This window comes from Oryctolagus cuniculus, chromosome 3 (genome assembly GCF_051225735.1).
Source record: "Oryctolagus cuniculus isolate XC-2025 breed Fujian yellow rabbit chromosome 3, ASM5122573v1, whole genome shotgun sequence".
NCBI lineage: Eukaryota > Metazoa > Chordata > Mammalia > Lagomorpha > Leporidae > Oryctolagus > Oryctolagus cuniculus.
This window is the reverse complement of record NC_142869.1, coordinates 73,537,764-73,598,884: the sequence shown is the minus strand read 5'-3', so window position 1 is coordinate 73,598,884 and position 61,121 is coordinate 73,537,764. Positions and strand designations below refer to the sequence as shown.

Genomic DNA, 61,121 nt, shown 5'->3' with positions numbered 1-61,121 from the left:
GCAATCAGGAATCTATCTCTATTAATCTGGCACAGAATGTGTGCCCATTCAGGAACCACCAGTTTACTTCCAGATCGGTAGAGCTCTAAGGTGAGAGGTATATGATCTTCATGTTTGATGGAAAAATAAGTAGTGGAACCTGAAGTTGAGTGTACAGGAGAGGACACAGCAGACTGTGAGTAAGTCAGACATCCAAGGGAGGAGGGCTTGTGCTGGAGGGACTGGAGGAGGAGGCATGATGGATGTGACAGTGAGAAGAGTTGATCTGAAGCAACTTCTTCTGGGTCTCCTAAGCAGGTGCAGGGGCCCAAGGACTGAGACCATCTTCTACTGCCTTCCCAGGTCATAGCAGAGAGCTAGATCGGAAGAGGAGCAGCTGGGACTTGAACTGGTGGCCGTAGAGGATGCTAGCACTACAGGCTGGGGCTTTAACCCACTGCACTACAGCACCAGCCCTGATAATTGGGTCTTAAAACTGATTGTAGGGGCTGGACATGGAATCAACCTAAATAAACACGGAAGTGCAGATGACGCTTTCATTTGCTGGTTTCATTTCCCTTGGGTAAATTCCCAGGAGTGGGATGGCTGGGTCATACGGTAGGTCTATACTCAGACTTCTGAGGTATCTCCAAACGGATATCCATAGTAGTTTTACCAGTTTACATTTCTACCAACAGTGGGTTAGGGTAGCTTTTCCCCCACATCTTCGCCAACATTTTTTGTTTGTTGTTTTCTGTATAAAAGCCATTCTAACTGGGGTGAGGTGAAATCTCATTGTGGGTTTGATTTGCATTTCCCTGATTGCTAGTGATCCTGAGCATTTTTTCATGTGTTTGTTGGCCATTTGGATTTCCTCTTTTGAAAAATGTCTATTTAAGTCCTTGGCACATTTCTTACCTGGGTTGCTTATTTAGTTGTTGTGGAATTTCTTGTTCTCTTTGTAGATTCTGGTTATTAGTCCTTTATTGGTTGTGTAATTTGCAAATAATTTCTCCCATCGTGTCAGTTGTCTCTTCACTTTCCTGAGTATCTCTTTCGTAGTTCAGAAGCTTCTCAATTTGATGTAATCCCAACTGTTGATTTTGGCTTTGACTGCCTTTTCCTCTTGGGTCTTTTCCAAGAACTTTGTGCCAATGTCTTGCAAGGTTTCCCCAATGTTCTTTAGTACTTTGATAGTATTGGGTCATAGATTTAGTTCTTTAATCCATTTGGAATGGATTTTTGTGTGAGGTATAAGGTAGGGGTCCTGCCATACTCTTGCATGTGGAAATCCAGTTTTCCCAGCACATTTGTTGAAGAGACTGTCCTTGCTCCAGGGATTGTTTTAGCTCCTTGGTCAAACATAAGTTGGCTGTAGATGTTTGGATTAATTTCTGGCATTTCTATTCTGTTCCATTGGTCTATCCATCTGTTTTTGTACCAATACCAGGCTTTTTTGATTATAACTATCTTGTAGCATGTCTTGAAATCTGGTATTGTGGTACCTCCAGCTCTGTTTTTGTTGTATAAGATTGATTTAGCTATTCAAGGTCTCCTGTATTTCCATATGAATTTCTCCTTCCTTCCTTCCTTCCTTCCTTCCTTCCTTCCTTCCTTCCTTTTTTTTTTTTTTTTTTTTTTGACAGGCAGAGTTAGACAGTGAGAGAGAGAGACAGAGACAGAGACAAAGGTCTTCCTTTTCCATTGGTTCACCCCCCCAAATGGCCACTACAGCCAGCACGCTGCGCCAATCCAAAGCCAGGAGCCAGGTGCTTCCTTCTGGTCTCCCATGCGGCTGCAGGGCCCAAGGACTTGGGCCATCCTCCACTGCCTTCCCGGGCCATAGCAGAGAGCTGGATTGGAAGAGGAGCAACTGGGACAGAACCCAATGCCCCAACTGGGACTAGAACCCCAGGTGCTGGCGCCGTAGGCGGAGGATTAGCCAGGGAGCCACAGCCCCGGCCATCCATATGAATTTCAGCATCATTTTTTCTAGATCTGAGAAGAATGTCTTTGGTCTTTTGATTGTATTGCATTGAATCTGTAGATCGCTTTTGGAAGAATGGACATTTTGTTGATACTGATTCTTCCAATCCACGAACAGAAGATTTTTCCATTTTTTTGTATCTTCTTCTGTTTCTTTCTTTAATGTTTTATAATTCTCATCATAGAGATCTTTGACATCCTTGGTTAACATTATTACAAGATATTTGAATTTTTTGTAGCTATTGTGAATGGGATTGATCTTAGAAGCTCAAAAAATAAATCTTTTAAAAAATTGATTGTAAAGTTCTCTGAGGGTGGGCTACTGGACAAAAATAAATCATTTTGGCGACTTTTCTAGATCACCCATTCATATCATATATTGTCTCATTAATATGTTTTGCTATCATTCTCAGAATGGGACACAATTAGAGCAAAAATAATCATAAGTAACAAAAGCACTCAATTCTTCCAAAAATTGTATTATGCCTTCATGTGTGTATATGTATATATATACAGGGAGAATTAATTATATAATATTCAACTCATTATTATGTTAATATTTTAAAAATAAACTTGATAACCATCGCTTCCCAAACTCAAAATTCCATAGAAATCCCTAGTATTGGCCATTGTCTTTCATTTATGACTTAATCATGGGGACAAGAAAGAGATGAATATGTTCTCTTTAGAAATAGAATTTTCCACAGTAATTCCACAAAAATGTGACTAACATACAATCTATTACTTGTGTGAATTAAATTGTAAGCTTGTGTACCTAGGTAGCACAAAATTTTATGTTGTTTCTCCATTTAAATATCAAATACTCATGCAGGAGAGATTAGAGGGCTGTTTTGTCTTTGTCTCTGTATGTGCAGTTTAAAGCTATTGACTTTATTCCAGAGGACTGAGACTTCCATTCTTTTGACTTTATTTTTACCTTCTAGGGCCGGCGCCGCAGCTCACTAGGCTAATCCTCCGCCTTGCGGCACCAGCACACCGAGTTCTAGTCCCATTTGGGGCACCGGATTCTGTCCCGGTTGCCCCTCTTCCAGGCCAGCTCTCTGCTGTGGCCTGGGAGTGCAGTGGAGGATGGCCCAAGTGCTTGGGCCCTGCACCCCATGGGAGACCAGGATAAGTACCTGGCTCCTGCCATTAGATCAGCGCAGTGCGCCGGCTGCAGCGCTCTGGCCGCGGCAGCCATTGGAGGGTGAACCAACAGCAAAGGAAGACCTTTCTGTCTGTCTCTCTCACTGCCTGTCCAAAAAAAAAAAAAAAAAAAGTCTATTTTTACCTTCTAATTATGCAGTTTTGTGTGAGATGGGAAAAACTCCTTGAAGCCTTCCTAGAAAAGATCATTGTGCAAGACTCCCTTGTCTTCTTGAGGTAGTAATGGTTAATTAATTTGTGCACTTACAGTTTGGTCTCCTGAGAAAAGAAATTAGGTTTCTTCCCTGTGGCCTAGAAGAGCGTATATATTTTTTAATGTTTTTGTCACATTTAGACTTCAGGGCTGTACTCTGAGCATCAGTTGAGGGGAATGGCATGAAGACAACCTAAGCTCAGAGAATGATAGATCATTTTTTGAGCACACGGGTTATAACAGAAATTACCAAGAGGGCTAGATGCCTTATTTATTTATGCATGCTGAGTTTAGCACTGAACCCTAAACAGAACTGTGTGGGTTGTTTTTGCACCAAAATATGCTTTTATTATTTTCCCACAAGTTTTTTTTAACTTTTATTTAATGAATATAAATTTCCAAAGTACAGCTTATGGATTACAATGGTTCCCCCCACCCCCATAACTTCCCTCCCACCCACAACCCTCCCCTTTCTTGTTCCTTCTCCCCTTCCATTCACATCAAGATTCATTTTCGATTCTCTTTATATACAGAAGATCAGTTTAGCATATATTAAGTAAAGATTTCAACAGTTTGCACCCACATAGAAACACAAAGTAAAAAATCCTGTTTGAGTACTAGTTATAGCATTAAATCACAATGTACAGCACATTAAGGACAGAGATCCTACATGAGGAGTAAGTGCACAGTGACTCCTGTTGTTGACTTAACAAATTGACACTCTTGTTTATGGCATCAGTAATCTCCCTATGCTCCAGTCATGAGTTTCCAAGGCTATGGAAACTTGTTGAATTCACCGACTCTTATCATGTTTAGACAAGGTCATAGTCAAAGTGGAAGTTCTCTCCTCCCTTCAGAGAAAGGCACCTCCTTCTTTGATGGCCCGCAGAACTGCGTTTTTACATGCTTGTTCATTGGATCAAAAAAGAGAGGCAGTGTGCTGCAGCTGAGGGAACACCAATTTCGAAGTCCTATCTGAGTTACAAGCATGTTTCTACAACTTACTAGTTGCTCTGCCTGTGAAGATATACTTAGATTCCAAGCCTCATTGTTCTTATCTGCAAAATATGATACTAACACACTTGAAAAAGGGTTGAATTAGAGGTAATATGTATGTAGGACTTAATATAGTATGTGCCAAATAGTAAGTTTTCACTTAATCATAGCATTTCGATTTTTATTATAATTGAGAGCTACATAATTTCTATGCCCTTTAGTTTTTTCCACTTATTACATAAAAATAAACAGAGGAGTGGGCATTTGCTGGTGAAGGTACTGCATCCTGTATATGACTACCTGAATGACAGATCTGAGTCTGCTCCTGACTCCCACTTCCAGCTAATGCACAGTGTGGGAGGCAGCGGATGATGGCTTTAGTAACCAGGTTCCTGCGGCTCACGTGAGAGACCTAGGCTGAGTTTCCAGCTCCAGGCTTCAGTCTCCAGCTCAGAGCCATTGGCCACTGGGGACAGTTGGGGAATGAACCAGTGGATGGGATCTTTCTCTCTCTGTCTTTCCCTCACTTCCACCTTCCCATAAATACATGTTATAAATGTTTCTCTCATTCAAATTAATGAATTTTTTTAATTTAAGAAATAAACAGAGACTATTGTGAGAAACCCTAAACATTTAACAGAATAAGGGTTAAGATGACCACGTTAGTGCTCACAGCCATTGAATGATTTAAAAGAACCTTAGATAGCATAGGATTTTCATGGGGGAAGTCTCAATGCAATTATGTGTAAAATAAGAGTGGTATAAATAATAGATTTGTGTGAATTAAGTGGCATGAGTAGGGTTATTTTCCAAGCTATGGAAGATTATGCATATGTCAGATTAGTCCAGGAAAGCAATTTAGAGTGCCTCCAAGTCCCTTATATTTAGGATGAAAAGTGAAAATTAGGGATCTTGTGACTTATCCAAGGGTACTCACTCAGTGAATGACAGAGCAAAACCCTGGGCTTAGTGGCTGCTGTTCCTGGCATCATCCTCTGTGGTTGCTTGTGTGTGTCCACTGCTGTGTTTGAATGAGCCATTCCATATTCTTTAGTTCTCTTAACACTGCATTGTCACAGCCTTCATTCAGCGACAGAATTTGAAAAGTCAGTATAACATAGTGCTGCCCACTGACGTTCGAGAAGTTCTGTGTTAGAGCAGTGCGGAAGCTGTGGGATTTCCGTATCTTGCTGCAGTACTTGCCTTCCCTGAACTGACTCCATGCAAATCTGCAAAGCCATTACCACAGATTGCCTGGCACCAACCTTGGAATGAAGTGTTACTGAAGGGAAAGCTCTAGGTTCTATTGTGCCTTCCAGGAGAAATCTGTGATGAAACCCAGGGAGTCATTATGTAGATAAAGCTTGTGGTCACTCTTGGTGCTTATGTGGGGAAAGAACGTGAAAAAATGAAATTCTGATGCTATCTGTGAATGTAAGTGTAAGCATTGCCTCCCCCAAAACAGTGAGCGTGTCCAAGCCATTTTCAGAAACTTAAATATCTCTGGATTTTCTGATATTTACATAAAGAAGTAAGTAGTGCTGAGAGGTGGGGTATAACATCAAAAATAGGCCTATTTGCTTAGAGCTCTAAAAAATCTAATGAAAAAGGGGCCAGCGTTGTGGCACAGCAGGTTAAAGCCTTGGCCTGAAGCACCAGCATCCCATATGGGCGCGGGTTCCAGTCTTGGCTGCTCCACTTCCAATCCAGCTCTCTGCTATGGCCTGGGAAGGAGTAGAAGATGGCCAAAGTGCTTGGGGCCCTGCAGCCACGTGGGAGACCCAGAAAGAAGCTCCTGGCTCCTGGCTTTGGATCGGCACAGCTCCAGTTGTTGCAGCCATCTGGGGAATGAACCATCAGATGGAAGACCTCTCTCTCTTGTCCCTACCTCTCTCTGTAACTCTGTATTTCAAAGAAAGTAAACCTTTAAAAAAATCTAATAAAAAGGAGTTACTTAACTAGATACTCTCCAATCCAAGGACAGCCTTGGAATTCAGTTCATACTTTATTTTTCTGGAACCTAGTAAAGAGCTCACACTTATTGGTTGAATTAAATAAATCTTTTTTATTATTATTGTTATTATTATGATTAAAACATGGTTTTCTTTTATTAAAAATTTAAGTAAAACATACACATGTAAAACCAAATTTTTTTAAGAAAAGTAAAAATACTTTCCCATGCTTTAATCTTACCTTCTCTTCTCTGTATGTTTTCACTGTTATAACTTCCTTTCATATTAATTCAGGAAAATCAAGCATGTCCATCACAATCTTGTTTGCATATAATCTTTATAAATCGTAAATACTGATGATACTAAGGATGCTCTCTTAGTTCTTCTTTAATTAAAATTATTTCCCAGAGATCTTGTCACAACACTGCATTTAGCTCTACCTCTCTTCATATATTTATTTAGTATTATTTTTATTTTCTAATATATAGAGAACAGATTTCATGAATTTCATAGAATGAATCCAAGAATACTAAGATATTCTAAAGTATTATTTTGATGAAAACTGACAGATGGAACTACATTTATGCTATTATTGGAACAAAACAAAGTAGTAGGTCAATTGTTAATATATGCTATATTTATATTTAAACCTGCAAAGATCATTTCTTATGTGTGCAATTACATAGATGATAGATGACGTACATATGTATGTACTATATATTCATTTACACACTACTTATTATAGAATATATCTATTTTAATATTTTAAGGTCATCCCTATAAATTATTTTTTCCTCAAAGTTAAGGAGACACAACCAGTGTGAATGACAGATTCAATGTGAATTATCTCAGATATCAGGTTTTATGCAGAATTTAGGTTTGGCTATTGTTGAAGAGTATTTATAAAATAGAAAGACAAAATCCTGTCCTCTTTTCCCCCCAAAATCATCCTGCAAAACTAATCTTGGAATTATTTGTATCATAGATTCAAATATAGACTCAAGTATAATTAGTCTGCCCTATAGAATTAGAGTAAACTGGTTTGCTCTGCCTTCCCAGATGGTGAGCCCAATTCTAATATCTTGTGGAATAGAGGTTCTATTATTAGATCTAGACATTTATTACATATACAGTAGACTTCTTTTTAACAATACTTGAAATACTTTCAGTTATCCAATTTTCGTTGACTTAAAATCATACTTGCCTTATATTCCTAGCAGATAGACTAATCATAAAGGTGGCTTAATGAAAGTGTGATAGGGTAGGCATGTAATGCCGTGGATCAAGCCCCTGTTTTACCATCCATAGCCCATATTATTGAGCCTGGTCCAAGTCTTGCTGCTAACAGGCACCCTGGGAGGTAGCAGTTCATCAAGTCCTTGGGTCCCTACAACTTGTGGAAGAGTCCAGGATGCAGTTTCTGGCTTCTGGCTTCAGCTGGCCCATCCCTGACTGTTGCAGTTATTTGGGAGTTAACCAGTGGATGGAAGATCTCCATCTCTCTGTCTCTTTCTGTCCCTCTGCCTTTCAAAAATAAATAAAAAAATAAATTGGTGTTTTTAGATGTAGCAGAAAAGAATGCATTCTATTCTCTTTATTAAACTTTTAGACTATCCAGCACTGTCTCACAGCATTATAGATTGCCACAGCTTTTTAAAAATATTGTATATGTAGAGATCTCAGGTCCAACGACATTTCTCTATAGATGAAAAGAATGAGACATTGAGGGGATGTGCTCAGGGTGAGCCAACAGTAAGTAGAACTAGGGTTTCTCAGTTCAGTGTTTCTCACTACAGTGTTATACACCAGGCAGCCTTTATCTGCATTTGATTGTGGTACTGGCTATCAGCTGCAAAATATGCAGTTCTCTCTGATTCAGAAATTACTATAAGTAATAAAATTTATGCTGAACAGGATTTCATTCTTTTTCATTATGTTTTGTGTGACTTTTAGAGTATGAAATATAACTCATCCAAATGGAAGATAAAATAATCAAAGAACTGAAAAATAATGAGATTCTACTTTCTAAAGATAACAAATCCAAAAACATCACATTTCTGGTTTTAGTTTCCAATAATATTATCAGAATCTTCATCTGCAATATCACATTTAGGAGCCCATTACAAGCTTTGTTATAGATCAGACTTCACATTGCATAGGTGGCAAAGGAAAAGCAATTTTTCATGATGCATGTGTAGGAAAAAGCTATGAGTTTTCTGGGTGATTTTCCCCACATGTCATGAGAATATCCCTAAGTTAAACATTTTTGTTGTGTATCAAAACTACATGTCAGTTTGTGGTATAACATTTCACATCTTATCTTATAAATTACTAACTTTAGATAAACATAAACTAAAATCAGATTCTCCATCACAATGTATACAATTTATGCCAAAATTCTTATTGCAGAATTGAACAATCTTCATGCACTACCAAGTGGATGTGTTTTCTTTAGCATCTGACAGGGTATTCCTGTGGGAAACTTAGCGGTAGTAAGGGTATTAAAAAGACAATAATAAGCAAGAATGAGATGTTTATCTCACTTTTTAGCTGTGGAGTAGTAGAAATGTGATTCCCATGTACTACATTCCTTTGTAAACTTTTCATGTTATGCATGACCAATCTACTTTTTTTATTACTTGTGATACCTGATATATCACATTTCCAAACACTACTGTTGCCCCAATCAGTATGAGTTACTGAATCTATGAGATGCAATAAGGACCAGGGAAGTGGTGCAAGATCATCGAAAGATAAGCATAGTGGAGAATAAAACCCAGGTTTCTTGATTCTTAGGTCAGCTATGACTTCAAAAAATAAGATTTATTTATTTACTTGAAAGAATTACACAGAAAGAGAAGAAAAAGGTAGAGAGGGAGAGAGAGGTCTTCCATCTGCTGGTTCACTCCCTAACTGGCCACAGTGGCTAGAGTGGGCTTATCTGAAGCCAGGAGCCAGGAGCTTCTTCCAGGTCTCCCATGCGGGTGCAGGGGCCCAAGGACTTGGACCATCTTCTACTGCCTTCCCAGGCCATAGCAGAGAGCTGGATTAGAAGTGAAGCAGCTGGGACTCAAACCAGTGTCCATATGGGATGCTGGCACTGCAGGCGGCAGCTTTACCTGCTATGCCATAGCACTGGCCCTAGTTATGACTTTCATTAGATCACACTTTTCCTTAGTGAAGACAATTTTATTATTTTAAATTTTATTTAAGGAATATAAATTTCATGTACTTCCTATATACAGATAGAGGAACAAAGTGATGCTTCCCACCTTACCCTCCCTCGCGCCCTCACTCCCACACTTCTTCCTCCTCCCTCTCCTATTCCCATTCTTAATTTTTACAAAAAAGTTAACTGTTTTCAGTTAACTTTATACACATCACTTTAACCCTATACTAAATAAAGAGTTCAACAAATAGTATAAAAAAAAATACTGTTCCTCAATATTTAAGACAAGGGTTATAAACAGTCATTGAGTATCAGAGGCAATTTCACTTAGATATTACATTTTAGGTTCTCTATTAGTTACCACAGGTCAGGGAAAATATATGGTATTTATCTTTCAGGGACTGGCTTACTTCATTAATTATTAATCAAATAGTATGGCTGTCATTCCTTTATTTGAGAGTGTGTGTGACAGAAAGGGAGAAAGTGAAAGTGACAGAGAGATATGTCCCCTCTTTTGGTTTATTCCCCAAATGCATGCAACGGCCAGGGCTTAGCCAGGGCCAGAAGTAAGAACCAGGGTCTCAATCCAGGCCTCCCATGTGGATGACAGAACTCAATTACTTGAGGCATGACTCTTCCCTTTATAGGTCTACATTAGCAGAAAGCTGGAATCAGGTGCTAGAGCTGGGAATGAAACCAAGTACTGTAAAATGGGACTCAGACATCTTAACCAGCTTTTTAACTACTAGCCCCATTTACTCCCAGGTCTACTTTCATAGATATATTATTTACTTCTGTTGTGAATAAAGAGATCCAATTCAAAATAATAAAAAAAATCTAAAAGAAGGAAAAGTTCACAAGTATGATCAAGAGTAAAATGATCTTTAAACCCAAAGTAGGAAAAAAATCACCAAAAACCCAAGAAATGGCCACAATGACAACATTCCAGAATCAGTCATCACCCCTATTTTGTAATTCCAAGGCTACTATGTTTTTGACAGTTGCCAATAGTCTATAAAAATATTAAGACTTAATAGTTTTTACCCTTTTCTAATGTTGTACACAATTTTTATAAAACTTTATTAAGATGCAATTCATATATCAAAGAATTTGCCAGTTTAACAGGTAATGTTCAATTATTTATAATCAATTCACATGCAAGTTCCACTACAATCAATTCTAGACAATTTTCATCACCTCAAAAATAAAACTGTACACCTTGGCCATAACTCACCCATTCTCATTTCTTGCCCAGGTCCCCAGAATTAAGTAAGAACTCATCTAGTTTCCATTTATAGATTTGCCTCTGCTGGATGTTTCATATCTTCAAATCATATGATATGTGGTCTTTTGGAATTGGCATCATTCACTTACCGTAATGTGTTCAGGGTTCATCCATATTGTAGCATGTCAGGACTTCATTCATTTTTTTGTGGTTGAATAATATCCAACATGGATATATTTTATGTGTTTATTAGTTGAAAAATGTTTGGACTCTCTCTACCTTTCTGTTATGAGTAATGCTGTTGAGGACATTTTTAAATACATTTTTGAATATATATTTTTGTTCTTCTTGAGCATATATATACTTAGGGACAGAATTGATGGCTTATTTAGACAGTTTTTAAATCTAAAATACAATCTATTTTTATGTATAACTAGATTCTGTTACTGCCATATCTGATGTTTTGACCTCTGCAGTACAGCTAGAATCTTCTAGTACTTACAGATGATTCGCAAGTCATAGAGTTAACATTATGTCTGGCCTCAATTCTAGATTAATGAACTTAAATTCTCTTAATATTTCATATTTTCTAAATATATTTCTCTAGTTACATTCACTTGTCTGGAAACTGGCCTAATATATCCATTAATTGTTTTTATACTTCTGATCAAACAGCCTTCCACTGTTAGAATTACAGTGTCCATTTACTGACCACTTTCTGTGTACTGGTATTATGCCAAGTACTCGACATACATTTCCCTGATCCACCAAGCAACCATATGAGATCAGTATTATTATCTCGATGTCCCAGGTGAGGAACCTAAGGCTCAAAAATACTCGATGACTTACCCAAGAGAATCAGATTCAAAGTCAGAGGTCATCTGGTTTAGAAACTGGATCTCTTCTCATACACCAGGCTGTTCTATATTGAGAAGTACTTCACCCGTGACACCAAGTACAACAATTTTCTTCAAGAGTCTTTGTAATTGCTTCAACTCTTCACTTTACACAAACTACCCAAGAGTGAGCATGGAAAGCTTAGGAGTAGTATCTCAAATATTAGCAGATAGGTGAATACTGAATATCATATGTCTGCTTTAAATAACAAAAAGGAGTAAATTTTGTCCCCAAAATTGTTTTATCACAATACAAAATTTTGAAATTTTGAAATATTTATGTCTAATCTCACAGCACCACTTGTAAACCAATGTTTCAATCATGGATGCATATCCCATGCTGTTTTCAGGGTCCTTCGGTCTCGAAGCACCATTTTGGAAACATTGGTAGAGTGTATCTGCAGTTGGGGAAGACTTTTTTTTTCTTTTAATCCCAGACTGATCTGAAAGTTGCTCCTTATGAAAACCGCCACAAACCATGAAAATCCTTGCCACAGTCATTAGAGCATGAAGCAGCTAAGTACAAGATAACAGACAAGTTGGAGAAACAGCAATGTATAGACAACTGTAGCTGACATTTCTCAGAGCTAAATGAGCTCACAGCAAAGATAGCATATAGGAACAGGGAGCGGCTATGCCACACAAATGGAGAGTTCCAGAGAGCCCAATAACTGATGGCGACTGGTTTGTAAAACAGTTTGAAGAGAATTAAGCCCACTTTAGAAATACAGCTAAAACTCCATTTTCTAACAACTTTGGACTTAAGACAAAGAACTGCAGGATTGTCTCCAAAATTTATGTTAAAGACCTTGATGTAAGGAAATGGCCTTCTAATACATCAGTGTAGAACCACAACAAGCAGAAGGCAGATCAATGATCAAGAATCAATGCATGCTATTAATACTAGTCTTGATGAGAAATATTCCTATTAGCCATGTTGTTAAAGAGGGAATTTTTAGGGGGAATGGAGTCATTAACCCTAACTATTATTGTGGTTTCTTATAGACTCAAAAAATATCTAATTCTTTACTAGGATTCTTAACTCATAATAATCATATGTTCATCCTGTTCATCCCAGTGTTTCTATTGCCTTTTTTAAAGAAATTTTATTATTTATTTGAAAGTCGGAGTTACACTTGGAGAGAAGGAGAGGCAGAGAGAGAGAGAGGTCTTCCACCCACTGGTTCACTCTCAAATTGACTGCAACAGCCAGAGCTGAGCTGATCTGAAGCCAGGAGCCAGGAGCTTCTTCTGGATCGCTCATGCGGGTGAAGGGCCATCTTCTACTGCTTGCCCAAGCCATAGCAGAGAGCTGGATCAGGAGTGGAACAGCCAGGATTCAAACCGGTGCAGATATGGGATGCCAGCACTGCAGGTGGCAGCTTTAACCACTATGCCACAGCACCGGCCCCTTCTGTTGCTTTTACAAAATCCTGAATTTTTTAATCCATTAATTTTTTAAAATAGCTACTTGGGTAATGGAGGAGGGAGATTCCCAAGTGACTCTTCCAACAAAGTAGGGAAGAAGAGGTAAATAGCACTCCTTAAATATTTCTGTCCCAAGCTGTATACTCCTCTGTTCATTGAGTGAGGCTGCCACTGACATACTCAGCAACTGTCACACTCAGATAAGATGACACTATTACTACATTTCCTGTTTTGAGGGCTTCCTTAGGTTTCCTCCGGACAGGAAACAGAGATTGCACACACATATAATTTTTGGTGAGCATGTCCCCAAGATTTTAATGAAGAAGTGTTTACAAGACATACCTACTAAGATAACCCATTCCAGATCTTTGTTAGTATTTGGCAGATTAGATCTTTCTGTGACTTCTAAACTTTTTGCACCTCCACTCACGGATGTATCTATCTCAAAGGTAGAGCTGCAGAATGATACCATGAAAGACTCGAGTCCGGAGAGTCAGAAGACTCCGACAAACGCTAGCTCTGTCTTATTAGCTATGTCTCATATTGTATCCTAATAAAAGTATTATTATTAGGAAAGTCAGCCTTCTTTTTTGGAGATTCGTTTTCTTCATATGTAATAAAGAGAAGATATTACTCTCCCTGCAACAATCATGGTGGTGTTGTGAGAACTGAATGAAAGAAAGGATATGGAAATTCTTTGTCTGTTGAACATTACTACACACATTTAAGATTAAAGGAATGGCATTAAACAGGCTCCTCTTTTGCACCTGGGATCCTTACAAGCTGGGCATCTAAATATTTCTACTCAGCATAACAAGTTGTTAGAACTGCATTTTTTCAATCCCTGTTCAGGTCCATTTTTGATAAATACCTCTAAATGTGAATTTTGCATCTTTGGCTCTCATGGATCAGTGACTGGATTTGTAAAATGGAAAGGGCAGATGTTTTACTTGGCTGCTTTGGTGGCCCACATCCAGTATTGAGTGCCTGGGTTTAAGTTTCATTTCTGGTCCTAAATCCAGCTTCTTGAGATTGTGTGCCTTGATAGCCATTGGTGATGGCTCAAGTACTTGGGTCTCTGCCACTCATTTGGGAAACCTAGAGGAAGTTCCTTGCTTTGGGCTTTGGCAACTGATTTGGGTTTTTGTGAAGTGAACCAGCAAATAGGAGATCCCTGTATGGCCATATGTCTGTATCTCTGCCTCTCGAAACAAATTTTTAAAAGGAGCATTGTCATCCAACATGCAACTGAAAGCCATAAACCTCTTAAGGTCAGCCTTGGAAGTTACACCGTGACATTTCTGCTATATTTTTGTCAAGGCAAGTCTCAAGAGAGGCCTAGATAGAAGGTGGGTAGAAATAGATTCCATTGCAGAATGGAGTACATGGCCAAAAGTTTGTAGCCATCTTTATTTCACTTCAAATACTTGTCATGCTCTAGGCAGTCTGCTATGTACTTTATTCAGTGTACTTTATATAAACCTCAGAACTACAGAATAAAATATCATATATTTTATCATATATGATAAATACATCTATGTTAAATATATCATTATATATCATAAATATCATAAACATCAAATCCTGTTTCGTCAATTCGAAACTCAATGCTCAGAGATAACGAATTATGGAGTTTATAGATGAATTAATTGAGATTTGTCTCTGACTCTATATCCATAGCCCCAGTAAGCTAAAGAGAAGGGGTAAGGTGATGACAAAAGCATACACATTTATTAAATAAGTTATATGGCTCTCTTCAGGGCTATATTGTTGGTGGGGTTCCCTTTACCATTCCTATCATCTTAATGATATTAAGAGATATTTTATTTTTCTTTAAAGATTAGTTTACTTATTTACTCAAAAGTCAGAATGACAGAGAGGGAAATACAGAGAGACTGATCTTCCACCCACGGTTTCACTCCCCAAATGTCTGCAACAGTCAGGACGGGGAGCAGATTGAAGCCAGGAGCCAGAAACTCCATCTGGAACTCCCATGTGGGTGGTAGAGACCTAAGTTTTTGGGCCATCATCCACTGCCTTCCTAGGCCCAAAGCAGGGAGATGAATCAGAAGCAGAGCAGCCAGGAATCAAACCAGCTCTCTGGTGTGCAGTGCTGGCTTCTCAAGCAATGACTTGACCCACTTCACCACAATACCAACCTCTAAGATACTTTTTCAAAGCCCATAAGGTTAAATTGATTAAATTGTCTAAAAATATCAATGGTGCAATTCTGTGTACTAGCTTGCTTTGTGCCTTCTAGTTCTTCCAAATTAATGGGTTGGTTAAGTTCTTACCACTCATGGAATGAAAAAGAGATGTCAGGGTAACTTGTGTGCCTCTAAGTTTTTCAATCATGTCCAGTTCTGGCCTGATCAGTTACACTTAATGAAAGAAACTTATGGGAAATGTCCCTAGCTGATTTCAAAGTAACTATTATTACAGCTAAATGAAAACCAAACTAATTATACCGCAAAATATGCAAACATTGAACACTAAGCCCATGAAAAAATTATTTCATTAAACTACTTCATTACAACTGTTCCAGATTCTATTCTGTAAGGCTATAAAAACTGTGAAAAAGGAGCATTCAATCAAAAGTAGTTTTGTCTATAAGAACAGCTGGTTGGATGGATTTCTTTACTGCTTCAGTTTACTTTTCTACCAAATAGATCAATTATGTGACTTGTGAAAGACAGATATAGAAGAGTTGGAACTGTTTGAAGCTTTGAAACTCATTTGTAAGAAAAGATTAAACAGTGGGTGTTATTTAGTTTAGCCTAGGGAAGAAAGGATTGGGGGAAACAAAGTATTCTTACTGATAGGAAGAACTTCTCTGTAAACACCTTTAAAAACAGTGAAGGTTCTGGTATCGTTTATAGCTTTTCAGTGGGCAGACTTTACTTGAAGGGATGGAGATGAGTTGACAAATGGTCCTGTAGGCTATGATATTTATGAAATCTGTGGTTTCGTTCCTTGGATTAATGATTGGGAATATGAAAACCAACTGTGTTATCAGCTCACTCAAGGTCATTATTGAATTAAAAATTACAAAAAATACTAGAAGATGACTTTTTTCCTTCTTTTAAAAATATTTATTTACTTATTTATTAGAAAGGCAGGGCAGCAGAGAGAAAGGGAGATAGAAGAAAAAGTCTTCCATTCACTGGTTCTATCCCCAAATGGCCACGATAGCCAGGTCTGGGCCAGGATGAAAGCAGGAACCAAGAACTCCATCCAGGTCTCCCACATGAGTGTCAGTGACCCAAATATATAGACCATCATCTGCTGCCTTCCCACATTTTAGCAGGAGCTGAACTGGAAACACAGAGTAGCTGAGACTCAAACTGGTACTGTGAAATGGGGGGCCAGTATCAAAAGTGGCAGTTTAACCTGCTATATCACAATGCTGGCCCCTTCTTTTCCCTACCCCTTTGAGTAAATAGATCCTACTCAAGAAGATAGAAGAAATGGGGAAAGAAGAAACAAAAAAAGTTAAGATGATCTAACCACACTGCAAGTATACCTCCATTTTCTGAAATTTAATACTGTAGTTTTCCTATACTGCTCAGTGGTAGTTCAGCATATATGTTTAGTACACATCATGTTTTGGGTTATCACCTTGGTCTGTCCTGCTAAGAGAATAAAAGAGAACACAAAGAAATATGGAGCAGATTTTTCTGGACAAAGACTTTTGCTCACTTTCCAATAGTCAGAACTGTTCCACAGCCTACGTGACTCACCACCTTCCTTACTACTAGACCAACAACATAACATAGCTAGGAGTGCTGTGTGTGTTTATGTGTTTGTGCTTGCATGTGGGCACACAGGCAGTAGAAAAAGCAACACAAATATGAACAGTGCTGAATACACTTTCTTTCAAATTACTTATTAAGCATGAGCTGTGCCACTACCACCATAATTCTTGAATGCGTTAGTGCGTCAAGCACAAGATCATTTTTAATCCTTTAAAAATATTCTTTGAGAACAAATGTTGAATTTTTTTTTAGTTTGGACTCCTACTATAATTTACTTGAAAATCAAACTTGCTGTGAATTCCACTAGAAATTTTTATGACTGCTCAACGAAATAGTGTAATTTTTAGCAAGTGCCAACAATTTCCATGTGAATGGGGCTTTTATTGAACATATTTTAACACTCCTGTGGATTAATAATGTGTTAGCAAAAAAAAGACATGTTGAGCTTTGTGCAATTATCCTTCCATCCCAATTATACTGTGACATTAAATCTTGTGACATTTAATAAGAAAGGCCATTTCACCCATGGCTACCCTTAGTGCAGACAATTCATGCAACAGTGTTCCCAAAGACAAAATTATGAAAAGAAGCCATTCCGATATGCTGATATGTCTAAATGTCCATATAAATTAAATAAGGTGTAGCAAAATATATAAACTGTTAATATTATGATCACCTAGTACCCGAGACAAAAGACAGATGAATTAACAACCTGGCTTTTAAGACATTACAAAATTAAGAAAATTGAAATGGATAACTAATAGGATAGGCAGTTGCTTAGTAAATAAGAATTGAAGAAGCTTATTTTTCCCTATGGAAGACATTTAAAGCAGTTTATATAATGTATATTAATCTGGGATATTTGGCCTATAACAGAGCTTAATGTTTGTTGAAACAATTTAAATTTAATTTGACATTAAATTTATAGAATGCTTTGATAATCTTAGTTAAAATTCTTATATTTTGGTCTACAAATAAGACAAAATCCAACTTGAGCTGATACAAACACTTAAAATCAGTGGCTTTTTTTTTTTTTTTGTGATAGCTTATAATGAACCTTCTCCTGTAAACACTGAATGATATGTTCTTTGTAGAAAATCTGTCTCTGAATCCCTTTTTGGATTTCTGCCCCAACAGAGAGATATAAATAAGAAAGTACAGCATAACATAGGGTGGCTCTAGTGGTTCATTGCATCCTCAAGGTCTTAAGATTTTTTTTTTCTCTCTCTCTCTTTCTCTCCTTTGCTCTACTGTTCAAAGTCTTGTTTATATGCTGAGTCTGGCCTCCCTGTAATGACTTCTAGTGACCACTGTAGACTGTCTTACTCAGGATAAGATAAAATTTAGGGGCCTGCACTGTGGTACGGTAGGGCGGGCCTCACCTGTGGTGCTGGTATCCCATTTGGATGCTAGTTCTTGTCGCAGATGAGGAGACAAATATTACCATATTTTAATTTGCGAACTCATGATTTTGGAGAATAGTTAGATATTACAAAGAGTAGTCCAATGTTCCTGTTGCTGTGGGTACATTTTGTATGGAAAGATTTAATTGTATGCATTGACATGTTAGTGGGTTGTTAAAAGTAGGCAAAACATAGGCAATGAGAAATTCAACAGTAGTTAAAATCAGTGGCTTGTCTTTGTCATCATGGGTTGTAGTGAAACTTCCCCTGTACACGCTGGAAGACATGTGTTCTTTCTAGAAAACCTGTCTCCACATCCACTTCTTGATTTCTTTGCAAAGGGAGAGATATGCTATTTTATAATCAAAATTGGGTACAATTACCAGTTCTACTGTGTACACAATTTCTAGCCAAGCTTAACAATGTAGTCTTCAGACTCTTAGAAATTCATCTATTCCAAGGAAGAACTGTTGTCAAGGTAGGCGATAGTTAAATCTCAGTAACCACAAGACTTCGAGTAATGGCATCTGAAGCAGGAAATAAGAACCCCATCGGCTAGTGATAATTATTCCAATCTGTCTTCCTCTTTAACAAGTTTAATCCTGAAGCAAACCAGACCTCAAAGTCTAGCGATAGGGGTGGATGTCTGTTTAGAATAAGTATCTGTGGCTAGTGAAGGGACCAAAGAGGAAACCACACAGAGTCTGGGGACTAAAGTGTGTCACAAGCTAAGCAAACCAAAATATCAAGGTTCATAGAACCAATCTAGGGGGAAAGGTGGTTCCAGGATGATACAGGAAATTCTCTTGCTGGCTTATTTGGACAAAAAAATAAAAACCTAATATTAAGACCCCAATGATTGGTTACGTTTTGTTTGAATTGATTACCTATAGTTAAGTGTGCCATCTATCATATTGCTTGTGTAGGCTTGTATTATGCATTTGTACATTTCCTCAAGGTATATTTGTTTTAAATAGCCACATTTTATACTATAATGCTTTATATCTGCTAAAGTATAGAAAGCTACCTTTAATATTTGAAACTCAGGGCTTCTAAAATGAGTTTCTAATACCCACCTTTTCATCCTCTCCTATTCTATTGCTGCAGTGGAAAAATCCTGGAGCACATTACTTTAACCTTAAGGATGACTTTGTCTTATGAAAGTTTCCCCCCTTATCAAGCATTTCAAATATGGAGACTTGAAAATCACTTAGGATCTGGGAAATAAAATCCATCATACTTCTTCTCTGATAGGAAAGAATATCTAACAGATTGTTTAATTTGAAAAAGAGAACAAATGGACTGTTGATGAATTGCGTTAGTTCCAGACATTCCTGGGAGATTGCTGATTAAAAAAAAAAAAAAGTCTTCATATATAATCATTAACAGTAAGACTGTTGGTATTAGTCTGTGGGTAAACAAGAGAATTACTTCATTCTAAAGCAATATGGAATTCATCTTGCACTGTTAAAGAGCAGTTAAAAAATTACCAATTTCTTTGAATTATCCAGTTGTATGCTATTATTACTGGATAGTTAATGCATAAATAGTAGACCTAAAATAATCACTATTTTATTCCTTGAAGTAACATGTTTGCAGTGAATGAGATATTTATCTTTTACAATGTTATGCCTAAAACCAGGAGTCACACAAAATTAACAGACACTATTAGCACTTTGTAATTTACTTATTTAAATATTTTCAGTGGTGAAGTGCTTCCTATTTCAGCTTCATCACTGCACCTTTTTCAGTGGAGTCAGCATAGTAGTCAATAAAGCAAACTCTTTATAACCTTTTAGTGTGTAATTTCCATTCAAGCATTTAGTAAACTGGGCTCTACAGAGTAGGTGATCCAGACTTTTATAATAACTTGAATTCTAATATTCACAAGCCTAATGTCTTCTCACTTGTTTAAATAAGTTTTGTTTAGATATTTCAGTAAGAGTTGTAGTGGATATTTTTAAAAATTCTTTTTGCACTAAACAGGTTGGTGTTGATCATAATGTTGGACTAGCAGTGAATCACGAGAGAAAAATCTAAAGATTTATTAGCCTGAACAATTTTAATCATTTTTAGACTTTGCAACAGCTCCTATATTTTTATCTTATTTGGAAAGCACAATTTAAGTGATTTTTCATTCTACTTCAGAAGTCTATCAAAATTGATTGTTAAATTGTCTTATTATAATTCGTACTGTTTGCAGAAAATAAATGTGGTTTTTAAATCAATGTATCCTATTCTATGCCCATTTTTTGAAGGAAGTAGCCATTCAGCAAAGCCTATTGGAAGATAAAACAACATCTAACTCTGAAAGAGCCCTATGTGACGTGGCTCCTGCCCCTTCCACGTAACTCTGGAGTGCAAAGTAGAGAATTATTGGCCGGAATCAAGAGATTCCTAAGAGAAGAACAAAATATAATATAAAAGAGAATTGGGCATCTAGCTTTTTTCTTTTTCTTTTTAAAGGCAAAGAGAGCAGGGGGAGAGGGGAGACAAAGGTGGAGGGGGATAGAGAGAAAGAGATCTTCTATCCACTGGTTCACTCCAAATACTTACAACATATAGGGCTGAGTCAGCCTGAAGCCAAGGGTCAAGAATTGCATCTGGACCTCCCACATGGGTTGCTGACACGCAGGCACTTGGGCCATCATCTGTTGCCACCCAGGAGCCTTAGCAGGAAGCTGAAGCAGAAGCAGAAGAGCCAGAGCTTGATCCCAGATACTCGGGTATGGGGTGCAGGCGTGTCATGCAGTGGCTTCACTCACTGTACCACAATGCCCACTCCAAAGAGAAATAAATGTTCAGAAGCCCTTCTGTTTAAAATAACTGCTGCACAGTTAAAAATCTAGGAAGAATCTTTTACAAAGAGCAGTAAAATCTCCATAAGTAATGGCAAAACCTGAAGACAGATGTTTATAAACAAAACTGGGTGTGAAATATAAATGTTGAGGTTATCAGTTTTCTCAATTCATTTGTAATGGAAAGTGGCAAAGTATAAAGTGGAGAGGTGTAGCTTTCTTTAAAAATTGATTGTAGGGTGTTAGCGATGGCGGGGCCTCACAGCGTTTTCTGTTTCTCAGTGCCATCGCACTGAAAGTGCTTCCCAACTATCTGGCGTGCCTGTCCATCTAGGCCAGCGTTCAGGGCACTCGACTACGCCCATTGGCTGCTCGCATCAAGCTATGGGTCGGTGGGCGGGACCTCCACACGAGGTTCTGCCCCCTGCCCCGGAAGTACTCCCAGCGGGCAGAGGTTTCTGGGCTTGTTGGGCAGGGGCACTTTTCTTTTTGTCCAACATCTTGCAACATCTTGAGATGGTCCCTGCAGCTCTCCGCGGCTCATTATGCTGCCCAAGGACGACAAGAAGAAAAAAGATGCCAGAAAGTCGGCCAAGAAAGATAAGGACCCCGTGAACAAGTCTGGAGGCAAGACCAAAAAGAAGAAGTGGTCTAAAGGCAAAGTTCGGGACAAGCTCAAGAACCTGGTCTTGTTTGACAAAGCTACGTTCAACGAGCTCTGTAAGGAAGTTGCCAACTACAAGCTCATAACTCCGGCCGTGGTCTCTGAGAGACTGAAGATCCGCGGGTCCTGGCTAGGGCAGCCCTGCAGGAGCTCCTGAGTACAGGACTTAACACACTGGTTTCAAAGCACAGAGCTCAAGTGATTTACACCAGAAACACCAAGGGGGAGATGCCCCAGCTGCTGGTGAAGATGCGTGAGCAGGTCCAAAAATTGATTGTAAAATTTATCCAGCAAAATAACTTCCGGTATAGTGAAAACCAAACATTTTGAAGATAAGATTAATGCAAGTGAGCTTGTTAAAATGAACTATAGAATTCTAGACTTTAAAATGATATGGAACTGATAGGTACTCAGAGAATCCATGTGGTTCCGTGGGACATAATGAAATACCCAAATGATAACTAAGTTCAAATACAAACTAGGAAAGTGATAAACATATTAAAAATTTATTTCAAAAAGGTGAAATATTTAGCAATTCAAATGATGACAATTGCCCAACATTAGATGGATGAATGGATGGATGGATGAAGAAATTGATATACATAGACCCATAATTTATTCCTAAATAAAATAAGTTCTAGGTTGATTTGAATGTGAAAGATAAATACTATAATTTTGTATGTATAGCTTTATATATAATACATATAAATTCTAAGCATAGGGATTTTTTTTTTTTTTTGGACAGGCAGAGTTAGTGAGAGAGAGAGAGAGAGAGAGAAAGGTCTTCCTTCCGTTTGTTCACCCCCAAAATGGCCGCTACGGCTGGAGCTACGCCGATCCGAAGCCAGGAGCCAGGTGCCTCTTGTTGGTCTCCCATGCGGGTGCAGGGCCCAAGGACCTGGGTCATCCTCCACTGCCCTCCCGGGCCACAGCAGAGAGCTGGACTGGAAGAGGAGCAGCTGGGACCAGAACCCAGCGCCCATATGAGATGCCGGCGCCGCAGGTGGAGGATTAACCTAGTGAGGCACGGTGCCCGCCCCAACATAGGGATTTAAAAGTAATTTTTAGACTGAGAATTTACTCCATAAATTCAGTATCAAATCTGAGGATTGATAAAGATTTTCGATTAGTCACATGAAAAATGTAAAACATGTGCATTTATAACATAGTTTTAGAGGCTGTAAATGGAAGGAATAATGAATGAAAGGATTGTGGTAGCGAGAGGCATTTGACCTAGCAATTAAGATAGCAATTAGGATGCCACGTCCCACTTCAGAGTGCCTGGGTTCTGTCTTTGGCCTGGTTCCTGATTCTGGCTTCCTGCTAATGCACAACCATGAGGCAGCAGTAATGGTTCAAGTAGTGGGATTTCTGCTCTGGTTTCAATCGCCTGGCTGTTGTGTGCCTTGGGCAAGTGAACCAGCAGATGGAGCTTGCTTGCTCTCTCCCCCTCTCTCTCTCCTTCCCCCTCCCTCTCCTTTTGTTATAAATACATACATATGTATTTTTTAAAAAGATATTGTGGCATATTCCAAGTGTTATCCAGCCTTAAAGAGGGAAATCCTGTTATTTATAACAATATGGACGAGCCTGGCAGGCACTATGTTAAGTAGTGAAAGCCAGACACAGAAATACTGCATGATCTCACTTATACGTATATTCTCAAAAAGTCAAACTCATGCAAGCAGAGTAGACCTAATCGATGCCGTGGGTTGCAGGATTTGGGGTTTGTGGAGATGCAGGGCTCAAGGCTTGAGCTGCTCATCCACCACCCATCCCAAGAGTTCATTTTAAGTGTCCTCATCACAAAAAAATTAGTATGTGAGGTTACAAGTTAATTACCTTTGTATGTCAATTTCACATACACATATATGTTATACATTGTAAATTTATACAATTTTAATTGTTCATTAAAATAAATAAAAATTAAAAGTTGAGAAACCAACAGAGAAGATTAATATTAACAGGAGAATGCTGATATCTTTAATAGGAGTAACGTTAATATTTGCCAGTCCTGCGGTAGTTATTTATCACGTATCTGGCACTACTATGAGTGCTTCAGTGTGTCAGTTGAACTTAATCCTCCAGAGAGCTCCGTGTGGTAGGCAATTTATTACTCACTTTACAAGCAGTGAAACTGAATTATAAAAAGGCTTCTAGTTGCCCAAAGTTAGGCAGTTACTCAGTGGAGACATCTTTAGTAAGTGAGTTTGAATTGAGTATTCTGAGTTTGAATCCAGGTAGACTGGATTTGGGGGCTGTTCTTCCCATTTTGACCTATTCCTTTCAACTCTTTAGTTACATTAAGATAAGTGTTTATATAAAATAACAGATCCCCCCCACACACTAAAAAATAGAAGCTTTAATTAAAAAAAAAAACTATAGGCAGGAAACCCTTGAAAAATATTAACTAATAATGATTATTATGGAACAAAAAAATAAAAGCTGAGTGAATATCTGATTTTTCAGACCAGTAATGATTTGGATGTTGATTAAATCCCTTGAGCACTTAGGTGTAGGAAAATCTACAGATGAGCACAGCATTTCTAGATGCCAATTTGGAGAACTGCATGGCAAAAATTTTAAATCACATACTTTCACCTAATAATTATTGCCCTGAAGAAACTATTAGACATGTATTAAAAAGGAATGTGAAATAGGATACATAGCAGAATGTTCTGTTAGCTCTTATTGATTGTGAATGTATTTTTCCCTGAAAATTTTCTTGTATTTTCTGAATTATTTGAAATCTGGGTGTAATTCTTATATTATCTGAAAAAAATACAGCTATATTTTTCTTGACAACATTGTGAATTAATTCAGATCTTTGCTATCTGAAAAGATTATTATTTAAAACTTTGAAGTAGAAAACCACATCATTAGGGATTTTTTAACAGAAAGAAATGTAGTGACTGTATAATGGTGTCTGACAAAATATAGGTATTCAATTTTTATATTTTTTACATTCAGTTAAAACCATTTTATTTACCACTTCCTAGGTTTCTCTTTTTAAAAAAATGTAAATGTATTTATTTTCATTTTATTTGAAAGAGAAGGACAAGGAGACAAAAAGAGGCTGGTTTAACCTCCAAATGCCTGCCATGGCCAGGCCTACACCAGACTGAAACCAGGAGGTTGGAACTCAATCCAGATCTCCCACATGGGTTACAGGATGTGTCATTGGATTCGATTAGCTAATATTTTGTTGAGGATTTTTGCATCTATGCTCACTAGGGATATTGATCTATAACTTTCTTTCCCTGTTGTATCTTTTTCTGGTTTAGGAACTATGGTGATGCAGGCTTCATAGAAGCAGTTTGTGAGGGTTCCCTCCCTTTTAGTTAATTTGAATAGCCTGGGAAGAATTGGAATTAGTTCTTCCTTAAATATCTGGTAGAATTCAGTAGTGAAGGCATCCGGTCCTGGGCTTTTCTTTGTTGGGAGAGTCTTTATTATTGATTCAACTCTGTCGTAGTTATTGCTCTGTTTAGGTTTTCTATGTCTTCATGACTGAAATTTGGTAGATTGTATGAGTTTAGGAATCTATCATTTTCTTGAAAGTTTCCCAATTTGTTGGTACACAGGTCTTTGTAGTAATTCCTTTTGACTTGTTTTGTTTCTGTGGTATCTGTTGTTACATTTTTTAATCTGATTTTGTTAAATTGGGTCTCTCTCTCTCTTCTAGGCCAATGGTGTATCAATTTTGTTTTGTTTTGTTTTCAAAAAACAGCTCTACATTTCTGTGATCTTTTGTAATTTTTCGTTTCAATTTTGTTTATTCTCTAATTTTAATTATTTCTTTCCTCCTAATAGTTTTGGGTTTCATTTGTTGTTGTTTTTCTAGGTCCTTGAGAAGCACTGACAGCTCACTTATTTGGTACCTTTCCAAGTTTTTTAGTTAGGGGTCAATTTCTATGAACTTCTCTCTTAACTACTTTTTCTGTATGACCTAAGTTTTGCTATGATATATTATTGTCTTCATTGGTTTCCAGAAATTTTTTTATTTCTATTTTTTGTTTCTTCTGTGACCCAATGTTCATTCAAGAGCATATTGTTCAGTTTCCATGTATTTTCATATGATAGAGATTCTTGAGTTGTTGATTTCCAACTTCTTATCATTGTGGTCAGAGAAGATACATGGTGTGATTTTGGTTTTTTGAATTTGCTGACTTGGTTTATAGCCTTGCATAAGGTCTGTCCTAGAGAAAGTTCCATCACTGATAGAATCATGTGTTTTCTGCAACTGTTGCACCCACTGCTTTTTGTATGACAATTATTGCTATAGTGGTTGTCAAAGAATTTTATTTCTTTATTTTTTTAAAGGAAAAGACAAAGAGAAGAGAGAGAAACACTCCATACAGCAAGAATTGTGCCAGACCTAAGATAGGGACCAACCCAATTCAGGTCTCCTATGTGGGTGGCAGAGACATAAGAACTTGAACCATAGTCTGTTGCCTCCAAGGGTGCAAATTAGCAGGAAGCTGGATCAGAAGTGAAGGAGTCAAGAGTGAAATCTAGCACTCTGATATAGGATGTGGGCATTTCAGACAGGGTTTTTACCTTGGCACCAAACACTTAGCACCAAATTATTTTCTAATCCCATTTTCCCTGGTAAATTTATTAATTGGCATTCTACCACAAGAAATAGCTTTTACTTCTGTTTGTTATTATCAGTATGCATTCCTAGATTTTTATTTTATTCTATGGATTATACTATATTTTTTTGATGCTTAATTTCTTCCACATTCCTACCTCTACCCTTTACTGGATGTATGACCTAGGGATAAATTACATAAACTCTCTTAACTCCAGAGTCTTCATCCAAATGGTAAAAATGTTCAATGTATATAGCACCTAATGTTGCCTCAAAATATCGCACCAATTTAGCATGATGACATGAGACAAAGAATTATCTCCAAACCTGGCTCATTGCTAAGCTTGGCAGTCTTCCATAATTACCACTGTTTGTCAAAGCTATTCCTACAGAAATGAAACTGTATGATTGGAAGTTAAGGTTAATCAGAGAGCTGATTTCTTACTCCCTCTCTCCATGGTGTATTCATTCATAGATTTAGTACAAAGCAGTGTTTGACTGCTACAGTACAGTGCTATATGCCTGGCCACAACTTTCTGAATAATTGTGAGAAATTTGGTCTTAGGTAGTTTTGTTCTGTCCTATTCTGTGTGTATTCCTTCTGTCCCAGTTATTAACAGTGATGATATTTGTTAGTTATAAGAAAAGCCTACTTCAAAGCAGAGGTCTGAGTGGTTCATTGCTGGGATAACAATGTTGTGCTACACTGTCATAGTCTGCAGATGGATGCCGTGGGCTCACCTTTCTGGGCTGTGTGTAGGATTGGTGAATGGTTTAAATCTTATGTAAGTGAATTTTTCCCATCTAATAAATTGTCAGTTGCGAGAACATTCTTGTGTAGTGAAAGTAGCTAATCCTTTAAGGGCCTATCAGTCAGTTAATAAGCTGTTCTTTAGTGGGGGACTGCAGTGGCCAGATGCAATGTTAGGGAGAGATATACAGTGGTGCTCAGACAGCATGCATGGTCTGTATCTCTATGGAGACTGCAGCTCTGTCAGAGTGATAGGAAACAAATAAGTACCTGACAAATCACATTAAGCTACTTTGTAAAAGCAAAAGGGGATGTTATGTTATTAACAGGAGGGGATTACTTTAAATTGGCGAGATAAGAAAACATCTCTGAAAAGTTTTGTTTGGGTTTTTTAGTGTTTTTTTTTCTATACAATAATTTGTTGAGTGTTTTTCAAAGTTCTAGAGCCTGGGAAGGTGAAGATCTAAGTGCAGACAGATTCCGCTCCCGGTGAGGGCACACTTCCTCGCTTTCAAACAGCCAGCCTCTCACTGGACCCTCATGTAGGGGAAGCGGGGACCACATGCTGGTGTCTCTTCCTAAAAGTAGGAGGCTTCTGTTGAGATCTCAAAAAACCAATGTGTGTATGTATGTGTTTGTGTGTATGTGTGTGCCTGTATGTTTGTGTGCACGAGAAAGAGAGAGAGAGATGAGGATTTAGGAAAGGAAGAGTAGAAAAACATTTCCGTCTTTTACAACAAAATGGATGCAACTGGAGACCATTATGTTTAGTGAAATAAGACAATCCCAAATAATCAGATATCATATATTTTCTGTGATATGTTAGAGTGAATACATATACAGAAAACACAGTATATAAGAATGAAAGTGACATCTTATAATTTGATTATTGTTTATAGCCCTTGGCTATATCCCTGTGGAACAGTGAGCATTCTACTTTTTACTTGTTGAACATTATGGTGAGTAGTGTATTGAGCCTGTCATTATAAAGTACATTGAAAGTATGTTACTACGAAAATTAATGGGGAAAAAAGGAACAGAGTGGGATCGAGGGAAGGATGGTGGGAAGGAAGCATGGTTATTTTCTTAGAATTGTGCCTATGAAATACATTAGAATACATCTTCTAAGAATTGTACCTATGAAATTGTACCTATGAAATACATGAAACTTTAAAAGGAAGAAAAGCATTCCAATGTGGAGGTAAAAATGTAAAACCATGTGTAAGAGCCTACAGGAGGCAAAACCTTGAAATGTACATAGAACTGATGATTAGTCCTGTGCTCCCCCACAGTAAGCAGCAAAGTGGCTGGAGAAGAGGCAGAGATATAGGCTGGAGCTGAGTTAATGTACATGGTTGTAGGCTATGCTAAGGATTTGGGGTTGTGTTTTCTGAGTGAGATACAGAATCACTAGTGGTTTTAGCAGACATCATATGATTCAAAGTATATTTTTAGCAGATAGCATGATTCAGAGTATATTTAATCTTCATCATTTATAGGTTCATATTTACTTATTTGCCCTCTTACTGAAGTTTATTTGTAACTCCAGAATCAATACTTATGGCACTTTCACAGCCACAGACCTGTGAAAAATTTGAGTCACTCAGTGTACACATTCCCAGCTGAACTAGAACAAGGTGACACTCTGTCCCTTCAGCTCTCACATTATAAACAAATGTCCCTTGTGGTGTGGGTTTTTTTTTAATTTTTGTATTTTATAAGTGATTTTACTGCTTAAAATGGCCTGCACCAGTAGTACTGTCATGCTGTGATGTTCCTGATTGTAGGAATGCTGTGATGCACCTTAGGGAGAAAGCAGCATGTGCTAATAAACTTGACCCAGACACCAGTTAGAGTTCTGTTTACCTTGAGTTTGTTGTTAAAAGGGCGGAGGGGCAGTTACCAGAGCACATTTTGTGGATTCTTTTCCTCAGCTTAGTATAGAAATAAAAAGCCAGGAAACAATTTGCAGAAAGGACGCAAAAAATTCTAGCAAAGTGACAGCAAAGCATCTAGTCCTAGAGGAGACCAGATGGAGTGCCTGAGCCAGACACAGGCTTCCAATAAGTGCCCAGGGTTTTTAAGGCACTGCTGTCTCTTCATTGGTTCATTCTATGGGGCTGCCCATTAGATGGGGGTTTCACATACAAAATGTTGATTGGCTTGGGGCCTCCCATGGAGATAGTGCGGGTCTCTTAGAGACACCTGATTCCTCTTTGGGCTCAGCCCCCCTCCTCTGCTAACTCTTGGTGGAAGATTGCAACTTACTGGAAGCTATGGTTAAAACCACAGGCTCATACATACTGAATAGGAGGCTGTTGTGGATAGAGGGCAGCAGATGAAAACAAGCTTTCCAGCCACAGCTTGTCTGCTTGCACAAAACTTGCAACCTGCTTGTTCAGGACATTGTACCTTTGTCTGAGGGGTTCACAGACCCCTAGTGCCACTGGCTGGCCTCATGAAGTGAGGTCTTTTTTAAGCCAAATGTAAAACAAGGGTAAATATTGATTGGTTGGTAAAAATACTGTGATCAAATTTTCATAAGGATTCAATCTATTTCCCATCAGAGAAGTTTAGATAAATATTTGCTAATACTGATACTTTACAGTGGTTTCATAAAAATGTAATTTCTGCAAATAATAAGAATAACTATGTATGTTTAGAAGATTACTATGGCGATAGTAATCGATGTGGACAAGAGTGGAAGCAGAAAATCCTAGTAAGATATTGTAGTCAAAAGAGTAGTAGATGAAGGTGGCCTGCATTCTTTTGTTTTGTTTTGTTTTGTTTTGTTTTTTAACTTTTATTTAATGAATATAAATTTCCAAAGTACAGCTTATGGATTACAGTGGCTCCCCCCCCCCATAACGTCCCTCCCACCCGCAACCCTCCCCTTTCCCACTCCCTCTCCCCTTCCATTCACATCAAGATTCATTTTCAATTCTCTTTCTATACAGAAGATCAGTTTAGTATATATTAAGTAAAGATTTCAACAGTTTGCACCCACATAGAAACACAAAGTGAAATATACTGTTTGAGTACTCGTTATAGCATTAAATCTCAATGCACAGCACATTAAGGACAGAGATCCTACATGAGGAGTAAGTGCACAGTGACTCCTGTTGTTGACTTTACAAATTGACACTCTTGTTTATGGCATCAGTAATCTCCCTATGCTCCAGTCATGAGTTTCCAAGGCTATGGAAGCCTTTTGAGTTCACCGACTCTTCTCTTATTTAGACAAGGTCATAATCAAAGTGGAAGTTCTCTCCTCCCTTCAGAGAAAGGTACCTCCTTCTCTGATGGCCTGTTCTTTCCGCTGGGATCTCACTCGCAGAGATCTTTCATTTAAGTCTTTTTTTTTTTTTTTTTTTTTTTTTTGCCAGAGTGTCTGGGCTTTCCATGCCTGAAATACTCTCATGGGCTTTTCAGCTGGATCCGAATGCCTTAAGGGCTGATTCTGAGGCCAGAGTGCTGTTTAGGACATCCACCATTCTATGAGTCTGCTGTGTAACCCACTTCCCATGTTGGATCATTCTCTCCCTTTTTTGTTCTATCGGTTAGTATTTTCAGACACTAGTCTTGATTATGTGATCTCTTTGATTCTTAGTCCTATCATTATGATCAGTTGTGAACGGAAATTGATCACTTGGACTAATGAGATGCATTGGTACATGGAAGGTGGCCTGCATTCTGATTAGGGTGGATAGTAATATAAAGAGATGAATTTAAGAGAATAGGATGAACTGAAAATAAAGATTTAGGGTAAAGGTCCCTTGGGGCCCTTTCTGACTTCTGTAGGTGCCCAGAGTAATCATGATCCCACCTGCCCACTTCCTCTAGGAAATTCTCTGTGGTATAGATAACATATTATGACCAAGTCATATTTCTGCTTATTATTTAACTTGATGTATAAACAGGATTCTTTTTAAAACAAGTTCTCAAAGATTGGTGTTGATATTGACATTTTCTACAGACCATAATTGATTGTTATTTTTATTTAAAATAAATGTTTATATGATTTAGTATGACCTTCATTCATTTATTATTTTGGCATATATTTAATAAGCTTTCAGTGGTTAGAAATCATTCTGTGTCAGGAATTGTCTTCTTCACCAACTGGCAATACTGGTATTAATTAAGGTAGAAAATCTTTTTTTTTTTTTTCTATTACTTGGAGAGCTTCAGAAAGATATTCTATTCCCCTTGTATCATCAGGATGAAGAATGCTGTCTTTCCCATAGTAGAGGGTTTAGGATATTAAGGAAAATAGCTAATTCTTTCTGCAAATATGATATTTATGAAGTGATCATCATTTATATTTTAGTGAGTTATTTTCAATCAGTTTGTTTTTTTATTACATGATCAGGGTGATTTCTACAAAGAATGTAGTCATTGGTGAGTCTTTCTACCACTAATCATAAGACATTGTTTTTAGAAAAATCAAATAAAATCTGAGAGCTTTCAGTTACAAAGATAGAACTATTAAGGCAAAATATTATTTTAGCGAAGCACTGGATTTGGAAGTACATACATGAACAGAGATATAAACACACTGCAGCAGTTACATTGGTTGTTTAGACAAATTGAAACCCCTTTCTTCTCAGCAGCAGTTCAAGATAATGCACATAGTCTGTTTCTCACGTCCGTGTTCTTGGGAAAGACCGTTCCAAACCCCAGAGGTTTAAATATTACTTCAGCCAATGGTGATCATTTTAACTCCTCTACCAATGACTGACCTGGGGAAAAGTCATGAGATCCAACTCACTCTAAAGAACCCCAAGAGGCCGGCGCCGCGGCTCACTAGGCTAATCCTCCGCCTTGCGGCGCCAGCACACCGGGTTCTAGTCCTGGTCGGGGCGCCGGATTCTGTCCCAGTTGCCCCTCTTCCAGGCCAGCTCTCTGCTGTGGCCAGGGAGTGCAGTGGAGGATGGCGCAAGTACTTGGGCCCTGCACCCCATGGGAGACCAGGATAAGTACCTGGCTCCTGCCGTTGGATCAGCGCGGTGCACCAGCCGCAGCGCACCAGCCTCAGCAGCCATTGGAGGGTGAACCAACGGCAAAGGAAGACCTTTCTCTCTGTCTCTCTCTCTCACTGTCCACTCTGCCTGTCAAAAAAAAAAAAAAGAAAGAAAAGTCTCTAGGATAATTTCTGAGAAGGAGCTTCCACTAATTAAAAGAAATAACATGGCTGTGTTTGAGGTTCAGTGAGCCAGTGGTGCCAGAAATGAGTAAGTCATTCCTGCAGCTGTTGCAGCTCAAACATGAGAACAAAGGTCAAGTCCCTGAAGAAATGTGTTAAGAACTCTTGTATGTGATGTCACTTCTGCGTCATTCAGTTAACCAAACCTATAGAGGAAATGTTCTTCAGTTTACTTTTATTAGTTTGTGAATCATTTTGATATGAGTCTTCTGTGCACTGCAACTAATAACATCCTAATTTGAACCACAGTCGAAAAGTTTCCTATCTCCTACTTCAGGTGTATGATGCACATACCTGTGTTTTAACATCACCAAAAAGGAAATACGTCTTACAGTTCATGGCATCTCAGATTCAGGGCACATAAGAAACTTTTTGCTAGCTAACTTTTATATTTGGCATTATAATGCACAAAAGGATCATGTTAAAAAAAAAAAGGTGTCCTGGTGACAGTCTAAATATCTAACCCATGATAGAACATAGAATAATCAATATCAACCTGATACAAAGTTAGGTAACAGAGCACCCATTATATTAGTTACAAAAAATGACCACATAGTATTAACTATACTTGTGAACTCAAGATGAAATAGCCAAGATTATAATATATTTTTGTTCTCCTCAAATATATTTTAAAATATACGTAGCATTTCATCACTAAAAAATATGACCATTTGCTTTGGGAACACAAAATCACTTCTGAACATAAATTATTGAATGCCAGCTGTGATTTCATATAGCAAGAAGTTCTCATGGGGCACAGAAGATGGAATGTACTAACTTGTAACATTTTAGGGAAGATTAGAGAGGCAGAAAAGTAACTGTAACACATAGCAGTATTTTAGTCATGTTGCTGTATGAATTGCTACTCTCACAGCAGTGACATAAAAATGGATACTTTTCAGGGCAGGGGTATTGGGAAGTCTTCATGGATAGGAAGCATTTTTACTCCAATCTGAGGGGTGTGTATGTTGAGACAGATCAGGATACAGGGAATTAAGTATGTTCCAAATAAAGAAGCCTGTCCTAGCAAAGGCATTGCGCCTCCAATGGCCAGAGTGTTTTTCTGAACAGTGAGGCCTCAACAGAAGCTGTTAAAATGGAGAGAATATTGGGAGGTAGAATTTGCAGGTAAACTGGGGATAGATCTATATTCACTACCAAGTTCTTTATTTCAGCTTTTCTAGAAAATCTAAGTGATCAAATTCTAATGTTGATTGCGGAAGATTTTTACTTTCCTGTATCATTTACATTGAAATCCTTCAAAAGCAAGAACAGGACTTTCCAGTTCGGTTAACAGTCTTATTTACTATTCTTCTGAGAAACTCATGACACCACACTAATTCCACTGAACAACCATAGTAGCTACAATTCAAGTGGAAGTCAAACCAATTCATTTGTTTTATGTGCCAGCAGTGTGATGAACATTTTACATATGATTGTATTGAGCATTCAAATCAACCTTATGACACAGATATGATCCTTTTGTTTCTGAGAAAATTGAATCTAAGAGTCTTGCCCAATATTGCACAACTAGTGAACAAGAATTATTTGACTCCAGATCTGTCTAACCATCAATTTTAAATTCATATCCATTATATCTACTTCATTATACTACCTCCCAATATCTTTTTAAGTATGGTTTTAAATAGGTCAGGTTAGCTCTTTAATGTGCCATGTTAGAAAGAAGAGTTAGATGTATTTTCTCCCATCCAAGCACTAACCAGGCCTGACCCTGCTTAGCTTCCGAGATCAGACGAGATCAGGTGCGTTCAGGGTGGTATGGCCATAGACTAGATGTATTTTCTTTTAGTCTATTTGTGAAGTGTTTGGAAGTATTTTCCATTTATTTCAGCTTATTTGTTCTTTTTTGAAAAGTCCTGTTTGTTTTAGTGTATTTGCATTAAACCATATGAAAAATGTTCAGGAGGAACATCTGGTATTTATTACTAGGAAACAACATATAATTACCTATTTTATTTTTAAAAATTACTAAATAGTGCTCTAATGATTGATCAACCACAACTGATCAACTACCCAGTGATTTTCTATCAGTTTAAGATATCTAACACTCCCTTGGGCCAGATTCCATTCTATAAAGAACAGAGGGCTGGATCTAATTAGAGAATAAATCACAGGCGTACATCCTGAGGATTATAGATTTTGTTTTATTTTCCACAAATAAATGGTCATGAAGCCTCCTTGAACTTCAGAAGAATTTTGGAGTTCTGCAGACTGAAGTGTAAGTAGCAAGCAGTGAGCCCCTCGATCTTTTTCTTTCAAACATTTTAAAAGCCCAGTCATGATTTGTTGTTGTTGTTGTTGTTTAGACCAGTCTACAACTCCAAAGGCCACGAAATGCCACAGAAACAAAAATGGATGCTAACCTTTGAGGCAGTGCTAACGTGGCTACCGTCATTCTGACCTTCATGTGTTCAGTCCTTTTGTAACAGTTTGGTTATCCCTTTATTTAGTTTGCTTTTAAATCTTATGTAATAGGTAAACACTTTTGGCAAAACATCAATATCTGATAGAGCAGTATAAAACAGATATTGGTGTTCATATAATATGATTTTTTTGATCAGTAAATTGAAAATATAAAAAGGCTAAATATCAGAGGAAGAAACTGAATAGTAAACTAAACCAAAGCATCCCGCATACAGGAATGTGTATTTGTGCATTCAAAAGGAAAAATTCACTAACACTCAGCTATTTTCCATGTCAAAAGACCTTTAGATCAGTGTTATAATTAACTGTATGGTGTGATTCATTCTAAACTGTAGTTTCTCTGCAATTAGTTTATAATTAATTTTCTTCTTTTCAATCTTTGGAAACTGGCTTTTGTTTCCTGCCCCCACTTAGTTTCTGTAATGATTCTCCATTGATTTCAAAATTATCTCCAGGTGAAGGTAAGATGATAGAAATCATTGTGCACAGAGATATTTGTGATGTTTGCTTTCATGCTTGAAACCCGGTCATAGGAATTAGAATTCACTTGGTTAGAAGAAAAATAAACGTTAAGCTTCTTTATATGTAATGTATACACACACATATTCACTTCAGGATTTTGAAATCTGAACTATGGCAATATTTGTTGAAAACTCAAACAATTTCATTTTGAAGGAAACAACTTTCAGCTCAGCTGAAACTATGGAAAAGGAGTAAGGAGAAAGAAAAAGAGAAGGTGACTTGAAAAGAAATACGAAGTTGGAAGTGAGAAGAATAAAAAATAGTTTAGGCACATCTCTAGCTGTTGCGGCCATTTGGGGAGTGAACCAGCAGACAGAAGACTTCTCCGTCCCTTCCCCACCCTTCTCTCTCTCTCTCTCTCTCTCTCTCTCTGCCTCTCTCTGTAACTCTGCCTTTCAAATAAATAAAATAAATCTTTTTTGTTGTTTTTAAACTTGTATTTAATAAATGTAAGTTTCCAAAGTACAGCTTTTGAATTACAGTGGTTTTTTCCCCCATAACCTCCCTCCCACCCACAACCATCCCATCTCCCACTTCCTCTCCCATCCCATTCACATCAAGATTCATTTTCAATTATCTTTATATACAGGAGATCAATTTAGTATTATCTAAGTAAAGATTTCAACAGTTTGCACCTACACAGAAACACAAAGTATAAAGTACTATTTGAGTATTAGTTATACTGTTAATTCACATAGTACAACATTAAGGACAGAGATCCTACATGAGGAGTAAGTGCACAGTGACTCCTGTTGTAGATTTAACAATTGACACTCTGGTTTATGGTGTCAGTAATCACCCTAGGCTCTTGTCATGAGTTGCCAAGGCTATGGAAGCCTTTTGAGTTCACAAACTCCAATCTTGTTTGGACAAGGCCATAGTCAAAGTGGAAGTTCTTTCCTCCCTTCAGAGAAAGGTACCTCCTTCTTTGATGGCCCGTTCTTTCCGCTGGGATCTCACTCACAGAGATCTTTCATTTAGGTTTTTTTTTTTTTTTTTTTTTTTTTTTTTGCCAGAGTGTCTTGGCTTTCCATGCCTGAAATACTCTTATGGGCTTTTTAGCCAGATCCAAATGCCTTAAGGGCTGATTCTGAGGCTAGAGTGCTGTTTAGGACATCTGCCATTCTATCAGCTAGTATTAGCAGATACTAGTCTTGTTCAGGTGATCCCTTTGACTCTTAATCCTATCATTATGATCAATTATGAACTGAAACTGATCACTTTGACTAGTGAGATGACATTGGTACATGCCACCTTGATGGGTCAAATAAATCTTTTAAAGCCAGGATCCTGGAACTTCCTATGGATCTCCCATGTGGGTGTGGGGGCCCCAGGACTTGAGCCATCGTCTGCTACTTTCCCAGGTACATTGGTAAGGAAACTGGAGCCACTGGAATTCAAACTGGCGCCCATATGGGATGGTGGTGCTGCAGGCAGGGACTTTAACCTGCTATGCCACAGTGCCAGCCCCAGTTTAAAGTTTTTAATACTTTAAAAATTAATACTTTGAAAATATACTTTAATAAAATATACTTTAAAGCACACTTTAAAAATACTTTAATAATTTCACAATGAGAGCTCTTATCATTATTCACCCCTACATGGATATCTTCTGCTTTCCCCCATGAAGAGTGTGTGTCTTCTTTATCCCACAGTAAGAACCTTTGCACTTGAAACATCCTTTAGTATGCCACAACAAACCTACTAAGTAAAAGTCAAGATTTCTTTATGGTTCCTTGTCAAGAGTTTTGGTTCCTGGATAAGTTTTGAGCCTGAAAATATTGCCAGACACATGCTATCAGAACTGCATCTGGAGAAAACATAGTTTTTTCTAGGTCTTGATTCATTTTCTTATTTCCAGATCAAAATAACAGATGACTATTGAATAAAATTGCCTTTTGCCCTCTTATGGTATTGGTTTGCCTTCTATCTATAGGTAGTATTTTATGAGATGGGAGCATGCAAATTATAGTCACCGTGGAGACTCTTTTATACATTTTTAGTACCTTTCTTGCAAGGAAGCAGAAAGCAGTAGATGTAATAGCCAAGATCTCCCAGGCTTATTTGATCATAGAATCCTTTACTCTTGTAATTTTCTGTAAAATACTAAACAATGTAGTTTTTACTATGTGATTTCATATTTATATAGTGATTTACTTAATGTCCACTGGATGAAAACTCCAGGAAGGCAAGGGTTATATCTGTTTTGTTCAAGTGTTGCCTGAGTGCTCAACATTGTGTGGCTCTTAGATGCTCTTGGTCTAATTACGGTTTGAGGTCAGGGGGACACAATTGAGGTCAGATGTCCACACTGCAGGTAGGTCCGTCATAGAATGTTTGTGTCTAAGTCAATTCTTAGTTATAATTTACATATAATAATTTGTCTTTTTAAACATAGCATTCTGTAAATTTTCATTATTTTATATAGTCGTGTAGTGTTCACAGTTAAGATATGGGCTATTTCCACGGCCCTGAAAAGTTTCCAGATGTTCCTATATATAATCAATCCTCTCCTCTCCTGTATCCCCTCTGGAAAATCCACCAATAATTGATTTCTATCTATATCTTTGTTTTTTCCTTTCCAGAATTCCCTATTTGAGTCTGGTTTCTTTTCTTCTAGTATAATAGACTTGAGATTTATCCATATTTATGCTTTCTAATTGTTGAGTAGTATTCTATTATATGACTGTTACATAATTTTTTAAATCCTTCACGACTTGAAGTTATCTGAGTTGTTTACAGGTTTGAGCAGTCATGAATAAAGTAGCTATAAACATCTATAAAAATGGATTTTATATGGATTTATGTCTTTTACAAAAATATTTGAGAGAGAGAGAGAGAGAGCACTCCCATACACTAGTTCACTGCCCAAAATACCTTCAATGTCCGGGGTTGGGCTGAGGCTGCTGTTGGGAACTAGAAACATAATCCAGATCTCCCATGTAGGAGGAAGAAGGCCAGTTACTTGAGCTATCACTGCTGCTTCTCAGAGTCTGCATTCGCAGAAAACTGAAGTCAGGAGCGAAAGCCAGGAATCAAATTCAGGTACTCCAGTAAGTAATATGGGCATCTTAACTGCTACACTAAATTCCCACTCCTAGGGGCCAGTGCTGAAAGGCACAGCAGTTTAAGGCCCCAGCCTTCAGTGCTGGCATCTCATATATGTATATATGTATATATATATATATGTGTGTGTGTGTATATAATATGTATTTATATATATGTATATATATAAATTCCCGCCGGCGCCACAGCTCACTAGGCTAATCCTCCGCCTGCAGCACTGGCACACCAGGTTCTAGTCCCGGTTGGGGCGCGGATTCTGTCCTGGCTGCTCCTCTTCCAGAAGCTCTCTGCTGTGGCCCGGGAAGGCAGTGGAGGATGGCCCAAGTGCTTGGGCCCTGCACCCGCATGGGAGACCAGGAGGAAGCACCTGGCTCCTGGCTTCAGATCGGCGCAGCACACCAGCCGTGGTGGCCATTTGGGGGGAAGGAAGACCTTTCTCTCGTCTCTCTCTCTGTCTAACTCTGCCTGTCAAAAAAAAAAAAAAATCCCTACTCCTAGTCTTATGTCTGTATCTTTCTTGGATAAGTACCTGGGACTACAATGGCTGCATCATATGTTAATTATATGGTTAACTTTTTAAAGAAATTGCCGAACCATTGTCTGATGTGGCTGTACCATTTTGTATCCCCAGCAGCAGTATATTAAATTTCTGGGTGCTCTACATCCTTACTAGTGTTAGGTATGTTGTACTTTTTTTTTTTTTGAGCATTTTAATAGGTATGTGGTGGTATCTCATGGTGATTTATGATTTATTTATTTATTTGAAAGGCAGAGTGATGGTGGATGGGTGGGAATGAGAGAAAGAGAGAGAGAGAGAGAGATGTCCATCCACTGGTCAGTCTCAGGATGGCTGCAATAGCCAGGTATAGGCCAGGCCAGATAGCAAGGAAACTCTAACCAGGTCTCCTGTGTGAGTGGAAGAAGCCCAGTTATTGGACTAGCATCTGTTGCTTCCTGGGAAGCATTAGGAAGTTGGATCCCAAGCGAGGAGTAGTTGGCACTGGGTCCCAGGCATCCCGGTAGGAAATGCAACAGTCCCAAGCAATGGCCTCCTCCACTGCACCACAACATGTGCCCAGAATTTTCATTTTTCTGACTGATGTGTGTCTTTACCCTCCACTTGCCCTGGTTTTGTATGTAGAATCTGTTTTTCTTTCCTTTTCTTCTTTGCTTAATTTTAAAAATTGGGGTATTGGTCATGTATTCTCTTGAGAAGTCCTCTATTATATACATACTTTACAAATATTTTTTCCCATACAGCAGCTTTTCTTTTCATTCTCTGAATGGTGGGCATTGTGTTTTGACCCAAATGATTTTTCTAACAGAGTATGAATTGGAGAGAATAACCTGAAACCCTTTCAATGGAGGTAGTCCTTTGTATATCAATTCCCATATTATTCCACTTTAACCCTGTTTAAGTCTATCTGTGGGAGAATTGAGAAAGTTCCCTCTGTAATCATTCCCCATATTTGTGAACTTGGTTTGTGGTGCCATTTAATCAAAAACTCTTCTTGTATCTCTGACCTGTCCTAAACAGGGGTAGCTATGTGGCTAACCTTTAAAGACACAAATTTTAAAGATGGATATACCCAGCCTCCAGGTTTCACCTTGATTCACAGCCACCAGCAGAATTTATTTAGAATGGTGAAAATAAAAGGCAAACTGGCGAGTGGATTTAACAAACATCACTTTTAGATATATAGAGAGTGAATATAAATAGTTGCAGGAATTCACTCAAATCCTCTTGTATCTTTTTTTTTAAAGATTTATTTATTTATTTGAAAGGCAGAGTTACAGAGAGGCAGAGAGAGAGAGAGAGAAAGAGATTGAGAGAGAAATAGGTCTTCCATCTGCTGGTAGAGAGAGAGAGAGAGAGAGAGAGAGAAAGAAATAGGTCTTCCCTCTGCTCTTTCACTCCCCAAATGGCTGCAACAGCTGGAGCAGAGCCGATCCAAAGCCAGAAGCCTGGAGCTTCCTCCGGGTCTCCCACACGGACTTGGGCCATCTTATGGTGCTTTCTCAGGTGCATTAGCAGAGAGCTGGGTCAGTAGTGGAGCAGCTGGGACTTGAACCAGCACCCATATGGGATGCTGGCCCTGCAGGCAGCAGCTTTTACCCACTATGCCACAGCTCTGGCCCCTCTTTTATCTTTAATATCACTGAAGTAAGCATATATAACAAGAAAGCAGAAGACAGAAGGACAGCTTGACATAGTTAAATTTTATGGTACTGTAAAAGCATGCTTCCATCTTTATTATATTATCTATAAATAGATTAATAATCTCTATTTTAATTATAAATGTGTTCCAAAAAGTGAGACGTTAAACCATCATATCAGGACTTCTTTTCCCTTTCAGATTTCTTAATATGGGAAATTTTGTTTGTTTTGAGAAAGTTACTTGTAAATTGGTAGGTAGTATAGAAGAAAATGCACATGAAAAGAAAACAAAAAGCCAAAGTCAATAGTAACTAGTATGTGTATTTGGAGCCTATCATAAATTACATGTAAGGGAAGTGAATATAACCTCTCTGAGTAATGTAACAATGGATGATAGGTTGGAACCAAGATATATAACAGTTCTTTGAAGAGGACAAATATCTTATTATGCATGACCTTCTAGTAACTACATTGAATGTAAGAACCTCTGATCAACCAGCAGATTGAGCTGGTCATCTTGTAATGTCCAGGAGATGGGAAAGTTTAGACAGTGAGCCTCAGCATAAAGGTCCTCCCTTTGACAAGGCCAGCACTAATCTAAATATGGATGAACTGGTCATATTTGGCCTGAAGTTATTGAACTTGAGAATCATTTAAATAACTGCCCTATTTTAATTTCAATAGGCAGAAAATTTACTCATCATGTAGATGAGAGTTCCAGGATATATAACTTTAGCTCTCACCATGAATTAATAGGTTAATATTCTAGTTTGCTTCATGAATGAATTATATTAACATGAACTCATTCTAAAAGACAGAGCTCTTCAACAGAATCATTATTTTCCATCATCATGGTTTTTTTTTTACCATTATTTTCTTCACATTTTTCTTTAAATTGACTTTAAGCCAACTTACCTTGGTTGTTAACCTCAAATTGAAAAGTAATATCTGGGATTAGTGTACTAGCTATATTATTTCACTAAGATTCATTAAAATAAATAACTATGGATATAAAGATTGTGCTCTTTATGAACCTAAAAATTGCCTTGCTTTCCACCCTTTTTATAAACACTGCTCTGTACCTTTGCAGATCTGCAAATGAAGTATCCACTGTGACAAGCCAACCGACCTCCCCCAGTGACATTGGCTCATTAATTGCTTTTTCCATTTTTTTCAATTTTTAAAAATGTATATAATGTGAAAATTTTCATATATTTTAAATATACAGATTTAGGAACATAGTGATAAATCCCACCCTATTCTCTCTCACACCCATGCTCCTACCCTCCCTCCTCCTTCCTTGCTTATTCTTTCAATTTTTACATTGACATATTTTATTTACTTTATAATCATAAGATTATCCCTCCACTAAATAAATAATTTAATAGATAATAAGAAGGAAAACAAAAACACTGTTCCTCAACAGTAGAGACAAGGGCTATAAACAGTAGTCAAATCTCAAAATATTAATTTTGCTCATATACATTACATTTTTTGTGCTCTATTGGTTAACACAGATCACAGAAAACATATGGTACCTGCCTTTTGTGGACTGGCTTATTTCACTAAATATAATGCTTTCCAGTTGCATCCATTTTGTTGCAAAAGACAGGATTTCATTCTTTTTTATGGCTGAGTACTATTCCATAATGTATACATATGGCATTTTTTTATCCAATCACTGGTTAATGGATATCTAAGTTGATTCTGTATCTTAGCTATTGTAAATTGAGCTGCAATAAACATGGGGGTACAGATAACTCTTTCTTGTGTCGATTTATTTCATTTAGGTAAATTCTCAGGAGTCAGATGGCTGGGTCCTATGGTAGATATATTTTCAGCTTTCTGAGGAAGCTCCATACTGTGTTCTTATGCATCTCACACAGCTGGTCTCTCTGGGACACTTTTTTCTCCATTTGTAAAAGTATTTCCTAACAATGTTATATAGTACTCTACAAAACTATATGTAACACACATACAAAGAATAGTGAAGAAAGCACAGACAATATGACCTTAGAGTGTAGAGATAATCTCTTCAGCCTCTTCAGCTTCTGCTGTCTCCTTAGTAAAATAGATATAATAGTATTATTAATATCTCTGGGTTGATATAAGAATGAAATGAGACAAGATTGTGAAATGCACTTACTACAATTCATATGATGTGGCCATATGTGTTGGTTATGCAAAAGATAAGAGCGTGGGATCAGGTTAAAAATTATCCTGAGGAAAGAGGCAAACAAGTTTGATTTCTTCAGAAAGTCAACGTAAATAAAAAAGAAATACTATAGAGGGGAGTAGTAAAAGACTGGGCATTCAAATTAATGATACATTCATTAATTAAATATAGTTTTAAAAAATCTATTAATGACAGTTGGGAAATACTCAGAAATACATTAGTAGTCACTGCAAATAATATTTGAGAATTATTAATTTCATCAGGCACTGAGAAAGTTACATAGGATAGTGTTCTTCATTTTCAATGTTAAGGGCTAAAGTATTTTGAAATGAAGTATCATAATATCTGCAGTTTTCCTTCAAATGAGAAACAATAGAGAGATAAATTATTGAAAAATAGAATAAGCAACTATGCAGAAAAATTAACAATTTTTACCAATATGAAGCACATAAGTACTTACTGTACTGGGTACTTTTCTGTACAGTTGAAAATTCTCTTCATAAAAACTTGGAAAACAAAATCTAAGTGCATTGGTGGGGAAAAGGTTCCATGAAATACTATGGAATAAGAGCTGGCATTGTGGTATAGTTGGTTAAGCCACAGCTTGTGACGCTGGTGTCCCATATCAGAGTGCCAGCTCAAGTTTCAGCTGCTCCACTGCCCGTCAGGCTTCCGGTTAATGTTCCTGGGAAGGCAGTAGATGTTGGCCCAAGCATCTGGGACCCTGATACCCACATAGGACCCCCAGATGCATTTCCAGGCTCCTGGCTTCAGCCTGGTCCAGCCTGACAGTTGTAGCCCTTTGGGGAGTCAATCAGCAGATGAAAGATTCTCTCTCTCTTTCTCTCTCTCTCCCCCTCCCTCTCTTCTTCTCTCCCTCTCTCTCTCTCCCTCTCCCCCTCTCTCCCCCTCCCTCTCTCCCTCTCCCCCTCTCCCCCTCTCCCCCTCTCTCCCCCTCCCTCTCTCCCCCTCCCTCTCTCCCTCTCTCCCTCTCCCTCTCTCTCTCCTTCTCTCTCTCTGTCTCTGTCTCTGTCCCCCCCACTCTGCCTTTCAAATAATTAAGCAAATATTTAAAAACAATGAAGAACTACCATAGAGCAGATAAAGCGCACCACGCTGATCTGATGGCAGGAGCCAGGTGCTTCTCCTGGTCTCCCATGGGGTGCAGGGCCCAAGCACTTGGGCCATCCTCCACTGCACTCCCGGGCCACAGCAGAGAGCTGGCCTGGAAGAGGGGCAACCGGGAAACCGGGACAGAATCCGGCTCCCCGACCGGGACTAGAACCCGGTGTGCCGGCGCCGCAAGGCGGAGGATTAGCCTAGTGAGCTGCGGCGCCGGCCAGTAACTAAGTTATATCAAGGAAAAAGTCCAGGACATGATGGATTTACTACTGAATTCTACAAAGCAATTAAAGAGGAACTGCTCCAATACTTTTTAAGCTACTCCAAAATATTGATCAATATAGAACTCTGCCAAACTGTTTTGATAAGCCAGATCCACTCTGATACCAAAACCAAAGACACAGTGCAAGAAGAAAACCACAGATGTATATCCTTGATGAACACAGATGAAAAAGTTATAGATAAAATACTAGCAAATCACATCAAAAAGGTCATATATCATGAACAAGTGGGATTTATCCCGGAGATGAGAGGCTGGTTCAATAATCACAAACCAATAAACATCATAATTCACATCCACAGAATGAAGAAAAATCCATATGATCATCTCAATGGATTCAGAGAAAGCATTTGATAATATTCAACATTCCTTCATGATAAAAAAAAATTCCTCCAAAAATTAGGTATAGAAGGAACATGCCTCAAAATTACAAAGGCTTTATATGGCAAACCAACAGGTAATATCATACTGAACAGGGAAAAGCTGAAAGCATTTCCCCTCAGATCTGGAAAAAGAAAAGGACATCTACTTTTACCACTTTTATTCAATACAGTATTGTTGGGGCCGGCGCTGTGGCTCACTTGGTTACTCCTCTGCCTGTGGCACCAGCATCCCATATAGGTGCCAGGTTCTAGTCCCAGTTGCTCCTCTTCCAGTCCAGCTCTCTGCTGTGGCCTGGGAAGGCAGTGGAGGATGGCCCAAGTGCTTGGGCCCCTGCACCTGCGTGGGAGACCAGGGGAAGGCACCTGGCTCCTGGCTTTGGATCGGCATAGCTCCAGCCGTGGTAGCCAATTGAGGGGTGAACCAACGGAGAGAGGACCTTTCTCTCTCTCTCTCTCTCACTATCTAATTCTGTCAAAAATAAAAAAAATTAATTTTTTTAAAAATATAGTATTATCAGTATTAGCAGGAGCAAATAGGGAGGAGAAAGAAAAAAATGCATCAAAGTTGGAAAGGAGGGAGTAGAAATATCCATGATTACAGATGACATGATGTTATACATGGAAAACCTAAACATTCTACCAGAAAGCTGTTCAAAATGATAAAGCAACTTAGTACAGTTGTAGATTATAATATAAACATAAAAAAATCATAACTTTTTTAATGTCAATGATGAAAACTCACCAAAAGAGAAATCAAGAAAGAATTCCTATTCATAATAGCCACAAGCCCTAATATTTATGGATAAATTTAACCAAAGAAGTGAAACATCTCCACAGCGAAAATTATGTATTATTAGCTATTTAACCAACTTGGTAGTGTTTTTCTGAACTAGAACCATCCTTTGTGTTTGACAGGGCACAGGTCTTGATACCAGTACCTTTATACTAATACCTGTTAGAGACAGTGGTTTGACCATAAAATACAAAGGTTGACCAGGACACAAACAGCTAGAAAAGAGAACATGCTTGCCACACACTTGCTGTTTATTGGAATAGAAGAAATATTCATATACCTTCTCCTTAGTTTCTAAAATATGTGTTTTTAAAAACATAGGTTGTTTAAGGGACTATTTTCACTGTTATATTTTTCTTGGGATTTTTTTCTCTTGAATGTTTAAGTTGAACAACAATTTTTAAGAGTGAAATGACTGCAAGTATTCTTAAGCTCCTTTTCCCCTCTCTCTCACCTACTTCTCCTTTCCTGAAGAGATTAAAAAAGAAATTGAACTGAACTAGAAAGTAATGGGCAGATGGAAAGCAACTTTTTCAGCAGCCATACGGATTAAGACTCTCAAGGCAATATTAACTTTTCACCACCAGTTCTTTTCTTGCCTGCTCTAACCATGGCAGTGCAGGAGCACCACACCCTCAAGGAGCAGTGAAACAAAGTTTTATCAATGCCCACCCCACTCCCAGAAACCAGGGAGGAGTCTCACCACCTGAGGACAGCTCTGTGATACAGTGGATACTCCACCATCTGCCCCTATGCATGTTCCCAGCCACTGCAGCTGGTGTCCAGGCTGCTCCAGTTACTTAGCTATTTTGGCTCTCATGCACCTGCTGGAATGTAAATCAGGAGCACAGTCTGACACCTATTCACATATTGAATCCAGATGGATTTCTGTTGATTCTCCTTCTGCTTTGTGGTGCATACAGTGCTCGAACGGAACTAGAACCACTCTGATACTCTTAGGAGATTAAAATGTGATAAACATCCTCTATCACCAACATTCTGATGGCACCAGCACCACCATCATCATCCTGAGGCCCAGAGAAGTGGAATGCGTCTGCCTTTGCTTCATTCCTGGCTTGTGTGCTCATATACTACACATTTAAACTGCTATATATACCGCCACTGCTATACCTCCCCTGCCCACAATCACTGGGCCAATTGAGGAAGTGAATTAGAGGGCAAGTCCATAATAATGAGGAAGTCAGAAGCAGGCAACCTGTTTCCCTCCTCAACCCTTGGCAAGTATTGTCATGCACAGGACACTGTGTGTGGTCACACTTCTGGATATAGAAAAAGAGCAGTAAGTAGCCTAGTGGTAAACTCCAGACCTGGAGATGTTCTGTTGAAGTGGATGCATGATTAGAACAGCACACTGAATTTTATTTTATCAATTTCAGAATTGTTTGTAGACCCATAATTTCACAAATGTTAAACAAAATATAACTGAAATGCATTTTGTGATATGGTATGGTACATTTTTATATTTTCACTGCTAAAATAAACAGCACTGGCAATCATATTTCATAAATGAAAATACAGTTTAATGAAATGACATTTTATGAACTTCAAACAAAACTGAGATTTGAACTTCAAGAAGTTCATGAAGGGGCCGGCATTGTGGCATAGCAGGTAAAGCCGCTGCCTGGAATGTCAGTATCCCATATGGGCCCCAATTCCAGTCCCAGATACTTGACTTCTGATCCAGCTTTCTGCTAATGTCCTGGAAAAGCAACAGGAGATGGCCCAAGTGCTTGGTCCCTGCCCCCTGTGTGGGACACCTGGATAAAGCTCCGGGTTCCTGGCTGGTGTGGCCATCTGGGGAGTGATCCAGTGGCTGAAGGACCTTTTGTCTCTCTCTCGTTCTCTCTCTCTCTCTCTCTCTCTACCTCCTCTAACTCTGTAACTCTCTCAAATAAATAAATCTTTTTTAAAAAGGGGGGAAAGTTCATGGAAAATGGAGTTAAGGGATGTTTGTTTTCATCCAAAAAGTTTTCAAAAGCCATGCATAGTTTATTTATAGTGTATGATTTTTGTGAACTCTTTGAAAATCCCTTAGATGCATTGATTTCAAATTTTTTGCACAGCATTAAAATTATATTTTCATGCCATTTCCTATGAACTTTTTGAAGTGCCTATGTATACTCAAGTGGTTCAAAGGCATGCTGTGGTTTTAAGAGCGCAGAGTAGAATAATTTAGTCATCATCAAAATGATAGTAATGTGAGATCCTGAACTTTTGTACTTTTGGTCAATAATTTTGAAATTAACACCAGATTTGTTAGTTTTTATGCTTTTATTTTATGGTTTTATGCTTTCATTAAAGAAAATGCTTGGACTAATATCCATAGCAAATAAAACATTTTAAATTAAAGTCTTACAGCTCTCAAATCTTTCAGGAATATTATGCTTTTAATTTAAAAATGTATCAGAACATCTCATGGTATCCCATAAATGTGGACTTTTTAATGTGGTAGTTAAAAGTTAAATTTTAATAAGTCGGTACAGTAAAAGAAACAGCAGACTAGCGATCAGATTGCATCCCTCCGTTGATTAGCTGTGCCGACCTGAGCAAGTTACTTTCTGACCCTTGATTTCTTGGTCTAACAATTCTGTTCCTACATTTTGTGGCAATATTTTTTAGGTTCATAGGATTGTGAACTCTGCAAACAGTATTTTCCCAAGTTTAAACTTCTAATTAAGGCATAAGTTTTATATATGCTTAAAAACAATTAGAAGTAAAAAAGTATCCAAAGGAGGTCAAATAACAGGCTGTATATAGTCTCTTCTTTGAAACATATCCTATCTCCAAGGGAGATAAAAACAGAAAGTTATACATAATAGACCATGGTAGATCCTGGAGATATAGAAAGTCTCATATTGTAACCCAAGTCTCATGTCTGTAGTATCAGGCCTAAGAAACGGCATGCTACAAATTTGACTAAACCCACAGTACCCTACCACAGATCTAATACCTAGTTTGGCTATGGTTAGGCAATTAATCTACATGTTAATAATGAATTTGTATTCTTCATTTGAACATGGAAGCTTATTGAATTCCTCATTTTTAAATTTTAAATTGTTATGAAGTAACAATAACTATGAAAAGAAAGTCCTTTCCTTGGGCAATTTGTTAGTAGTTTTCATTCATAGTAAATTTTGCGTAAATTGAAATCCCATGTACTTTCCTCAAGTACTGTTATCAGTTTGACTTAATATAGAAACTAAATAATAAGTAAGTACTGTAGATTTAGAGAGATCGACAGATGGGTAGGTGTACAATATTAGGGCAAGTCAGCCTCACAGTAAATATACTTATGCAAAAAAATTAACTTGCAGCACTAATGGATTAAAAATCTACACTGCTTTTTTTCTTTAGGATACATAATCTTTCTTTGTTCTCTGTGTGTAAATGATGTATCATTTCACAGATCAAGACAACAAAGCACTCTGCTGCCATTGTTGATCAAAAGAAATAATTTAGCTGACATTCAAATCATTGAAGAGTTAGAGGGCCACTACATACTGTTAACATCTCTGTTCCACACTCCCTTTATGACAAACCCCAAGACCCCACCAGGAGAGATGGTGTGATATGTGCAAGTAGATAAAAGAGAACTTCTGTTGAGTTTGTCTAGGGTACATTGTGATGTGAGATGTTAAAACAAAAATCCATTTTAAGATTAAATGATGGATTAGAATATTATTTGTCAGCATTGCAATGAACAATCAGTTGTTATGAATTCATGTTTAAATAATGTCTCTCTGGATATATTCTTTTGATCTGAGCAGTATGCTATGAGATGCACCAATCAGTGTTAAAATATTTACTACACTATACTTGTAGAAGATACTTTTTTCTCTTAGACAAAGCTGACCTCACATTCCTTCACTTTATTCAATGCTGCCTAAAACTCTAATTGGCAATGTTGCCTCAGGATAGGAAAAGGGCAAGAGATATGGTATTCTTTCATACATGGTACCTCTGTCAGTGGTTCTCAGAGCCGTACCTCAGCCTTGTTTGCCTGGGAAAAACAGTGTTTCAGGAAGGTGTGTTTCATGTACTTTCAATGATGGATTACCTGTGTTTTTCTTCTCTATTCTCAAGAAAGACCTTGAAATATATGCTTTCCTCCTATGGCTTTACTTTTAAACAATCAGGTTCCTTCCTATCTGAAACTTAGATAGACAATGTCAAAGAGTCTTTAATCCACTTCTCTTACTCTGATTTTTCCCCAGTATCAGGTCTCTCTACTAGCTGAGTTGTCATTGTAAAGATCAGAAGTCATAAATTATCATCATGTGTCTCTCAGATAAGTTCTTCTTACAGTAAATGAGATTTTTTAAAAACTGAATTAAATGCCAGCATTACAAATGGAGATTTGACACAAAAATTCTCAGCATTTGGCTTTTCATCAATATGCCTCAATCCTCTCATTCCAAATCTTAAAATTGGCTCATGTTACTCAATTCTGTTGCAGCCTAGTAGCTGTAGGCTTTTGATCTTTGGACCGCCAAGCTAGACAGACAGAGCTATCATCCCATAAATGAACATTTTGAGCAACATTTTACTTGTTGAGTTTAACAGTGGTCTGAGCATCTGTGGAATATTATATTTGACTTTCTGTCTATTCAAGCCTACTCATCTGCAAAAGCATCTCCAAGCAAATTTCTTCATTAACTACTTTGTAGTCTAAACCTTTATAAATTATATTTAAATTACTTGACAGAAATAATTGAAGTAATATCAAGGTGGATACTGTATTTGTCACATTAAACAGTAGCAATAAATTGTGCTGATGTGGCTACTAGTTCAGGAATTTGAGTGAGGTCTGACATATAGATATAAAAAACAAAATATTCCTCCAGGGTGCTCATATTTCAACAGGAAAACAATTAGCTGAAAGAATAATTCAAATGAACTGTTATCAGTACTATTCTAGTTATAGATTTCAATTGTTAAATACTCTTAAGTGCTAGGCATAGTCACTTCGTGTATAATATATTGTGTCTACACCCAACATCTCTACTTTCTCACTTCCCATTTTTCCTTTAAAACCTTTCAGTCCATCTAGATTCTAGTGAAAGAACTCTGCATAAAGACATCAACCTCCTCCATCTTCCTAAATCAGTAGTTTAGGTGCAAATTATTAATATTCCCCTCCAAACTTGCCCCATCTATAATATTGTGACAATACTTGCTACATAGAGATATTGTGAGAATTAAATATAATAAGCCATGTAAATCTTTAAAACAGTGTTTGGCAGATAATAAAGGAAAATACATGCTATCTATCTTTTATTATTATTATTATTATACTATTATTGCTATTTTTAATTCCTTAAAGTTTTATCTCTTTGAGAGGAAGAGGGAGGGAGGGAGGGAGGGAGAGAGAGAGAGAGAGAGAGAGAAACCCCATTACTGAGTTATTCCAGTAATGTCCCCACAGTAGCCAGGGAAGAAGCCACGAGTCAGAAACTCAATCCAGGTCTCCCCCAGGAATGCAACTCTTTGAGCCATCATCACTGCCTCCCAGGGTCCACATTAACAGGAAGCTAATAATAACAATCAAACTAGAATCAGGAGCCAGATATTGAGTGCAGCAGAAGGATTCTTTTTCAAAATTTCAGGTTGCTCAATCTCTCTGTTACTTGACTGGTTATTGTGAACACTGCCTAGTTTGCTAACATCTCTGCTGGACCTGACAGCTGCTAATCTCTCTGCAGACATGGGGAGACAGGGTTCAACAGCAAGTACTGTTTTTAACTATTCCCTTGGCTTATCACTTGCTATTGAAATTCTAGAACAAGAAAGGAAGGTGATCACTAAAGATTTTTCACCATTGGGGCTTCAGCTGGGGATTGTATTTGCCTTCACAACTAGTGAACCTAAAGCTATATCCTCATTTGATTTCATGTGCTGTGAAACAATAAAGTGTGGTAAGAACTAGTTTATAGCTAGATAGGAAGAAGAAGTTCTGGGGTTCTGTTGCATTATAGAATGAGTATAGATAATATAGTGTATATTTCCCTATAAGATCTGGAACATAGGATTTTGGATGTTTTCACTATAAAAAATCTTAAATCCAAGAAGACATAATTACATTTACCCAGATTAGATGTCATACGATGTATGTATGTAATGAAACAGCATGGGTATAATTTTTATATATCTAAAAGTTTTTAATAAAATAACTAAACATGAAAATTATTGGAAGGAGCTGGTGCTGTGGTACAATGGGTTGAAGCCCCAGCCACAGTGCCAGCATCCCATATGGGTGCCAGTTTGACTCCTGGCTGCTCCACTTCCTTTCCAGCTCCCTGACATTATGCCTGGGAAATTAATGGAGGATGGCCCAAGTCCTTGGACCCCTAACACCCATGAGGAAGATCCTGGCTCCTGGCTTTGGATTGGCCCAGCTCTGGCTGTTGCAGCCATTTGGGGAGTGAACCAACAGATGGAAAACTTCTCTCTCTTCTCTACCTCTCTCTGTGACTCTTTCTTTCTTTCTTTCTCTTCCTTCCTTCCTCCCTCCCTCCCTCCCTCCCTCCCTCTCTCTCTCTCTCTCTTTCTTTCTTTCTTTCTTTCTGTCTGTCTTTGACAGCCAGAGTTAGACAGTGAGAGAGAGAGAGACAGAGAGAAAGGTCTCCCTTCCGTTGGTTTACCCCCAAAATGGCTGCTAAGACCGGTGCACTGCGCCGATCCGAAGCCAGGAGCCAGGTGCTCCCTCCTGGTCTCCCATGCCGGTGCAGGGCCCAAGCACTTGAGCTATCCTCCACTGCACTCCTGAGCCACAGCAAAGAGCTGGACTGGAAGAGGAGCAACCGGAACAGAATCCAGCGCCCCAACCGGTGCCGCAGGCGGAGGATTAGCCTAGTGAGCTGTGGCGCCGGCCTCTGTAACTCTTTCAAATGAAACAAGTCTTTAAAAAATTATTGGAAAACCTAAGATAATTATAATTATGAAAGAAAAACATGGAATTTACCAGGAAACTAAAAAAAAGGATATTTGAGCTATAAACCAGTTGTTTTATCCATATGTATTAGATCAATATCCTGATTTAATTTTTTCTGTTTCCCTTGTGGGATTAATATTGGATAAATACAAGCTATCAGAAGATAAGTCTACTTTTATTGATTCTCAAACATATCCTTCCTGAGATTTTCATTCAAATCTTTGCTTATGTCACTATTAGGAAAGTTTTCCCTGAAACCTGATCTGAAGTATCAATCCATTCTTAAGAGAGAAGAGGGGCAAAATGCAACATAAAAGGCGCTCTATTGTTTTCTAATATATTACATATTTACTTTTTTGGCTTTTGTCATTGCATTTGGCTTTTAGTTATCATTTTTTTCTTATCTGTCTCCCTCTTCAAGAATATAGGCACCCCATGAAATGAGCTTCATATTTTGTACTCTTACTGTATTCCTGGAACTTAAAACATTGTTTAATTGAAAATGAATCTTGATATGAATGGAAGGGGGGAGGGAGAGGGAAAGGGGAGGGTTGCGGGTGGAAGGGAAGTTATGGGGGGGGCATTGTAATCCATAAGCTGTACTTTGGAAGTTTATATTCATTAAATAAAAGTTAAAAAAAAGAAATCTACCTATTACAGGATTGGTTTGAGCTACAGTTTACAGAAATTGAATAAATAATGGAATGAGTTAGGTTATATAATGATAGCTCTTTATACAATTTAGATAAGGCTTGTGTACACACCATTTGTAAAATTACCAGTTACAAAGAAAGCATAAAAATGATACAAGTATATTTAATCTATATTTGAGTTTTTTGGGAAAATGATTAATATACATTAGGAATAAGAAATTCAAAGTCCATCTTTTACTTGTTGATGATTCAAACATTTAAATTATATTGTCTTTTTGGCTCTGCTACTTCACATCATATTTATCAGTAACATGTTATACATTTGGGGATTGGATCAAAATCCCCACTTTCTTTTTTTATTTCTTTTTTTATTTATTTATGTTTTTTATTTATTTTTTATTTAGTAAATATAAATTTTCAAAGTACAGTTAATGCATTACAATGGCTCCCCCCCCATAATTTCCCTCCCATTCACACCCCTCCCATCTCCCGCTCCCTCTCCCATTCCATTCACATCAAGATTCATTTTCAATTCTCTTTATATACAGAAGTTCAATTCAGTATATATTAAGTAAAGATTTCATCAGTTTGCACCCACACAGAAACACAAAGTGTAAAATACTGTTTCAGTACTAGTTATAGCATTACTTCACATTGAACAACACACCAAGGACAGATCCCACATGAGAAGTAAGTACACAGTGACTCATGTTGTTGACTTAACAATTTGACACTCTTGTTTATGGCGTCAGGAATCTCCCTACGCTCTAGTCATGAGTTGCCAAGGCTATGGAAGCCTCTTATTCCGACAGGGTCATAGTCAAACTGGAAGTTCTCTCCTCCCTTCAGAGAAAGGTACCTCCTTCTTTGATGACCCGTTCTTTCCACTGGGATCTCACTCGCAGAGATATTCCATTTAGGTCTTCCTTCCCCCCACCCCCAGGGTGTCTTGGCTTTCCATGCCTAAAATACTCTCATGGGCTCTTCAGGCATATCCGAATGCCTTAAGAGCTGATTCTGAGGCCAGAGTGCTATTTAGGACATCTGCCATTCTATGAGTCTGCTGTGTATCCCGCTTCCCATGAAGGATCGTTCTCTCCCTTTTTGATTCTATCAGCTAGTATTAGCAGACACTAGACTTGTTTGTGTGATTCCTTTGACTCTTAGACCTATCAGTGTGATCAATTGTGAACTGAAATTGATCACTTGGACTAGTGAGATGACATTGGTACATGCCACCTTGATGGGAAAATCCCCACATTTTTAAGATTTATTTTATTTATTTGAAAGGCAGAGTTACAGAGAGAGAGAGAGAGAGAGAGAGAGAGATCTTCCATCCACTGGTTCACTCCCCAAATGGCCAGAATGTCTGGGCCTGGGCCAGGCTGAAGCCAGGAGCCTGGAGCTTCTTCCAGTTCTCACATGTGGATACAGGGACCCAGGTATTTGGGCCATTCTCTGTTCCTTTCCCAGGCACATTAGCATGGAGCTGGATCAGAAGTGGCACAGCCAGGACTTAAACCAGAGCCCATATGGGATGCCAGCATCACAGGCGGCGGCTTTACCAGTTACACCCCAAAATGTGAAACCAAAGTAGTCTGTAAAGAACTGAAGTGGTCATACTGGAACCTGAATTAGCACCAGAGGACCACAAAAGAGCATTGAAGAGAAAGGCAAGGATACCAGATTGCTCAATTTACACAAACATGACATAATTCTTTCCCCACCTAGTCATTGTACTAAATGGGAGTGATCACACACATAGCACATGGCAGCCTCTCTTGTGTTTAACACATTCTTTCACAAATTTTTATTTCTATGAGTTATTTTAAGCTGGACTTTATCTGTTTATGAACATATAAGGTGAGAGTATACTGACTATGTGACTTATGCAGTGACCATATGCAGACTGGTCTGTGGGAGCAGTGACACTCCTGATTGTTATCATACATGTACAGCTCTTTGTGAAAAGTGACCTGGAGTACTGCCTTGTATTGCAATCACCTCCATCTCTTTCATGTGTAGGCTGTGTCAATGCCTATAAATTGGATGAGATTAGCAATGCTGAATGGAGAGAGACAGAAATAGATTAAAACAGATTACAATTTAAAACAAACAAAATAAAGTAAAAGAACACAAATAACCATGGGAGCCCAGTGTTCATATCTCTGAGGAGGGTATTTAGAATTTTTAGTAATGATTATTTTTATCATGTTGATTCTTTGTATACTGACAGGTGTGAATAGTTATTTGCATGTCAGTTTTGGAGTGAATGGTCAGAAGGCAGAGAATGTGGTCTAAAGTAAGAATACCTATGAATAAATATAATGGAGATCTTAAAAAGAACATGTCCTTACCAGCAGAACAAGAAAAATCCTTATTATCTGTTTAAAAAAAATAGGTGATTATTCCCTGGAGCACTTGAAATGAGTGCTTACATTGATATGATTTACATCATTTTCCAATAAAAATACCTGAAAGCGCTCTACACAGAGTAGCTTAAAGAAACTTCTTTCAAGCTCACCTTTTGAATTGATCTGAAAAATATTTTACCAGTCAGCCTTTCTTCTTACTAATATATTCCTAATAGATTTTCTTTTACACTTGTGAACAGGAGCCTTCTTTCCAAAATTGGCCATTTTGAGTTTGTTATCCAAGCTTTAAAACCATTCAGACTCAGAGCCATGTTGACCTAAATGCTTAATTGCAACAGAATATTTGCTGGAGAAAGTTTGAAACTTCACTTTCAGAATAGTTTTCAATATATATTTCCATTTATTCTGAGAGCAGTACCACAGAGAGTACTAGGCCAAGGGCTTTCTTTATCTCCCACCATAATCCTCTCCTCCTGTTATCTTTAAGTACAACTCCTATTGAGGCAGCGAGGTATAAGGGGCTGACTTGAATTGGGCTCAGCCATCCACTACTTCTCAGGAATGGCTGCTTGCAGAATTGACCACCATATGCTCACCACCCTGGTTTATTTTTCATAATTCTTCCAGATTTTTTCTAGCAGCACTATACAAAAAAAAAAAAAAGAATTACCAACATGAAACATTTATAAATTCTTGACTTGCAGTATTAACTTCAGTAAAAGTCAATAGCAGCTTTTTGGAGAAGCAGAGCATATTTAACTTTTAAATCGTGAACTCAGAAGGGAAAAGCTGTGCACATTATAAGAAATAACAAATGCTGATCTATGAAAGACCAAGTTGTCAACACATCTCACAATGCATCAGTGGTTTCAGAACTGTCTCTACATAGTCTGTGGCCACTGCCAATAAATTTTATAATTGAATGGGCATTGCGGATTGTAGCAGTTTTGAAATACTTCTATGAGTTTATTCTCAGAAGAATGGTCTCAAAACCTGTGGATGGAAATGTAAAAGTAACTTGGGTAAAGCATTTCAGTCTGAATGTCTTTTGTTGGTCAAGTTTTCTGTCACTTCTGAAATCATCAAATAATTTGGGGAAAAAAGCTTAGAGATTGGCTCCCTTTTTACAAATTGACACCTGAGGATTGGTAAAAAGAAATCATCTCTTACATATAGTGAATTAAATTCCTGAGGATAAATGGAAAGAGGCCTGAATGAAATTCCTATCTCCTGACTTCAGCCTGACTCAGCCCTGGCTATTGTGGTCATCTGGGGAATGAACATGTGAATAGAAGATCTCTCTCTCTCTCTCTCTCTCTCTCTACTCCCTCTCTGTCTGTAACTCTGACTTTCAAACTTTAAAAAAAAAAGAAAGAAAAGAGTTATTTACTAGGACAAAAGCAACAAAAGGGAAGTTTTGTATTATTACCCTTTTGTCTCCCTTCTCCCACCTTTTCCAGGTCGGGGTACATCTCACACCCTGTTTGTCCAACCCACCAATATAGTTGCTGACACAACTGAAGCAAGTAGGTTTTTTGCTGTTTTTCACCTTGCCCTTAGCCACCATCACATGATCTAATCAGACTTGTAGCCATTGCAGTGGAACATCAGATATTCGACACAATATGCTATTTACATCACTTATCTCACTTATCTAGATATCTGTAAAATTTGAATCACCTTGAGAGAATACCGGAGGTAGTCAAACAATGACTGAAATCTGTATTCCCTGATGTAACTCTCTCTGTACCTCCTCTCCTGGGTGTCTGCCCGTAGGAAGTTCCCACTCTGCTCTTTCCTTTGGAACTTCAGCTCAGTATATCAGCTTAGAGTCACTGTTCCTCCCCAGGTCCAGAGGCTCTCCCCAGTCAGTGGTTCTCCTATCTAAAAACTTACAATAATCATGAAGTTTTCACTTGTAATTCATCCTTTATAGTTCATCTGTCACTAATTTTTGTATTCATATGATCCTTTTTTTCCCAGCCTCAATGCAGTAATCAGAGTCACATGCTAATCTTCTTGGACTGCCATCAAAACTTCTGAAGCAGTCATTCCTCTACTATTATCTCTCAGGTCTTCAGTTCATTCCAAATACTGTTAAATCTATCATCTAAAATGCTGCTTTTATTAAGGTTTAGCCTTTATCAAAATCCTGTAATGGATCTCATATGCATGGGGGATTATATCCAACCTCTTCATAGCAACATTTAAGGTCTTTGTTTATCTGATCTCAAAGTACATATGCATATGAAATATCCTTCTATATGCAACCTAAACTAGCATACTAAACAAAGTTCTTACTGTTTCATGTATCCTCCCTTCCCATGTCTCTTTCATTCTGTTGCTTACTTGTAACAAATATTGATTCATCCTATGACCAATTTCTAACCACTTCTTAAACAACATTTATCTTGTGAAATACTGTCACCTTGTGTTTACAGAGAATTAGGGATAAATACCATGTGACTGTTGGCCATTTAAATTTCCTTTTTTGAAAAATGTCTCTTCAAGTCCTTTGGCCATTTCTTAACTGGATTGTTTGTTTTGCTATTGTTGAGTTTCCTGAGCTCTTATGCATCCTGTATACTAATCCTTTATCAGTTGCATATGTTGCAAATATTTTCTCCCATTCTGTCAGTTGTCTCTTCACTTTGTTAAGTGTTTCCTTTGCAGCACAGAAGCTTCTTAGCTTGATATGATCCAATTTGTCTCTTTTACTTTGATTACATGTGTTTCTGGGATCTTTTACAAGAAGTCTTTGCCTATTCCAATATCTTAGAGAGTTTTCCCAGTGTGCTCCTCTAGTAGTTTGATGGTATCAGGTTGTGGATTTATATCCTTGATCCATTTTGAGTTGATTTCTGTATAAGATGTAAGTAGAGGTTTTATTTCATACTTTGCAAATATAGATCCAATTTTCCCAGCACCATTTGTTGAAGACACTGTCTTTTCTTCAGGGATTGATTTTAGCTCTTTTGTCAAAAATCAGATTGTAGGTGTATGAATTGATTTCAGGAGATTCCATTCTATTCCATTGCTCTACATGTGCAGTACCAGGCTATTTTGATTATTGCTGCACTATTGTATGTCTTGAAATATGGTGTTGTGATGCCTCAAGCTTTGTTTTTGTTGTTTAAGATTGTTTTCACTATTCAGAGTCCCTTGTGTTTCCATAAGAATCTTAACACTGTTCTTTCTAGATCTGAGAAGAATATCATTAGTCTTTTGGTTAGGATCATATTGAACCTGTAAATTCCTTTCAGGGTATGGACATTTTGATGATATTAATTCACCCAGTGCACAAATATGGAAAATTTTTGAATTTTTTGTTTCTTATATTTCTTTTAATAATGTTTTCTAATTTTCATTGTAGAGAAATTTCACCTCCTTGGTTAAATTTATTCCAAGGTATTTACAATTATTGTAGCTATTGTGAATGGGACTGATCTTACAAGTTCTCTCTCAGCCATGGCATTGTCTGTGTATATAAAGCTTATTGATTTTTGTGTGTGAATTTCATATCCTGAGACTTTACCAAAATCTCTTAGGTGCTGCAAAAGTTTCTTAGTGGAGTCTGCAAACATGGATAATTTGACTTCCTCCTTTTCAATGTGTATCCCTTTGATTTCTTATTCTTGACTAATGGCTCTGGCCAAAACTTCTAGAACTATTGTAATTAACAGGTTGGTGAAAGTAGGCATCCTTTGGTTCCAGATCTTAGTGTAAATGTTTCCAACTTTTTCACATTCAGTATCATGCTTCCTGTTGAATTGTCATATATTGCTTTAATTAGGTTGAAGAATGTTCCTTCCATACCCAAGTTGCTTAAGGTTTTCATCATGAAGGATATTGTATTTTATCAAATGCTTTATCTGCATCTATGGAGATATTCATATGGTTCTTATTCTTCAATTTGTTCTAGTATTTTGTTAGAGGCCAGTGCCGCAGCTCAATAGGCTAATCCTCCACCTGCGGTGCCGGCACACCAGGTTCTAGTCCCAGTCAGGGCACCGGATTCTGTCCTGGTCGCTCCTCTTCCTGTCCAGCTCTCTGCTGTGGCCCGGGAGTGCAGTGGAGGATGGCCCAGGTCCTTGGGCCCTGCACCTGCATGGGAGACCAGGAGAAGCACGTGGCTCCTGGCTTCGGATCAGTGCAGTGTGCCGGACACAGAATGCCAGCTGCAGCAACCATTGTGGGGTGAACCAACGGAAAAGGAAGACCTTTCTCTCTGTCTCTCTCTCTCACTGTCTACTCTGCCTGTCAAAAAAAAGTCTGTTAGAATTCAGCAATGAAGCCATCCGATCCCAGGCTCTTTGCTAGGAGAGTATTACTGATTCAATCTCCATTTTGGTTATTTGTTTAGGTTTTCAATGTCTTTGTGCTTCAATTTTTGGAGATTTTATGTGTCCAGGAATCTATCCATTTCTTCTAGATTTTTCAATTTGTTGGCATTTAGTTGTTTGTAGTAATGCCTGATGATTCCTTTTATTTCTGTGGTATCCATTATTATATCTCATTTTTGACATCTGATTTTATTGATTTGGGTCTCTCTCTCTCTCTCTCTCTCTCTCTCTCTCTCTCTCTCTTATTTGGTTAATTGGGCCAGTAGTGTATCAATTTTGTTTATTTCTTCAAAAAAAAAAACAGTTCTTCATTTCATTGATCTTTTGGATTTTTTATTTTAATTTTGTTTATGCTCTAATTTTAATTATTTCTTTCCTCCCAATAATCTTGGCTTCATTTATTGCTTTTGTAGGCTCTTGAGATACAATGATTGATCACTTATTTAATGTATTCCCAGTTTCCAGTTTTTTCATGTAGACCCTAATGCTATAAACTTCCTTCTTAACATTGCTTTTGCTGTATCCCATAAGTTTTTAAATGCTCAAGATCACTATCCATCAGGAAAATGCAAATACAAACTACAGCATGGTTTCCCTCACCCCAGTTAGAATGGCTCTTATATAGAAATCAAAAAACAATAAATGGTGGCTGGCATTGTGGCGTAGCAGGTTAAACCACTGCCTATGATGTCGGCATCCCATATGGGCTCTGATTCATGCCCCAACTGCTCTACTTCCAATCCAGCTTTCTGCTAATGTGTCTGGGAAAGCAGCATAGGATGACCCAAGTGCCTGGGCCCCTGCACCCATGTGGGAGACCTGGAGGAAGCACCTGGCTCCTGTTTTCAGTCTGACACTGCCCTGTCCATTGCAACCATTTGGGGAGTGAACCAACAAATGGAAGACATATCGCTCTCTGTAACTCTAGCTTTCAAAGAGATAAATAGATAAGTAAACAATAAATTCTGGTGAGGACATGGAGAAAAAGAGAAAGAGAGATCTTCTATCTGCTGGTTCACTCCCCCAAATTGCCACGATGGCTGGGACTAGGCCAAGACAAAGCCAGGAGCCTGGATCTTCATCCAGGTCTCCCACATGAGTACAGGGATGCAAGCACTTGAGTCATTTTCTGCTTCTTTCACAAGTCCATTAGGAGGGAGCTGGATTAGAAGTGGAGCAACTGAGATTCCAACTGGTACCCATAAGTGATGCTGGTGTTGCCTCACATGGTCAACTGCTTAACCCAATTAGTGACTTTGGAGGAGATGACAGTAGATGTGACAACCTTTCAGTTACTTAAATAACATTGTCTGAGGCTGTGAACATAGCATGAGCAAATAATGTTTGTTGATTCACTCACTGAATCTGTAGCAGAGATTTTTTTCTGTCACCACAGTTATACCACCCATTTGACTTGTAGATAGTCCTTTACTTTTCTTATTTTCCAGTTTTTATTTTACTTTTAATATTAATCAATTTTTCAAGGCTAAAGCTCAGAATTCTTCCATTTGCATTGACTATAATCCATGAGTTACCTATGCATCAGAGAATTTCCTTCCTGTCTTCTTGTTATTAAGTAAAATTTCCATAACACAGACTCAGCAATTTTAAAGTATAATTCAGTGGCATTTAGTACATTTATAATGTTATGCGATCATAACTTTTCAACTTCCAAAACATTTTTTCACTTCTAA

General features: G+C 38.0%; 1 pseudogene; it reads left to right on the top strand.

The window, feature by feature from the left end:
- Positions 1-21,384: 21,384 nt before the first annotated feature.
- LOC138848988 (small ribosomal subunit protein eS25 pseudogene) lies at positions 21,385-22,057 on the top strand (annotated as a pseudogene).
- The last annotated feature ends 39,064 nt before the right edge of the window (positions 22,058-61,121 follow it).